At 52.6% G+C, this 70,473-nt stretch overlaps 1 protein-coding gene across 4 annotated transcripts; it reads right to left on the reverse strand.

Moving 5' to 3' along the window:
• Window positions 1-1,366: 1,366 nt before the first annotated feature.
• PSTPIP1 (proline-serine-threonine phosphatase interacting protein 1) lies at window positions 1,367-45,469 on the reverse strand. Of its 4 annotated transcripts, none has more exons than XM_055418064.2 (15): window positions 44,860-45,469; window positions 20,917-21,017; window positions 20,506-20,580; window positions 12,262-12,296; window positions 11,923-12,029; window positions 10,211-10,273; window positions 9,517-9,615; window positions 8,586-8,631; window positions 7,619-7,698; window positions 6,977-7,075; window positions 5,828-5,924; window positions 5,224-5,314; window positions 2,948-3,003; window positions 2,609-2,760; window positions 1,367-1,676 (listed from the first exon to the last, which is right to left on the reverse strand). In XM_055418064.2, exons 1-15 carry the CDS (start codon window positions 44,893-44,895, stop codon window positions 1,545-1,547), a joined length of 1,269 nt encoding a protein of 422 aa, XP_055274039.2. In that variant the 5' UTR covers window positions 44,896-45,469; the 3' UTR covers window positions 1,367-1,544. The 4 variants fall into 4 exon arrangements, with proteins under 4 accessions (XP_055274039.2, XP_055274041.2, XP_055274040.2 ...); XM_055418066.2 differs by having other exon boundaries at window positions 2,609-2,733; window positions 44,860-45,468; XM_055418065.2 differs by having other exon boundaries at window positions 2,609-2,742; window positions 44,860-45,468.
• Window positions 45,470-70,473: the final 25,004 nt, after the last annotated feature.

The following is a 70,473-nucleotide window of genomic DNA, read 5'->3' on the forward strand; positions in this document are numbered from 1 at the left end:
TGAATGGAATGCTCAATCAAGATGACAGGGTATTTTCAAGGAATAAGTAAAGCACTGAAACCTAGAGCTTTCTCTTCTCTTCTTTCCTCTTGGCTGCTCCTATATGACCTGATGCCAGTGGTCAGTCTGCTTGGCTATCCTTCCTCTTCTGGGCCTTTGCTCAGACTTTGTCCCTGCTGCTACCCCGTCTCCACCTTCTACTGCACCTGAGGAGGGAAATCTCATCTCCTTCCTTTCCACTCGTCCCATTCCTGCCTCACATCCTGTAGGTTTCCAAGTGCTGTTGATATATTTCCCTCATTCTTCCAGAATTGCTCTCCAGTTCAGTTGCCACTTCCCGGACAAGCCACCATCATCTTTGTGTTGGCCAGTCTGCACATGGCCTCCTGGCCCCACTCTTACCCTCTTACTGTCTGCCTTGTATCAGAGGGCTTGATAGTATCTCTGTGCAGCTTCTGGGGTAAGCAAGCTCTGATACCACCCCTTTATCTTAGCACCCCACCCCATTTTCAAATACAGTGTCATTCACACAGAAGTCATTAAGACACCTTGCTTGATTGAATTACTTCTGACAGGTCTCGTATCTGGCTGACCTGGGCAACGCTTCTGGCTGCCGGTTTGCACTGGCTTTCCTCCACATGGCATGGCTGGAGCAGGGCTTTGGCAGGCCTGGGGCAGCAGTAGAAGTTATGTTTCTGGGGTCGAAAAGAGATTGGCCTGAGAGCATCAAGCACAGAAGAGGAGCTTGGCCACCTCTGTGCGCAGGGTGGGCTTGTGTAAACCTGGGGCCCCTGTCTGGTGGGATCTGCCGTGTTTGAGAAGGAGTGGCATGCAGCTGGGTCAGGAGACAGTGTCACCCGCACCCTGACCCAGAGGCCTGCAGGCCCACCTTACCAGACTCCGTACCACGGCCCCTCTGCCTTGGCAGACTGTCACCTGTTTTCTTGCCTGGAGCTAAGCTTGCTCATCCCTAGAATGTTCCAGGTGTTCCCTCCCTGTGCTCACACACCTGCCCTGTCCCAGTGCTCTTCTCTGCCTCGTGTCCTGTGTGCTGCTGCCCTGCTCTAGTCCCTCTGCCCCTCAGAAGCCTGGTTCTCATGGGCTCTCCCCCGATCCTGGTTCTCATGGGCTTCTCCCTGATCCCTCCCTGACCCCTCCCACATCCTCCCTGAACCTGTGGCCTTCTCCCCTTAGTGGCTGTGAGTGTGTCTCCCTGGCAGGGACCCCGTGCTAGGGTACCTCCCCATCCCCAGCAGACGTCGCACAGACCCCGCTGGGGCCTCAGTGATGACACTGCAGGTGGGAAGCTCTGCTTTCCTGGACTCCTCCCATTTGCGTCCTCCCAGTGGAGCATTGGACACAGATGCCAGGAGGAAAAAGAGTGCTCCTTTATTCCCTGTGGGGGAATAAAGATTGCTGGGGAGCAGCTGGCACCTTCTCTGAGGGCCGGCTCTGTCTGACGCCCCCCACAAGGCCAGGGGGTGGTGGGGGCATGGCTGGCCCCACAGGCAGGACAGGTCCAGGGAGGGGCTACTGTCTCTTCCTTAAATCTTCTCCAGGTAGGAGCCAGGGACAAAGCCACGCTGCCCGTTCCGTTGTACTGTCCACCAGCCATCCTCCCCTTCCAGGATGACCTCCAGGATGTCCCCCGCAGAGATGTTCAGCTCGTCGGAGTTCTGGGCAAGAGAAGAAAAACACATCTGGCTGAAGGGGCTAGATGGGTGGGTCTCTGGTCAGGCCACCCCCCACCCCAGGCAGTAAGTGTCCACAGCTGGGCTGTCAGCTGAGACCTGCTGGCCTCCTGGGGCTGCAAGAGAAGGCCACTCCAGGCTAGGGCAGCCCTGGGAGACCAGCCTCTTATCCCCTCGGTTTGTCACAACCTGGAGCTTCTTCCCTGGCTTTTCCTCCAAGCTGCTCCCTTCTCCCACTCCCTGCCTGAGACACAGCAAGCTAGCATGTCGGGGGCAGGGGTGTTTGCTATTCCCCAGGACCGCCAGCCCTTGTCTTGCAAGCACACCTTTGTTCTCCTGGGCTGTCACCCCTCCCCAGGGGACAGGCTTTGGGAGTCAGTGTAGCCAGCCAAGCCCCGAGGAGATGCCTCAGTCCCAGTGGATCTGGGGTCCAGCTCTACCCCTCGCCTCAAAGCGGGGACAAATTAGAGTCTCTGGGGATCTGGGCACAGCTGCCCTGTGGCTCCTTTACTCGTCCTCCCCTTGTGGGCTTCAGAAAATCAACCATGCACAGCTGAGGACCTAGTTCTGACCATGATTTGTTCTGGGCACCCATGGTCATGGGGAACAAGGCCTTTACCCACGGATGCAGAGCCTGTCCCTCAGATCACTTCCTCGGGTAGCTCCAGCTCCACCAGCCGGCTGCACACATGCATAGCCCAAGCAATGCCCACACCTGCCTGGACACCCCGTGACCCAGGGCCTGGTGCCATTCATCAGCTTTCACTCAGCAGGTGTGGACCAGGCCCTTCCTGAATGCCAAGTGCTTTCTAAGGGCACCCACCCCAGCACCCTCAGAGTGCATGTGCCCACATGTGAGCACACCCTTGGGCATGCTGCTGTTTACCCAAGAAGGAGGGGAGGGCAGGGGGCCTCACCTGGGCTGTGTAGTTATAGAGCGCCCTATAGTCCTGGCCTGGCATGGTGGGGGGCCCTGGCGCCTCCTGCACAGCGATGGCAGCGTAGACACCCTCATTCCGGTCAGGGGTAGGAGTCAAGGTCTCTGTGGAGGCTGAGTACAAAGTGAGGCCTGGCGCCCACCCCGGCAAAAATTAGTAGTTCCCGGAGGCCCCCCCCCCCGACTCACAGCGTCCCCAGACTTGCTCAGCTTCTTCCCATCCCCCAGCCTCCCAGCTGTTGGAGGGCCCATCTGTGCCAAGTAGACACCCTCCCTCTTCCTCCCCGCAACCAGGGTGAAAGCTGTCACCCCCAATTACCTGCAGAGGCCGCTGACAGTGTGGTCTTGGGACTTCCATGCAGCAGCCCAGAAAACCTGGGGCCAGGAAGGACAGGTGAGTCGGGGGGCCGGGAGTAGATGAGGCAAGGAGCCAGCAAGGTCAGCCCTAGCTTCCAGGCACAGATGTGACTTATGGGGTGCCCCTGACCACCAAAGGGTGGTCCCAGTGGCTCCTCCCTGGCAGCACTCTCCCAGTCCCTTACCCTGTAGGTCTTCTCTACCTGTTCTATGCAGGGCCAAACTGGTGGCTCTGAGACTTCTGTGCTCCAGGGCCTGGGCCCCACACTGGCCAGACCCCTCTCCAGCCTCCCCCACAGGCAAAGGAGCTGCCCCCTAGAGTTCAGCCCACTCACGCCCTGCTGGGACCTTCACCAGCCTGGCCAGCCCCGCCGCTCCACTTTGTGTGGTCATCCAGGAGGAAGTGTTGGGCTGATTCACCCCTTCCTCTGTACTTGGCTCAGACCTGGACTGAGCTATAGTCATGCAAGTATGTTGAATAAAAGGAAAAAAAAAAAAAACGTGCAAGAAGCAAAAGGCAGACCCTGGGGCAGCTAGTACAGAGGCCCATGTGGGTGCTCTGAAGCAGAGGTGCTGAGCTTACATGAGTAGAAGCTGTTGCTACTCCCCCACCTTCTGGGCTGGTAGGTTCAAGCTAAGTCTGCAAAGACTCAGCTTCACCAAACAAAGCCTGGGTGCCAGGCGTGGCCAGTGACTGGGAGAGGAGTGCAGAGGTGCAGGTCGTACAGGCAGAGGAGTCTGGGGAGTGGAGTGGACCGGTTTGCGGTGTATAGGAGACAGACTGAAATAGGGACCAGGCCAGACACCCAGGGGTCTTGAGGGCTCAGTCAGGGGCAGGGCCTGCAGGAAGCTGCCCTGTAGTGCAAACTGGGACCCAGAGACCTTTCCCGGGTAGCATTTGCGGAGCTGAAGGTCCAGGACAGAGCACATGGACAGGCGAGCATAGACTTGGCAGGTGTGGGACGGGCTGGAGGGGCCGAGCCCCCGAAGGTGTGGGCGCCCTGCCCCACTGCCGCCTTCCCAGGGTTGTCTGCACTCTCGACTCCATTCTTCCCTCACTCGGCTCCCCGGCCCCTCCCCAGCCCTGCCTGGCTTCAGCTGCCCCACACAAGGATCCCTGCCCGTCCTCTCCAGCAGCCAGGCCTCCCCTGCGGGGCCTCTTTGCCTCTTTTTCTCTCGTCCTCATCAGGCCCCTCCTCTCTGTCCTTTCTCGGCCCTGCCCCAGGTGAGCTCTTCAGGCCCATTGTCTAAGTGACCACCTGTGCAGGCATCTGGGCCCTCACTGGGGGTGCGGGGAGGTCCAAGTCCCCTATGGTTTTGGTGTGATAGTGTGGATGGGAATGCCCGCCTCCTAGGGTCCTTGCTGTCTCAGGGTTCCCAGAGGAGCATGCCGTGGGGCCCACGAGCCCCAGAAATAAGCCATCCTCGGAGGGCTGGGAGCTCCGTCGCCTCCACCCATACCCACACCCACCTTTCAAAGGCAGGGCCTCTTCTGCACTAGGTTGGAGGGGGAGAGGAGGTCATGGAGGCCTGGGGATGGGGCACAGGTGCCCTGTGAAGCCCATGGATGCTCCTTTAGATGCCCACTTGGAGAACTGACTGAGGGAGTTGGAGGGTGGGTGCACCCTGAGTAGGTTATGGTGCTCCCAGTGGGCTGTCACTCATCACCCAAGGCCTGAACTAGGAGGGTCCTTGGGTCTAAGTCTGCCCCCAACACTCATAGGCCCTGGGCCTAGAGGAGGTGTGTGAGTTGTGCAAGTGACACACTGGGGCCTGACACCAGGTCCCTGGCACCTACCACAGCCAGGCCAGGGAAGGGGGCGTGGAGAAAGCTGGAGAACGCTCCAAGAGCACTGGCTGCGGGGCCCGCTCCTCTGCCCTGATCCTGTGCAGCCGGTAAGGGGCCTGACGGTCCGAGGCTCCGACCAGGCCAGCAGCAGAGCTCAAGGGGTGAGCCCAGGTGGAGTCTCCCAGCACAGTTGCTAGTGAGTAAGTGAGGTACGATTGTTTCTTGCCTGGCTCCCCTTGGGCTGAGGGTGTCCTGCAGCTAGATTGAGTCTGTCTTGTCCCCCAAGAGTGCTCCGCATCTAGACACTACACCAGGCACACAATAGGTGCCTGATAAATACATGGGGAAGAGCCAGTTGCAGGAGGAGGGGCGGCCCCCTTCCTGGCAGCCCGCCTCCCCCTGGCCCCGCTCTGTGTGTCCCAGGTGGCTGGTGTCCAGCAGGCGCTCACCTCTTTATCACACCACAGGACGGCTGGACACCAGGGCTGCTGGACAGCGGGGCCACCTCGCGATCGTAGTAGTTCTGGTAAGGCACCGGCGCTGCAGGTGACAAGTGCGAGAGGCCCAGGGTGACAAGGGCAGGGCAGGCGGGACCTGTGCCCTTTGACACCCCATCCTCTCCCCCCTCTGGAGACCCAGACTGGGGCCCCACCTTCCCATCCTGGCCCTGGCGCTTGAGGAGGGGGCCCCCTTTCACTTCCCTGAGAGATCCCACTGTGGGTACCACCAAGACCGAACATTCTAGACTCAAGATTTAGCGATGCCAAACCGTGAGTGGAGTGGGGGCACTGAGGCGGCTCCTGCCTCTCCCTACCTGGTCTCCCCTTGAGTGTTACAGGAGACACTTCTCCTCTCTTTCGAGGAGGTGGCACACTAAGGACCCAGGCAGGGGACTGCACTGTCCCTGACCTTCCCCCAGACCTGGCACCCAGAAGGGAGCTATGAGCCACCCTGCTTCTGTCCTGGCAGTTGAGGCTCAGAAAACCCGGGCCAGGCCTTCCAGGGAAGGTGGACCTGGACCCAGCAGCCGTGTTGCCCGCAGGCGGGCCTCACCTGGGGGCTCGGTGCCCGTGCTCTTGGCCTGGATGAAGCCGTCAATGTCGGCATCCACGCTGCAGCCTTCCAGTGTCACCCGCACCTCTTCGTAGTGCTGGGGGTGGGAGGGAACAGAGGCTGAGGGGCCAGGCTTCACCTCCATGCCCACATTGTCAAGCCTGTCCCCTCTTTGGGTCTGAACCCTGACCGGGGGCCTTGAGGTGTAACTACCCCAGGCCTGCCTAAGGGGCTAGAGCCCTGACTAGCAGCTTCTCCTGTTTCCCGAACACCTCGTGCGTGCACATTCCTTTGCAAACTCTGCATTCCTCTCCATCCTCTGTGGGAGACAGGACTTCCTCATTTATAGACGAGGAGGCTCTGGAGAGTGACTTGCCCAAGGTCACAAAGCAGGAACTGAAGTCAGTGCGCTGGCCTTTGGATCTGGTATGAGAGGATTCAGAACCATACCCCCTCCTCTGCTACAATGAGGCCACAAGGTGGGCTCAAGTCATTTGGGGGGAAAGCCCCCAAGACTCCGCATTCATGGGCAGAAGGTATTAGGCAAGTAACTGGTGGGATCAGGGAGTCAGGGCAGAGAGAGAGTGAGGGCTGCATCAGCAGAAATCAAGGCCCCTGGTGGGGAGGTGGCTAGCCCTCTCTGCAGAGGGGGGCCCACCCAGCACGTAGAGCTCAGTAAGGGGGGAAGCCAGGACATCCTGGAGATGTCTGGGGACAGAAGAGGGACTGAACCTCGGCTCCTGCAAGCACCAGGCCTGGAGCAGGGCAACCCCAGGGTCCCCCAGCCTCTCTGCAAACCTCTGAGGGGCTGTGTCCGCCTCCCCTTCCCTTCCCAGCAGAGGGAACAGAGCTCCGGGGCTCTGATAGAAGAGCTGAGGCCTTGGAGCAGGAGCAAGCAGAGAGGGCAGACGTCAGGGTAACTGCAAAGCACATCTTCCAGGCCAAGAGGCCATGGCCTGCACGGTGCTGAGCTCCCTGTCGTTGAGGCCTGGGGCAGAGGCTCAGTGCTGGGCTCGGGGACCCTGAGGCCAGGGCTCAGGCCACAGAGGCCTGGGTCTGCTCACAGGCCCAGGTGGACCTGGCTCCACTGCCGCTCGGAGGCTGCCCTCCCCTCGCGCCCTGCCAGCCACTCCCTGCCCTCAGCCCCACCTCATCGTCCTTGACACACTGCATGGAGAGCTGATTGCAGTGCACCCACAGGGAGTTGCGGAGGATGGTCAGCCGGTCAAACTCCTGCAGCTGGAAGGCCTGGGGAGAGATGGCGGTCACTCCTGGGCTGGGCCAGGCCGGGCCCCACCCACAGCTCAGCTGGAGCTGACCAGTCAGACCCCGTCTGCTGAAGCCAAGCCTAAAGGAAGCCTAAAGGCTGGGGGTCCCCACCCCCACCTCTGTGCCAGCCCTTGAGGCTACTGGGAAGTTGAGCTGCCTGTGCGACTCTGCCCCCTGCCCTTCCCCAGACCCTACCACACCCCTGGGGTATGTCTTAAGAGGAGCACTGGACCCTGAATCCTGTCTCCCAGGCCCTGTTCATCAGCAGAACCCAGGGAAGCTATGGGTTCTGTTCAAGCCTCAGTTGCAGCTTCAGCCAAAAGGGGCGAAGAATGCCTGCCTGCCTGCAGAAAGGGACTCCAAGCACAAAGCCAGGCAGGGAGCTCCCTGGGGCGGGCCTCGGAGTGAGCGGATGAGCGGATGAGTGAAGGAAGGATGGCTTTCCCCCACTGCTGCCCCCTTTCACCCCACGAAGCGGCCGCAGCAGGGACGGGCATCAGCCCCACCCGAGGGCTCACTCACCTCACAGGTGGCCCGGTGCTCCTGCTCCCACTCACTCCGCACCCTCTCCAGCTGCTCGATGTTCTGCCTGTACACCCGCTCTGGAAGCGCAGGGGGTCCTCAGGGAGGCCAGCACACCCCTGTGCTCCGTCAGTGCCCCTGCCCACAGTGCCCTCCTCCTCCCTGGAGAGACCTGCCCTGGCTGATGGAGCCGCAGGTGAACGCTCGTCAGGGCCCCTCACCCTGGTCCCGCCCTTGGAGAGGCGCTCAGCGCCCACTGTGTTCCGGCGGCCTCGGGCAGGGGCAGAGCCTAAGGTCAGAGTCTGGGCCTCTCACCATCCCACCTTCTAGATGGGAAGCTGAGGCTCAGAGGGGGCGGCCCTGGAGGAGGGTGAGGGGGAGCTTTGGGAGCTGGTGGGCTGGGAAGCCAGCGGGCTGGGACCAAGGGAGCAGCTGGGTGTTGGGACAGGCGGTGTGGCAGGAGGCAGAGCTGTGTCAGCAGAGATGGGGGTGTGGGGTCTCCTGGCGTCAGGAGGAGGACAGACAGGCCCAGAGACGGCTGTGGCGTGTCTCAGTGTATATGAGAGGTGTATGTGCAACGAGTGGGCCTGTCTCCCTTGACCGGTGGCTGTGGAAGTCCTGAGCCCTGGAGCCAGACAGCTTGCGTTCAAATACAGTTACCACACTTACTGGCTGCGTGACCCTGGGCAAGTTCAATAACCTCTCTGTGCCAGTTTCCTTACTTGTTAAGAAAGGGGGATAGTAACAGTGAATACCTCATAGGATTGTTGTGAGCATTAGTTAAAACACGCAAAGCACCAAGAACAGTGCTGGCAGATGCAAGAAAACGAATTTTTTATTTTACTTGCATAAGGAAGCAAGAGCGAGGAGTGTGGGACTGTGTCCCAAGGGTGAAGGAAGCGTGCTGTGGGGGAGAGATGTCCAGGCTACCCACCCCCTAAGCGGAGGAGGGGGGCTCGCCGCGTACCTGCCTCTGTGGCCGAGTCCTTGCACTGCTTGGCTTTGTTCTGGCTCTGAGGAGACAGGGAAAGCAGCACTGAGGCCTGGCCCCGAGCATCTCCCAGCCCAGACCTTGGGCTCCTGGCCTCCCTGGGCCACCCTGAAGGGCCTCTGTCACCCCCTCCCTGGCCACCTCTCACAGGGCAGGGAGAGCAGACGCTAGCCCTGAGGGGGACACTCTGGAACCAGCTGAGAGCAAGCTCCATCATTAACTCCAGCCTCACCCCACAAAGGACCACAGGTTGTTTCCAATAAAATGGGAATAAAACAGAAACCTGGTCATGCAGACATGTGAAAACTAGACCTGGAGACCTAGAGGAAGCAATGTAGACCAGGGGCTCTGCAGCCACTGCTGGACCTGCTGGTTGGAGCTTGGGCTCTGTCCCTGACTTGCTGCCACCAACTCGCCTGCAGGCCCCTGCCCTCTCTGGGCCTCAGCTTTCCCGTCTGTGCAATGGGCCAAATGTGTTCTTGGGTCCTGGGAGCTTTGATATTCCCACCCTTTCCAAGAGGCCGGAGTAGTCAAGAGCTTGGGTTCTGGACAACCTGGGTTTGAGGTCCTTTAGAGAAAGGACGTGCCTGGCTCTGAGACCTTGGACAAGTCAGTCACCATCTCTGGGCCTGTTTCCTCTCTGGGACATGAGCCTACTGAGCCCTTCTCTGAAGGGTTGGGTGAGGGTTAGCGTCTGCTCTCACTGCCCTGTGAGCTCTGGGCCTGGGCTGCAGTGGGCCTGCTCTGAGGACTGGGTCGTTGGGTGCAGCCTGGAGACAGCAAAGGGGATGAAACTGACTATCTAGACCCTGAGATTCTAGGAAACCTTGCCTTGGGGTGTCTGCGGCACCCCTTCCTGCCCTGCCCCAGCCCCGTGAGATCACCCAGACTCAGTGACTGCACGCACCTTCTCCACCTGCTTCTGTTGACCGTTGGTGCTAATGCGCTCAAAGGCCTGTTCAGCGTCATCTGCATCCCGGCACTTCTGCTCATACGTCTTCTTGGACTGGGGGGGTGTGGAGGGGCATGACTTGGGGGCCCCAAGGTGAGGCTCCTGAGCCCGACCTCCCTTCTCCCTGTCAGGGGCTGTGGATGGAAAGGGGGCCTCCACACCAGGGACAGAGATCTTGGGGTCTGGAATGGAGATGGAGAAGGGAGTCTTGTTCCCAGGCCCCCCTCCCCACTGGGGACAGTGTAGCCTGGTCCGTGGCCCCGCCTCTTCAGAGGTGTGGTCACCTCAGACCACCTGCAGGGCTCAGGCAATGCCGTGTCATCACGATGGCAAGCCCTGTGCACGCGGTCCTTTCAGACAGCTCAGGAGTCCCTTCTCCTTTCACCCGTGGAATCCCCAGCTGACAGCGTGTGTGACCCTGTGGACCACTGTCTGAGACTGGTTGCTTACCCATCAGTCAGGAGCACCCCCCACAAACAAGGGTAGGGGGCAGAGCCCCCGGGCTGATCTGCACGGCACCCTGGCAGCCAGTGCAGCTCCAGGAACCTGACAGGCCACTGTGCCTGTTGCTGGATGGAAGCCTGAGCCCAGCCCTGTCCCAGGGCTTCTGGGATCCACACCCCAAACCTGGCTACCCCTCCAGGCTCACCTCCATGGCCTTCTTGTGGAGCGACAGCTTGCTCTTCTGGACACGGTCCATGACAGCCTCGTACTGCAGGGGATATGAGGCTCTGAGCGTGGGGCTGTAGCCTCAGGACGCTCCCCTAGGCCAAGAGGACGGGGTGTCCCTGGGAGGAGGCCCGGCCTCCCCTCCTGGCTCTGAGGGGGCAGTGCTCTCTCACAACTGCTGCTCCCAACAGAAGACTAGAGGAGCCCGGGGCATGGATGCACCCTGGGTATCCTCTCCCTGCAGACCACCGCCTCCTCCCCCCACCAGCCAGGACTTGGTCTCTAGCCAGAGAATACCCAGGCTACACACACACACATGTGCATGCACACACACTGTCCTTCACTCACAAGCCTCTGTAACCGCACACAGCAATCACACTCGTGGGGACCCCAGCCACACTGTAGAAGGTGTCACTCTGTCCGAAATAGCTTTTGCAGACATAATAGCCTCACTGACCACAGGAAAGCTTGAAATAGCCATCCTGGGGCCTCAACAGATGCTCTGCAGGCAAGTCCCAGCTCAGAGAGGTCACCTGCTCCAGCATCTCAAGGCTGGGCTGACTTGTGGGATGGGCTTTGAGGGTCCATTGTCTGCTCAGGAACCCAAATTTAGAATCCCGAAAGCCTCAAGCCCCAGTTGGGCAGACAGGGAGAACAGCCACGTGAAATTTATATGGTCAGAGTCACTCATCGGAGCCGGCACCCTGCCTGTGAAGACTGAGAGAGGGCCTGGTTCTCGGTTGGGTCCCTGAAGCTTGGGAGGTGGACGTAAGCGTCCCATCCTGCAAGAGGGAAACTGAGGCACAGAGAGGGCAAGTGGCTTGGCCAGGACACCCAGCCCCGGGCTGGCCCCAGCCGTGAACTGTTGCTTTTTTTTCCCTTCACACGTCAGTTGTGTGGAAGTTTTCATTTTCAATTCTTGCTCCCTCTCCAAGCAAGAAGTGTTTCTGCGTGCTGACCTCTCCCACCCTGTCCAAGTTCCACCCTCATCACTGAGGCCCCAAAAGGCTGATCCTGTGTCCACACCTACCTTCCCAGAGGGCCACGTACTCAGCCAATCAGAGAGTCTCAGGCTTGGGAGGAGGTGCCGGGGACACAGAGGGCACCAACCCCACCTCTCATCCAAGCTCTGCAGCTTCTCTGACAAGTCGCCTTCAGTCTCTGTTTACATACCTCCCACAATGGGGACCTCACTTCCTTTCCATGCATTGAGGGACAGCCGTCCCCTATGAAGAATACCCTGGGATGCTAGGGCAAGCTCAACACCTCCCATTCCCCACAAGCTCTGTCCACCTTGGCCTCAGGCAGCCCTGCAGAGTGGCTGCAGTGACTGAGCCCCCAGATAAGCACAGTTTCTGGTGACTCCCTAACTTAGACTGCCTTCTTTGGATACTCCCAAGTTGTCGAGTACCCTCCATAGCCTGCTGTAACGGGATGATCGAAAAGGCCCATGCTCTCTGCTCTTGGCATGAGACACCTCAGTGGGAAGAGCCCCAGAGGGGCCTTCAGGCTGGAGAGCCAGGCCCTGGTTCCCAGCACCAGGCCTCTGTCCACACTCCTCTCTCCTCCAAATCACCATCACCCCCAAGCCTGGGGTGCTGCCCCGCCCTCCATCATGAGAGCCCAGCCTCCACTACCACCACAGTGACCACCGCAGTCTCCCACCGGGCCCAACCCCAGCACCTGCCTCACCTTCTTCCTCTGCTCCTTCTGCCTCTCACGGAACTCCTCCAGGCTCCGCAGCTCGTCACGCAGGGCCAGGGCCAGCTGGATGTGGGAGCTGCCCACATTCTCCATTTCTGGAGGCAGAGTAAGGACACTGGTCCCTGGCATCAGACCTGATGGGCCCCAACCAGTGACACACTTGCCCCTGCCTAGACCAGCCCAGCCCCAACCCAGCTCATCTCTGTCACCCCCAAGTCCTCCACCAGCCTCAGTTCCCAACCAGAATCACACTCGTCTCCATCGGTGGAGATCTGCTGTTCCCAGAAGGTCTGTCCCCTTGCAGCCCAGGGTGGGGAAGGGACTTACGCTGCTTCAGAGAGTCAAAGGAGGCCCTCAGGGAGCTGCAAAACCGAAAGACCAGAGTTGGTAGGAGGACAGTGAAGGGGGGACCTGAAGTCCTGACTGGGCCCAGGGAATTTTATTTTGGTGGAAGGGCCCTGGGTCACTCACATGCTGACCTAGACCCAAGGGACCTTCACTCAGCCCATGACCACTGACTCAGAACTCAAGCTGGGATTTCTGGAATGCAAAGCACTCTCTTTGGAAATTACAAAGCAATCAACGCCCCCCGCCCCTAGCGCTCTTGGCTTCTGTACATCTTCAGGCCCTCCCTCTCTCCCAGGAGCTCCTCCCCATAGTCCTCTCCCAGATGAACTGAAGCAGGAGAGGGCGGGATTCAGCCCTGGCAGGCGGCCTGAGGACATCTTGGAGGGAGATGAAGGGTGGCTATAGGGGAAGATGGGTGACAAGCAGGGCAGAGGTGCTGAAGGGGAGGGATGTAGGGGCCTTCAGGCAGGAAAAACGGGATGTACGGTTGAGTACAGCGAGAAGCTGAGGGGCTCCCTGGTCCCTGGCTTGGTGGCTGAGTAGATGGTGGTGACACCTCTGAGAGGGCCCAGGAGAGAATGTGGAGAGTTACTTCAGGGGGCACTGAGCTTGGGGTGCTTGAGAAAACACAGTAGGAGGCTTCAAGAGGTATCAGTTTGAAGCAGACATGCAGGAGCTGCCCACTCCAGGGAGGACACCAAGGAGGAAGCAAAGGGAAGGAGCTGGCTAAGCATGGGAAGTGTGGAGGGTGATGCCCGAGCATAGGGTTGCCACGTGGTGTAAATAAAAATACAGGACACCCAGTTAAGTTCAAATTTCAGATAGACAACAAAAGGTTTTTGAATATAAACATGCCACATGTAATATTTAGAACATACTTACATTTCTAAAATATTTGTTATCTGAAGCTTAATGGGACAGTCTATATTTTATCTGGCAGTCCTGCCAAGGGGGCTGTCACCCAGAGCGACGAACAGAGGTGAAGTCTGAGCTAAGATGTCGGAGCTCACTCAGGACCCAGTCCTGTCTGCTGCTGATGGGTAAGGGGCACTTTGGTCAGAACAGGACTGATGGGAAAGTGCCTCTCCCAACCCATCTGCTCTCCAGCAGGGGCCTCTCTGAGGGGCGAGATCCCCCTCCTGGCAGAGGAGGGAGGTGACTTGGAATCCCAGGTAAGGAACCTGGCTAGAGCTTCCTGCCCTCGATTCCCATGTGCATTAGAAGCAGATCCTGGAGCCAGATGCCTGGGTTCATTCCAAGCTGTACCACACACTCTCTGTATGACCTTAGACAAATGGCCTAGCCTCTCTAGGCCTCAGTTTTCCCATCTATAAAATAGGGATAATGATATCACAAGCAAAATGGTTGTGAGGATTAAATGAATTTATATGTATAAAGGTCTCAAGACCTGGTACAAAGTAGATGCTTTGCAAGGGTTGCTGTCATTATACCACCCTCCCCTGAGCCCACATCTGCACACCCTGACCAGTCCTGGGGGTCCCCCAGGCCCCTGAACCTGACCTGAGCTGTACCTCCCAAATGACCCACCTAAGAGCTTACCACACGCTGCCCCCCCACCATCAGAAATGCCCATTGAATTAGCCTTCAGGTTGGAGGCGTCCCCGTGAAGCAGCCCCCATAGATTGGGCTCCCTTCCTGTCATCCCCTACAGCCCTGTGGGCTGATGGGTGCCAAGTCTCCCAGTGCACAGAGACGGTGTGTGGAGGTTGCAGACTGGCTCTGAAGTGAGGCTTGTCTACTCTCAAGTAGGTAAAATTCTGCCTCTGACTATGGCCCCTTACCCAAGGAGGCAAAAATACGCTGCCACCCCTTGCTCACCAGGCCACCTGAGGAGCCAGAGCCAGTGAGGCTGATGGTGGCTCAGAGGGTCACTGGCTGCATCCCTGTGCAGAGCAGCGTGCCTGTCCCCTGGTGGCCATATAATCACATGACACCCAGCGATACAGCTCTGCTCACCCGCCTGCGTGTCTGTGAGCGTGCTGTCGCTTCAGTCGTGTATGACTCTTTTCAACACTATGGACTGTAGGCCGCCAGTCTCCTCTGTCCACAGGATTCTCCAGGCAAGAATCCTGGACTGGATTGCCATACCCTCCTCCAGGGGATCTTCCTGGATCTAATGGCAACTCACTTCCTGGATCAAACCCTTCTCTTTTGTCTCCTGCATTAACAGGCGGGTTCTTTACCACTAGCACCACCTGTGGTGAAGACTCCACCCGCCAGCATCTCCTCACCATCCTTGCAAGGCAGGCTCCACAAGGGGCTCCCTCCTCCCATGGGGACTCAGGAAACTGACCAGCAGAGCAGCAGCTGCAGCATCACCTGGGAGCGCCTTAGAAGCACAGCTCCTCGGGCTCCACTGCTGTCCTCTGGGAGCCGAAGCTCAGACGTAGGGCCCAGCACACTGGCTCAACAAGCCTCCAGGTGCTGCTGACGTGCATTCCAATGCTGGCCTCATTATTTAACGCTCACAACTCTGCCAGGCAGGGAGGGCACCCTCATTAGCCCCATTTCACAGATGAGTAAAACAAAGGTCAGAGAGGTGAAGAAACTGACCGGGGCTCCACAACTGGCAGGTGTACTTTCTGCTTCTTATCAGAGGAAGGAAGGGGTGACGGCACGGTGACCCCACGTGCCTTGGTAGGGGATGGAGAGGTCAGGACTCTGACAGAACTGACGCTTTGCCAGCGGTTACACTTCCTTCTCACACGCGCTTCTCCTGCCTCAGTCTCCCCATTTACAGTTAGAGCCTCTCTAGGCCCAGCAGGGCCACCTCTCTACACCCCATCTCTCACCCACAACGTGACTGCATCCTGCCCAGACCCCTCCCAGAGGCCAGGGCCTGCAACCTGCTGGTCCTCACCTCCCTTTGGACGTCACATCCCACAGACACCTCAGAGCGTCCGAAACCGGGCTCTTCACCCTACAAACCTGCTCCTCCTACAGGGCTCCCTTCTCAGCAAAGGCTACCAGGTTAGGCACACCTCCCCCTTCACAACCTTCTTTTATTCACCTCCCAAATCTATCCACCCACCTCACTGCCAGCACCCTCGTCCCTGCCCCATCACCTCCGTCCCTCCTACTCCACTTCTCATCTCTTTTCCTTGTTCTTTGCCCACAGTCATTTGGCCACTTACCAGTTCCTCCTTTATACCGTGCTCCCTCTTGCCCCAGGGCCTTTGCACATGCTAATTCCCGACGTGCAGCATCTTTGCCTGGCTCTCCCTTCTGTCTCTTCTGAGCACTTGTTCCTATTGTCATTTTAGGTTGATACATTGTCTATCACTGCACTGAAATAAGAGCCTATTGAACAGGGGTAACGCTTGGTTCTCCTCCCCAATATCCCCAGGATCACAGCCCAGTGCATTAAACTCAATACTCGATAAATCCCAAGGCCTTTATCAACTCCAAACCACTCAGGGAAGTCATCGCCAAGATTTCCCAGAGACTTTTGAACTGTGGTGCTGAAGACAACTCTTGAGAGTCCGTTGGACTGCAAGGAAATCAACCCTGAATATTCATTGGAAGGAATGATTCTGAAGCGCCAATACTTTGGCCACCTGATGTGAAGAGACAACTCATTGCCCGAATGCTGGGAAAGATCGAGGGCAATAGAAGGGGACGACAGAGGATGAGATGGTTAGATGGCATCACTGATTCAGTGGACGTGAGTTTGAGCAAACTCCGGGGGATGGTGATGGACAGGGAAGCCTGGCGTGCTGCAGTCCACGGGGTCACAAAGAGTCAAACACAACCAAGCAACTAAACAGCAACAACTGCTCTACTGTGTCTCCACCATGTGTCAAGGATGGAAACCCCCTGCAGGCCGCTGCCCTCTGTTGTCAGTCCCCAGGGTCCTCCTATGTAACTCATCCCATTGCCCTTTTCAACCTGGCTCTCCGGACACTCAGCCCAGAATTCTGTTTCAGACAGCTTGAATTGCCAGTGTAAGTGTCTCCTTCTATACTTCCATGTGACCCACACCATCTCACGACCCCTGCTTCGCCATCTTCACCCCTGCCCCCTACCAGCCACGAGACTCCTGCCTCCCAGCTCCCAGGAGAGGGCTCCTCTCACTGCCCCACACCCCTGCTGGAGGCTGGGCCCGAGTGAGCTGACCTCCTTAGAGAAGGAGCAGCCCTGATAAGAACAGGGGCCCCCTCACTGCAGTATCTTCAGCGATACCTTCATTCTCCGAGCTCAGAGGGAGAGAGATGATGAAAAAAAAAACCCTTCTGACAGGAAAGCAGTGTCTTAGGCTTGACAACTGGGGGTGAAGCAGGGACGTGAGTGTTTAAGGATTCACGTGGGGGCTGTCTTTGCTTGCAGGTACTATTGGGTTGGCCAAAAAATTCAGTTGAGTATTTCATAACATGGAAAAAATCCGAAAGAAAATTTTGGTCAACCCAACATAAAGGGACGCACAGGAAACTGACCCCCATGTTTTTCATAACATGGAAAAAATCCGAAAGAAAATTTTGGTCAACCCAATATAAAGGGACGCACAGGAAACTGGGGGGTCATTTCCTGAACCCCTACCCTGTGCAGCTTCCATGGCTTGTGTGGCACTCAGCATCCTACCTGGGGCAGGATGAACAAGAGGGGGAGATGACAGCTTTCTGGGGGAGGCGGTATTTCAGGCAGATTTCACAGGGGAGATATGAGGGCATCAGCTAGAGCAAAGGCCCCAGGGTTGGAAGGAGAGTCAAGGTGAACTTTCTGCAGGGCTGGTTGTGTGGTTTAGGCAAGACTGACAAGCCGCCTGCACCCACCGAGTGCTTCTTTAAAATGCACTGAAAGAGCTTATGCGGATTCCCTGAGCTGGGGACCGGGTCTTATTTGTGTGTCCCTCATGGCCACTGCCCAGCAGATACTTGCTGAGTTCATGTGTGAACGAGGTGAGCGCTAAAAGTCACCTGAAGGCCAGAATAACCTCGTCTCAATGTCTGTGGCTGAGTCTCAGGCCTTCTGGCCAGTCTGAGGTCAGGGGATGACGCAGAAAGGCTCTGTCTTCAGGCGGCAGGGCTGGGGGAGTCTGGACGGCTCCCCCTCTCGGCTCTCGCTGGGCTATTTCTGGGGTCACGGAAGCCCTTGGCTTTGATCCTCCTCCTCCAGCCCATTCAGTCTATGCTCCCTTAGCCCCCTCCACTCGTCCTCTCAGGGGCTGAGAATGAGCATCCCATGGGAGACAGGGGGCTTGGCCACGAGGAGGCACGGGCCCCCCCTCCCCGAGTGACGGATGGGCCCTGGAGGATGAGCTTCCAGCCCCCACGTGGAATAGCCAAGCCAGCTTTGCCAGGTGCCAACCTCAACACAAGCTCACAAGTCTCCATGGCAACAAGAAAGCGACCCATGTTGTCACGGTTGCCACTCACCCTACACACAGAGAGCCCCTCCAGGTTGGTATGGAACAGGGCGACTTGTCTAAGCCAAAAAGCTGACAGGCAGGGGAGGCCAGAGTATCTGGGAGAGCTTCCTGGAGGAGGTGGAGCATGAGAAGGCCCTGGAGGAAGGTTCTGATGCACAAGACTGGGGACGAGAGTGAGGTCACCCCCAGTGGGCTAGACCCCAGATTCAGGACAGTGGGGCCCTTTTTTATTTTAAGACCTTTGAGTCCCCATACACTTAGATGGATGATGGATGCTTGGCCCATAGTTAAAGAAAGCAATGACTTCATGGTCTCACCAACCTCAGGACACACCTCACAGAGCAACACTTATTAAGCACCCATGGTGCATCATCAGCTGAGCTGGGAGCTGCAGGGGGCAGGGCCCTAAGGGAAGCAGCAGGTGGGCTGGGATAGTCCAACCCCTGCCTCCTGCTTCTCTGGCTCTAAATGTGCCCTGAGCTTTCCAGCCTCCAGCCTTTGTCCACGGTCCTCTCCCAGGAGGTGCCCTCCGCTCTGCCTTGTTCCTCTGGCCACTCTAGCTTACTGGGGAACTTGGGATGGGGCTCGTTCTCACACGCACTGCTCCCGGCCTGCTCTGGAACCTGTGCGGCGGGGCAATGAGGCCCCTGTGGGTTTTTTTCCTGCCTCTCCTGCTGCTGGGGAGGCTGAGCTCAGGGCCTGGCCCTGCCAGCCCACACTCCAGCTCCTAAGTGGCAGGCAGCAAGGTGGACCTGACTCTGAGCTCCCCGCCCTGGCCTGGGGCTCCAGCCTGGTGCTCCCACCTCAGAGGGAGGCTCTCCCTCCAGGGACCCCACCCTCCAGCTCTCTGGGCCAGAGAAGGGCTGGGCCTCAGAGGAAATGATCTAGCCAGGCAGTCTCCTCAGCGCTAAACTAAGCCAGGTGACCCCAATTTGTCTGACTCATGGAGGGGCCCATGAGATCGTAATGACCCTCGATGTTTCTCAAGTATCATTGTGGTTTAGGGCTCTCTGCTTGACATAGCGACTGCCCAGAGGAACTCATGAGTGTGACTTTTCACAGCTGAGGACCCAGGACTCAGAGAGGGAGAGTGGCCACTCCAGGGCCACACAGCATATAGGGCAGGGCAGACCTTGTCCCACGTGGCCTCCTACAACCACACAAGGAACCAGGGCCGCCCAGAGCCTCGCCCTGGCCACTTCATGGTTCTAAAGATAGGGCCAGACACTGTGCACCTCTCCACCCTTCCCACTGCCCACCCGGCTCTATTTCCACTTTATTCTCGTCACTGGTGGTTTCTCCTTCCTTGTTTTAAGGTCCCTGTGACTCACAGCCCCCTGAGTGTGCCTCACACTTTCCGCCTCCAGCCTGACCTCCCACTGTGGCCCTGCCTGGAGCACCCCATCCATATCCCCCAGGAGGGCTTGTCTCTTGCTGAGAAAGTTCTCCTTTTCCAGCAGCCCTGGGAGGTCAGGAGGCAGGTGGGGACTCCTGGATCATGCTCCCTTGATTCCACCCCTGCCGGGGAATACAAAGAAGGTCCCCGCTCTCTCTCCTTGCTGCGTCCTGGTAAGGCATGCCCTCCTCGGTACCCAGCCTGTGCTCAGCCTCAGGCCTGCTCTTTTTATCTGCTCAACAGCCCGCTGGGGTGGACAGATGAGAACCAAACTCAGAGAGGTTAAGTGACTTGTCCATAGTCACACAACTCATGAAGACCAAGCGGGACTAGAGCACCTACATTCTTACACCTGGAGCTGCGTTCACGCTTTCTGGTCCAAGGCAGATATGGATGCACATTGAGCATCCATATCTCCTGGCTCATACCACTCTTCAACCTTCCTCTAGCCCTCCCCGAGTCTTCTCTGGCTCCAGGTTCCCGGTTGGAAGCAGGGTCGCCTGTGTCTTTAGGAGACCTGGAGAGTGTTGTTTATTCATCTCAGATGAGGGGACCGGGTTCCAGGCTTTGCAGCTGACAGGGTCTGGGGCCACTTTCCTTGAGCAGAGCCAGACCCCTGTGGGGAACGGGGTGGGGGGCAGGGGTGCGGGCAGGGGTTGCTATGGCAACCGCAGGTTGGGTCAGGTCTCTGGGCTCCTGGGGAGGAGAAGGAGGACTCAGTCGAGCCCTTCCAGGATTTGGAGTCCTATCCGCCCCTCAGCCTGACTCAGTCCTCACCCAGCAGGGAGAGTCCACCCTTCCTCACCACTGCTAGAACGTTCTTAGTTGCCCTCTAATTGAAACTCTCTCTGCACCTGCGTCCCTCTCACAGTCTGCAGGCAGAGGCGCCGGCCCGGGGGCTTCCCAGCAGCAACTGCCCTCCCAGCCAAGCCCGGGCAGCCCCGGACACACCTCACCCTCTGAGGAAGGCTACACTGTCATTCCCTCACTGAGGAGGAAACGGAAACCCCAAGTGTCAGTGACCAACCCCCCTCTTCAAGGTCACACGGTCAACGGGTGACAGGCTGGCACCCCACCTCTGGGCCACACGTCCCTCCTGGAAGCTCGAGCTGAGCCAATGCTGCAGGGGGCACAGCAGCCAATGGGGTCCTGTCACCCCTCGCCAGGGCTCTCAGGACTTGAATGGAGGCCCCCAGGGAGTGTGGGCTGTGCCCCTTGCCCAGGGAGTCTCCTGGGCGCTCAGACTGCAGGCTTTTTGCCCCCACAAAGAACCTGAGCTTGCCCAGAGTGCCCAGCACCCAAGAAAGCTGCCTGCCAGCCACCCTGCCCCGGGAGCCACTCAGACCCTCACTGGCCTTCCCCAACCAGCCCACCCCGGGAAACCCTGAACCCTGTTGAAAGGCCCAGAAAGTTCCTGGGGAAGAAGGCGGGGCCCCCTTACTTGATCTCCGTCTGGCCACCTGCCTTGCGGGCGATCTGCACCAGCTCCTTTCCGTACCGCTCCTCCGCCTGGGCCCTGCAACGACAACCCCCGGGCACCGGTCTTGTCCACGGCTGCTGCCCAAAACTCACCCTCAGACGGGCTCAGCCAGGTGGCAGGGTCTGCCCGCGCAGGCTCTGGCCCCGCACACGCCTCCTTGAGACGGTTAAGCCTCTGGCCCTTCCTCTAAATAAACGTTGGCTGAATTCAAGCACATCTGATGGGACATCAGCTTATTTGCCCACTTGGGGAGAGGCCCAGGCTGGGAAAAACAGCAGAATCACTTACTCCTGACTTCTTAGAGCAGGGTGGCCTGCCAGCGGCCAGGCTGGCCTGCGGGCTCGGCCGCCTCCCTCCCCTCCCGGCGCTCACCTCTGTCTCAGCAGCTCCTCCACGTCCTTGCACATCTTCCTGCCGTCCAGCAGCCGCTGCAGCAACACCTCGTAGCCCGTGTGGGCGGTGAAGTCCCTGCACTGGGACACAGGACAGAGGGGTGCGTGAGGGCCACTGCTGGGGAAGCCTGTGTGCAGCCTGGCTAGGACCCCGCTGACCGCCGCCAGGGCCTGGCTTCACCATCATCCTCCATCTCCCCTGTCTAAGGACGAGCTCTTGGGGTTCAGCACGTGGCTTCACACAGGCACACAGAGGGTCCCGCCCGTCTGTGGAGGTACCAGGTGGAGCTGAGCCCTGCGGGGATCAGAGCTCACAGTCAGGATACTCTAAGCTAAGATGGCCTGGGGAAGGGCCCCCACCACAAGGCCCCGTGATGACAGCCTTAGGGGGTGCCTGGCACCATTCACCCCTGTCGCCTTCTCAAGAACCCTCTTAGGTGCCCAAGTGAGAAAACCGAGGCACAGATCAGTGAGGGGCGCCCAGGGCGGCGCAGCCTGAGAGCGGCAGGCCTGGCTCGGGCCCACACCCTTCAGTCCCACCCTCTGCAGCCTCTGCAAAGCATAGCAATTGCTGTTCCCTCACAATCCACTCTGTGCTGGATGCCACGCCGGGCTCACCCTATGGGCTCAGGGGATCCTCCTGCACCCACTAGGTGGGGTGAACATCGAGGGTCAGCATCCGGCTCTCACAGTGCTGAGAGCAGGGCTTCTGTGCCTCTCAGCCCGGCTCCCATCCATTTTTCCCCCCACCCATTCTTGAGGAAGGACCCCAACCCACCAGGGTGCTCGGCCAGGCAACTGGGGCCAGCCCCGAGAGGCAGCACCTACCTGTTTTCTTTTCCATTTCCACAAACCATCCCCCATCATGAGCCACGAAGATGGGGGGAAGGGAGACCCCTTCACACACCCCTGCACACTCCACAGCCCCGTCTCAGAGCTTAGTGAGTCAGCAGGTCTTTCCCAAGGCTGCACACGCTTGAGTCAAGAGCTGGCCATGCTGCCCCATGCCTCCCCTCAAATGCTGTGTTGTGGGTGTGTGGGGAGAGGCGGGGAGAAGTCTAAATCAAGGAGCGCTTCCTGCTGGAACAGGCATTTGAGCCCTGTTCTGGGCTTCCCAGGCGGCGCTAGTGGTAAAGAACCCGCCTGCCAGTTCAGGAGACATAAGAGACCTGGGTTTAATCCCTGGGTCGGGAAGATTCCCTGGAGGAAGAAATGGCAACCGACTCCAGTATTCTTGCCTGGAGGATCCCAGGGACAGAAGAGCCTGGCGGGCTAGAGTCCATGGGCTTGCAAAGAGTCAGACATGACTGAAGCAACTTAGCATGCACTGGGAAGAGAAGGTGTTGTTTTTCAAGGTCTAAGGAGAATCGGACGCAGTAGAGAAAGGCAGAGGCCACAAACTGTACCAACTGGCCCCATGCCGGGCCCAGCCCACCTTCAGTCAACTCAGAACGGTAGAATCTGCCAGCCCACAGGATGGTTAGGCTCCCAAGTGCATGCCTCCTCCATAAGAAGCCCTAGAAGTTCCCGAGATCAGGCTCAGCTGCTCACAGGCTGACGAGCAGCGGGCCTGGGTCTTGGCTGGCTACTCAGGGCCCCAGGCAGAGTGGTCATCCCCCAACCCCCACAGGCCTCTCTGCCCCAGCGTCTAGGCTGGTGTGGCTACCCCAGGCTCCATTTCTGTAGCTTTCATGGGCCACTTGCTACTAACCAGGCAGCAGACCACAGGACAGCTTCCTGCCCCAGCCTCCCCCGCCTTCACCCCTCCGGACCCCTAGGACAAAAGCCAGTGGCAGCCAGGGAGGAAGATGAGTCCTTTCTGCTCCTTCCCTGCCCCTGCCCTCTCCCCCGAGGGGTCTGAGCTGGACACCACAGACCACCAGAACTAGGGAGCATCTTGTCCAGAGCCCCTCAGTCCTTCGGGAAATGGAGGCCTAGAGAAGGGGACGATGTGCCTGAGGTCCCATAGGCAGAGCGGGACGAGGACTTGGACTTGCAGGCCCTGCTGTTACCCCACCATGCCTCTCGGGGAGGGGAGGGCTGAGTGAGCCCAGCCCCACGCCAGACTCTTTGCTCTTCCCTCCCAGCCCCCACTCCCCAGAGGAACCCCACTGTCATTACAGAGACCCCCAAGTAGAAACAGAAGCAAAACCAAACCTACATTGGCCATTCTGGAGGAGATGGCAGGCAGAGGGGCCTTGCAGGCGGGGTCCTGGAGCTCAAGTCCCCAAAGTTCTGCAGGCTCTAGAATCTGGCCCAGCCCTGACTCAGAGCAGGTGGGGCTTCAGCCGGGTGAGCCACCGTCGCCAGTGAGTAGGTTGTTCCAAGGAAGTGCCAGACTCCCTGGGGGCTGTTCACGGCTGGCCTGCACCCCCTCCGCCACCCCACCTCAGCTGCCTCCTCCAGGGCTTCTGACTCAGGCCTCAGAGCGGGGCAGAGTGGGGCTCAGGAAGCTGCTGAGGAAAGGAACTAGCTAATCATTCAATCAGCTAATCGATCAGTCCTGCAGGCTCACCGCCCTCCAGGGGCCCACCCTGGCCTTTCCTCCTGGCATCTAACTAGCCACAGCCTGTAGATATCCTGGGTTCCCTTTCAGCCCCTTGTTTCAGGCTCAGATGGACATTTCCACGGTGTGGAAGCTATGAGAAGGCAGGGCCTCCCACCTCCTTGTGGCCCCCTGCAGCCTCTGTCACCTGACACCTGCCTCTGGCCTTGCCCTCGGTGAAATAGCTGTTTACTGAGTCCACCAGCCACACACGATACCAAGAATATCACAGCTGTCTTCTTATTGAAAAACACCACACACCCAGGGAGTTAAGGACGGTGATGAGGAAAAGAGGGTAAGGGACTGCCCAAGTTCCCTCAGCTGGTAAAGATCAGAATCTAGGATATGAATGCAGGTCAGCTTGTCCCCAGGCTTCCCAGGTGGCACTAGTGGTAAAGACCCCACCTGCCAATGCAGGAGACATGCAGGTTTGGTCGCTGGGTTGGGAAGACCCCCTGGAGGAGGGCATGGGTACCCCCTCCAGTGTTCCTGCCTGGAGAATCCCATGGACAAATGAGCCTAGTGGCCTGGCAGTCCATAGGATCTCAAAGAGTTGGACACGACTGAAGTGACCGAGCACACACGCAGTTTGTCCCCAAACCTACATCAGACATTCAGTCCAGTTCAGGCATTGATAGTCCAGCAACTCTGTTACAGTTTGAAACATCAAAAACAAACAAACACCCACTTTTCAGATGATTACTCAGACGGCCTCTGCCTCCAACCAAAGCCGTGTTTCCGTCTGTCATTTAGTTGCCATGGATTCTTAGAGGCTTGCTCCGTGCCCAGGCTGGGTCAAAGGAACGCTGCCCTGGAGAAGGGCTGGCTGGCTCTGCAGATGTGAGCGGAGAGCCAGCAAACAGCCAGAGGCCCCACCCTCGCCAGGTGGCACCTAGGGTGATCCACCCCAGGGCGGGGTGCAAGGTGGCAGGCAGATGCAGCCCCCTCCTGCGGAGACCTCCCCCAAGCCGGATGTGGGACCCCAGGCCTTGCCATCCACTCTGTGTGGCCATTCTTGGCCTCCCTTGCCCCACACTGGTCAGATCAGGGCTACAAGAGAAGGTGTTGCAGGCTGCTCTGGCCTGAGGAAGCATATTCCTGCCTCCACCTGAAGGCAGCATGCAAGAGGCCTACGTGCTCGGGGCTCTGGTCTCTGCTCAGGGATGGCCCACCTGCTCCCTTGGCTGGATGGCCCTGAATGTGAGCCACAGTCCAGGCCGGCAAGCCGGCCCCAGCCCTGCCATGCCCCCACTGCGCAGGTACAGAGGGAGCCTTTGTACCCACTGCCACTTCCTCCTTGTCACACCCGTACCATTCTTGGTGGCTGCACTGGCTGGGCCACAGAGACCAGAGCCCCAAGCAAGCCACTTCCCTTCTCAGGACCAAGTTTCCTCATCGAGGAAGTGCCTGCAGAGGACAACCTCTCCTGGCCCCAGACAGCCCACCCCATGTGGGCACAGCCCCCTGGGGGCAGACTGGCTGCCAAGTTTAGGGAGGGGTCCCAGGCCTGGCCTGAGAGACTGGACAGAGTTTAGCAGACCATTTATGGGTTCACACCCCACCCTATGGCCCTGGGCACTCTCAGCTTTTACTTCCCTCCCTGTAACAAGAGGCCTAATGGTTCCCTCCACCTACAGTTGATCTAAGAAGCCAGTGAAGCAATGCACACAGATGAAAGGAGGAAACACAAGGTCAGAGGTTGCCCTGAGCTGGAAACGGGGCTGAGGATTATTACCCCCATTTTACCGATGACAAAAACGGAACCCAGAGAGGTTAGCTACCTGCTCAGAAGTCCGTGGGAAACAGCCAGGTTTTGAGCCCTGCTCTCCCAGGCCAGATCTTAGCTCATCCCCTCACCTCTCTGCAAAGCCCCGAACTCAGTAGCTGCTCATCAAGAGTAGCTCCCCATGCCTTGCCCTGGCCCCACCCGGCTCTCACCAGCCCCTTCTGGCTGGCTCTCACCAGACAGAACTCAGCTGCTCAAGGCTGGAAAACACCGAGTTATCATCCTACTGAGTTATACACGCTCCCCCACCAGAGGGTCCATTTTAAAGGCTGCAGAAGCTTTTTCAAATGTTCCCTTACATGAAATTCCAGAATATAAAGTATCTCAGAGGACAGCTAAGCCTCTCACCTTAGAGGGAGAGGCCTGGGATTTGGTCATAAGTCTGATCTGCCAGGAAGAAGCTGGGTAGTCTTGGTAAAAAGCCCTTGTCCTTTCTGGGGCCACCTGACTGTGTTATGGATTTGGGGAGAGGAGGTGACTTTCAATTGTCCTTTCAGCCTGGAGGCTGCTGTGTGTCTGTTGGCTTTTGGAAACTATGGCAACCATAACTGCATCTTACCTGGAGATGTCTGAAGTCAGGGGTGGGCTAGAGCTGCCCAAGGGGAGTCCAAGGGCGTGTGAGGCCTGGAAGGGAGCGGTTGGGGGCTGACACTTGGTCTCCTGGGAATAAAGTGGAGGCCGGGAAGGTGGCTGGGAAGAGCTGCCTGTAAGTCTCGGCTGGTGAGAAATGCCTGGCACCAAAGGAGGAGCCCCCCAAAAAAGCTGCATGGAGCAGATGATGGGGTGCAGCTGGGAGGGATAGGACTTGGACAGCTGCAGGGAAGAGAGTGGGATAGCCAGGGGACGAAGGACCTGCAAAAGTAGCCAGGAGAGGAAGAGCTGACCTGTGGGCATCGGTCACCTGCTGCACCAGCTGCAACTGCACGAGGGAAATAAGGCCCTTCACCCCTTAGACCTTCTGACCCCGCGCCCACGCCGTCTGGAGAGACGCCAGAAGTAGTAAGCAGTGGGGGTGACAGAGACAGACCCTGTGCTCTGCGCCCATCATGGGCTTCCAATCACAGGCAAAGTCGGGGGAGACTGGGGAGCTTTCGAGTGAACAGGAAAATGGGATTTTGATACGAGGTTGCACTGGAGGGAGTTAGATCTGAAAAGGACTGGACACGCTCTAACACATGCCCAGGGATGAGGAAGGGAGAGCTTTGGAAGGCGGAAGGAAAAAAATTTAAGTTTCCTGCTGCGCCTTACCAAGTTCAGAGACCGTTTCAAAAAATGCTTACCATTCTTGTCAGAAACCTTTCTAATGACTGACATGCTCTTGGGTTGCTAGGCTCTTTATATACTTTATCTTTTTTTTAATCACCTTTTACTGGTGGAAGAAGAGACAGAACAGGGAGACTGGACTCACTCCTTGTATCTCAGGAAGCCCGAGAAGCCAAGGACAACGATTTTGAATACAGTTATAGGTTGCACAGTACTCGTGGGACTTCGCATTCTAATTTCACTACAGTTTAACAGAAGGGACTTATGGGCCAACGCGCCTGCCATAGCTAGTTTACTAGCAATTAGTCCACTGTTGCTTGTCTGCTATGGGCTGAGAAGCAAAACCATTGGGATTGTCAGAACACCTGAGGAAGTGAGTATTGAACTCTGGAGAATGCAGAACGTGGGGTGGTTTGACTCCTGGGTCCCAGTGCCCACGTCTATACAGCAATGCTCAGCAAATACACTGGACAAAGGCTGCGGACATAGGGAGGCCCTCAAGTGGACGTGCCTTCATGACAGCTGGCTCCTGAGCCACCCCAAGTAGAAGACCAGATCATCTGTTTGCAATTCAATGACTAAGTTACCCAGCACCTCAAATAAGCCAGACAGAACTGTCTCCTCTACTTCGTACAACTATCCCCTTTGTACAGATAAAGAAACTGAGTCTCAGAGAAGTCAATGAATAGCAGCCAGGATCTTTCCACTGCCCCACAGCTAGTACCCCACAGTAGGTCTCATCTCCACCATCATTGGTTGCTAAACTGAGAGAAGGCGAAGAACAGATACTCAGGTATGGCTTGGATGAATGGGTGGATGGATGGATCAATGGGTGGATGGATGGATGGATGGGTGGATCAATGGGTGGATGGATGGATGAATGAGTGGATCAATGGGTGGATGGATGGATGAACCAGAGACTTCAGTGAGCAAGCTGGATGTTTACCCAGAGAATCCCAGGAGGAGGGTTGGGTGCAGAGAAGGTCCCAGGCCTCAACCCTTGAGGAGCCAATAAGGAATGTGATCATTTGTAGGCCTTTGTGGGGCCTTCAGCGGAAGAGGGAGCATCTGTGTTTGGTGTCCCTAGAGGCTCAGCCAGGACTCACAGGGACGTAGGCAGGAAGGCCAACTCCAGATCAGTACAAGGAAGGACTTTCCAAGAGCCCATGTGGCCCCAAATATGGAGCATAGGACAGTTGCTTTGCTGGGTGGAGAGTGCCCCATAGCTAGGATCTGGTAAGCAGGTTAGGGAATCTGCAAAGAGATTTCAAACCTCAGATGATGTGTCAAACTAGCTGTTCTGAGTCTAGGTGTCCCCTGACTTAAAGACTGGAGGGGTCCATCCATAGCAGGCAAATGTGCGGTGATGTATGGCTTTTCTAAGATGGCTCAGGATAGGTGTCAAAGGGAGAGAGCCAAGAAAGCGGATAGACTCTTAAGGAAAAAAAGCACATGGTTAAATGAGCTAATCTGGGGATTGGGATTAGAAATTAGTTCCAGAGGGCTCTAGATCTCCACTGAGCCCTGGGTTGAGGCCTCCTCACCCACGCAGACTTGTTGCATGGTCCCTGAGATGTCCAGGCCCTTGACCTGGGGCCCAGCAGGGCCGCAAGCTTTGGGGAACCTGGAGGCCTGGGGCTGATTGTTTCCTGCAGCCTTGGGTGGGGGGTAGCGGGGAGCTGTGAATATTCAGGGGCTCCTCGGAATCCTACATTGCAGAGTTTAGAGGCCGGGGGATAGCACAAGTACCAGAAAGGGACCTACTGTGCCATCCTAGGGCCTCTTATCTCAGTATTACAGACCCCGGGAGGATTTGAGGATGAGAGAGGTTATATAACTTGTCCCGACTCTAACACCAATTGTGTGGGCGTGCTGGCTTCCGACTTTGTTCTTTCAAGTAGGCCTCCTCCAACATCAGGAAGGAAAGGCCTCCTGTACTGCGCTCCCCTCCCCCATCCTGTGAAGCACTGCTCACTTCCCCTCCATTCTTAAAGGCCCAGCTCAATCCCCCACATCTTCTTCCTGCGTTAAGAAACCAAAATGGGAAGAAGTTAGCACAAGGCACAGGGCAGGGAGGCAACACAAGTCTGGGAAGAGGCCTGGAGGGGGCAGTGAGCCCCTCGGGTTCAGGAGACTGGAAGCCTGACGCTCAGAGCTGTGAGTGGCGAGGGGGCTGAAGGGCCAGAGCAGGTGTCTGAAGAGGTGGCCTGATGCCAGCTCAGGGAGATGCCAGCGGTGGGGCCCTCCCAGGAGGCAACGGGAACCAGGGCCAGGTTCCCAGGTCAGGAAAAGGGAGCAGGGCGGGTGGCATGTGGACTAGTAGAAGCTCGTGTCCTCTATGCCTCTAATTCTCAGAGAAGCCTGCAGTGTCATGATTGTACCCTGATTGCCCCATGTCACAGGTGACAACTGAGGCTCAGCAGCCACCTACAATGCAGAAGCTGTGGGTTCGATCCCTGGGTCGGGAAGATCCCCTGGAGGAGGGCATGGCAACCCACTCCTGCATTCTTGCCTGGAGAATCCCCACGGGCAGAGGAGCCTGGTGGGCTGCAGTCCATGGGGTCGCAGAGAGTCAGACACGACTGAAGCAACTGAGCACACACGTACGCTCGGAAGGTGAGTGACTGGCCCAGGTCACACAGCTCCTCTGTAGGTGGGCAGGAGGCAGATGTCAGGGGCCAGGGCTGAGGGCAGGTGGGGAAGGTGGATGGAGGTTACTGAGCCACCCCGGACACTGAGCCCCAGAGGAGACTCTGACCCATAAGCAAGGACAGGCAGCGACCACACCCTTTGCACAGCCAGCCCACGGCTCCTTGCTGCACGGGTTCCAGCTTGTGAGTGACCAGCCAGGAACTGGGGGCCGGCACCGATAGCCAAGGCTCTGTTTCTACTTGTCCCTTTCCCCAAGCATTACCCCTTCCACACTACCTATACCTGCCAGGGGATGGCCCATGGGTACACCCCCTTATCAAGAAGAAGTTCAGGCAGGGGGTGTGGAAAGAGTCCAGACACTGGGTTCCGGTCCTGGCCAAGCCCATGCATACAGACAATGTGAACTTGGGCAAGTTACTTAACCTCCCGTGCACAGATTCCCTCCTCCATAAAATGACTGTGAACACACTGCCCTCCTCCCAGGGGCCCTGAGGACTAAATGAAATAATATACGTAGGAGCCCGACAAAGGTCATCCTGAGACTTAATGAGCTCCTGGAAAAGGGTGGCCATGGTGGTCAGTATATATTAAGTGAAAGTAAAGCAAGAAAGGAAATAAAAAAGGCGAGCTGGGTTTGAATCCTAGCTGTGACGCTGATCTCGATTGGTTGCTTCCAGTCTCTCAGCCTCAGGTTTTTCATCCGTAAAGCGGAATGGACACTTGGACTCGGATGCTCACGGGGCCAAGGCGGGGTGTCTTGCTTGATGCTATAAACTGCTGCAGGGTGAGAACTGGCAGATTCTCCTGGGCTCGAGACTTACTTAAGACAGAGATGGGCCCACTCCTCACACCTCTCCCCAAAGGCAGGAATAGACCCCCGGCAGCCCCTGCAGAAGGTCCCTCAGCCCCCTCTGCTGCCCTGGGCAGGTTCTGGACCTCAGAGCTGACCCCTGGGCTCTGGTTGAAACACCCTCCAAGCCCAGGGTCTTTTTGGAACCCTGTACCTGCCGGGAGTCTGCATGTGGGGCTCTTGCCTTTATTTGGCCATTAACATTCATTTTACCACATCTCTGTCTTTTAACCACAGTAATGGATTTAATACAGACAAGGAGCCAGAGGCTGAGAGTGTGGAGGGAACCAACCATAAGGGCAATGGAATCCAAGCAGGGCGCTGGGTTCTAAAGGCAGTATGAGAGACAAAGATGGCGCCCCCCACCACCTTTGGGCTCTGTGTTAGAGACTGGGAAATTGCTTTACCCTGGCCAACGCAGCCAGCATGTATCAGGCATAGAGCAGCACTGAGGGAAAACACATCTTTAAGTGGAGCAAGATGCCACCTCTGGGGGCCTGGGGCTCTGGGGCAGCCTGAGGCAAGCCTGTTCTCTCTGGGACCATCACTGCTTAACTTTCCCTCTCAGCATTCACTTGCACCCACACGTTGTTGACATGTGTTTAGTCGTTCAGTTTGACTCTTTGCAACCCCATGGACTGGAGCCCACCAGGCTTCTCTGTCCATGAGATTCTCCAGGCAAGAGTACCAGAGTGGGTTGCCATTTCCTCCTCCAAGGCATCTTCCTGACCCAGGGATCGAACCTCTGTCTCCTGTGTCTCCTGCATTGCACCAAACATGTTGGTAGGACTCAAACCAAGACCACTGGATCCTGGAGTGCAAACGCCTCCCCTCACTGAACCTGCAGTCGTTCTAGGCTTAGGGGTGATCTGCATACTAAAATAAAATTCCAGCAACCTCATAGCAGCTCCTGTCCTGACCTGAGGCCTAGTTTTAGCTGCTGGTCTTCCCCTGACCCTGGAATCAGCCACGTTCCTTTGGCTCCAGCATCAATTTCCATCCTCATCTGGGTCAGAGTGAGAACAACTGCAGACACCAGCTCATCACCAACTATGCTGCCTTCCAGTAGCACAGGCCCTCACGCCGTGCAGACCTTCATGCCCCACAATTTGAGTATTTATGACAGTTCCATGGACGCTGATCTAGACTTCTCTGTTGATCCCCTGCCTACCACCTCATCCTGTTTGCGTGGACTGACCCCAGCTGACCTTCTGGACCTTCCTACCACCTGCAGTCTGGGGTCCCCAGGCCTAGGAGAGTGGTCTCAGAGCTGGTCCAGATGAAGGGGAAACATTCAAGAGGTGACAAAGAAGGAGACTTGTTTTGCTTCAGTGGCTGCCAGTTGGGAAGTTGAGGATCAGAAATCCTGATTTTCAAAGGCCTCTCAGATCTAAGCAGGCCAAGGCCAAGGTGGACATCAGTTCCCTCAAGGCCTTCTCATAGTCCAGTGAAGAAGTAGGTGACCCCAGCCTATGGGACAATCATCCTTGAAGAATGAAAGCTGGTGGGGACTCAAGGAAGCTCAGAAGTCATGGCCTTCCCAGGGGGCCAGAAGTAGAGCAACGCTAAGGAGGAGCCCACCGTCCCAAGGGGAATTTCTCAAAGGATGGTGTCTCTCCACGTACGTCCAGGCTTGGGAGAGTTAGAGGTGGGTTGTCATAGACTGGTGGCAACCTCACGTGTGCGTGCTAAGTCACTTCAGTCGTGTCCAGCTCTTTGCGACCCCATGGACCGTAGCCTGTCACGGCTCTTCTGTCCATGGGGATTCTTCGGGCAAGAATACTAGACTGGGTTGCCATACCCTCCTCTAAGGAATCTTCCTGACCCAGGGATTGATCTCGAGTCTCTCAAGTCTCTTGTGTCTCCTGCAATGGCAGGTAGGTTCTTTACCACTAGCACCACCTCAGAAATGTTCAAACCTCAGTTTCCTCACCCATAAAAACACCTTGAGTGTAGAGAAAAAGGACCCCTCCAACACTGTTGGTGGGAATGTAAACTGGTACAGCTACTGTGGAGAACAGTATGGAGGGTCCTGAACAAACTAAAAATAGAGCTACCATTTGATTCTGCAATCCCATTCCTGGGTATATACGCAAAGAAAAGCGTAATTCAAAAATATACTTTCATCCCATTGTTTATGCCAATACTGTTTACAATAGCCAAGACGTGGAAACAACCTAAATGTTCATCAACAGATGAATGGATAAAGAAGATGTGGTACATATATTCAATGAAACACTATTCAGCCATAAAAATGAAATCATGCCACTTGGAGCAACATGGATGGACCCAGAGATTATCATACTAAGTGAAATAAGCCAGACAGAGAAAGACAAATAGCATATGACATCACTGAAATGTGGAATCTAAAAAACAAATATTTATAAAACAGAACTAGATCCACAGGCAGAAAACAAACTATGGTTACCTAAGGGGAAAAGGAGGGAGGGATACATTAGGAGTTTGGGATTAGCAGATACCTGTGTGCTCTGCTAAGTCACTCAGTCATGTCTGACTCTTTGAGACCCCATGGACCATAGCCCCCGAGGCTCCTCTGTCCATGGGATTCTTCAGGCAAGAATATTGGAGTGGGTTGCCATGCCCTCCTGCAGGGGATCTTCCTGACCCAGAGATCAAACCTGCGTCTCTTGTGTCTCCTACATTGGCAAAGGGTGTTCTTTACCACGAGGCTTTCCCAGGCCACCTGGGAAGCCCCAATGGTACTGATGAACCTACTTACAGGGCAGGAATAGAGACGCAGATTTATACTAGAATACTGGAGTGGGTAGCCTATCCCTTCTCCAGGGAATCTTTCTGACCCAGGAATCAAACCGGGGTCTCCTGCATTGCAGGTGGATTCTTTACCAGCTGAGCTACCAGGGAAGCCACAAAAGAAAAACTGTTAGTGGGTCAGTCGTGTCCAACTCTTCACGACCCCATGGACTGAGCCCGCCAGGCTCCTCTGTCTATGGGTTTCTCTAGGCAGAATACTGGAGTCAGTTGCCATGCCCTCCTCCAGGGTATCTTCCAGACCTAGGGATCGAACCTGTGTCTCCCACTTTGCAGGTAGATTCTTTACTATCTGAGCCACCAGGGATACTACTCTATATAAAATAGATAACCAACAAGGGGCTACCATATATTACAGGGAACTGCTGCTGCTGCTGCTAAGTCACTTCAGTTGTGTCCGACTCTGTGTGACCCCACAGATGGAAGCCCACTAGGCTCCCCCATCCCTGGGATTCTCCAGGCAAGAACACTGGAGTGGGTTGCCATTTCCTTCTCCAATGTGTGAAAGTGAAAAGTGAAAGTGAAGTCGCTCAGTCGTGTCCGACCCTTAGCGACCCCACGGACTGCAGCCTACCAGGCTCCTCCATCCATGGGATTTTCTAGGCAAGAGTACTGGAGTGGCTTGCCATTGCCTTCTCCGACAGGGAACTACACTCAATATTTTATATAATCTATAAGGGAAAAGAATCTGAAAAGAATATATATCTATATACACACATATATAAAATATGTATAACTGAACTACTTTTCTGTATACTTAAAACTAATGCAACATTGTAAATCAACTGTACTTTATTTTTTTATTAAAAATTAAAAAAACACCTCAATGCAGGACCTTAATAGCCAACAACATAGAAGAAAACAACAAAGTTGGAAGACTCACACTTCCTAATTTCAAAACTCACTACAAAGCTATCGCAATTAGTGTAGTTTTGTCATAAGGACAGACTTATAGACCAATGGAATGAAATGGAAAGCTAGAGATAAGCACTCACTTATACGGTCAACTGACTTTCAATAAGGATAAGACCATTCAATGTGGAAAAGACCATCTTTTCAACCAAAGGTGATGGGGAAATGGGTATTCACATGCAAACATGAAGTTGGACTCTTCAGTTCAGTTCAGTTCAGTTCAATTCAGTTGCTCAGTCGTGTCCGACTCTCCGCAACCCCATGAATCACAGCACGCCAGGCCTCCCTGTCCATCGCCAACTCCCGAAGTTCACTCACTTAACACTATATACAAAAACTAACTCGAAATGGATAAATGACCTAACTGTAAGAGCTAAAACTGTAAAACTCTGAACAGAAAATAGGGGAAAAGTTTCAAGACATCGAATTTAACAATGATTTCTTGCATATAATACCAAAAGAGCAGTCAATAAAAGAAAAAATAAATTAGTTAGACTTTATCAAAACAAAAAACTTTTTTCATTAAAAGAGTATCAAGAGAGTGAAAAAACAATCTATAGATTGGGAGAAAATATTTGCAAATCATAATTAAAATAATTACTATCCAGACTATATAAAGAACTTTAAAAACTGAACAACAAAAAGATAACCCAATTCAGTAGGCAAAGGACTTGAATAGACATTTCTCTAAGGAAGATAAACAAATGGTCAATAAATGTGTAAAAATATGCTCAACATTACTAGTCACTGGGAAACACGAATCAAAACACCAGTGAGGGACTTCCCTACCTGACCTGTGGTTAAGGATCTACACTTCCACTGCAGCAGGCCCAGGTTTGATCCCTGGTCAGGGAACTAAGATCACACATGTCACATAGACAGACAAATAAATAAATAAAAAGAGCCAAAGTTAAAAAACAAAAAAATGAAATACCACTTCATGCCTACTAGGATGCCTATGATTGAGAAAAAGACACAGAAAATAACAAGCCCTGGTGAAGATGTGGAGAAACTGGAACCCTTGTGCATTGTTGATGGAAAGTAAATGGAACAGCTTCTGGGGAAAATATTGATAGTTTAGCAGTTACTCAGCATGTTAAACATAGGATTACTTATGATCCAGCAACTCCATTCCTAGTTTTATATCCAAAAGAACTGAAAGCAGGAATTCAAACCAGTATTCAGTTCAGTCGCTCAGTCGTGTTCAACTCTGTGACCCCATGAACCACAGCACGCCAGGCCTTCCTGTCCATCACCAACTCCCGGAGTCCACCCAAACCCATGTCCACTGAGTTGGTGATGCCATCCAACCATCTTATCCTCTGTCGTCCCCTTCTCCTCCTGCCCTCAATCTTTCCCAGCATCAGGGTCTTTTCAAATGAGTCAGTTCTTCGCATCAGGTGGCCAAAGTATTGGAGCTTCAGCATCAGTCCTTCCAATGAACACCCAGGACTGATCTCCTTTAGGATGGACTGGCTGGATCTCCTTGCAGTCCAAGGGACTCTCAAAAGTCTTCTCCAACACCAGAGTTCAAAAGCATCAATTCTTCTGCTCTCAGCTTTCTTTATAGTCCAACTCTCACATCCATATATGACCACTGGAAAAACCATAGCCTTGACTAGACAGACCTTTGTTGACAAAGTAACGTTTCTGCTTTTTAATACGCTGTCTAGGTTGGTCATAACTTTCCTTCCAAGGAGTAAGCATCTTTTAATTTCATGGCTGCAGTCACCATCTGCAGTGATTTTGGAGCCCCCAAAAATAAAGTCAGCCACTGTTTCCCCATCTATTTGCCATGAAGTGATTAGTACATCCATGTTCATAAGTACATTTTTCATAATATATGAAATGAGATGAAAACCCAAGTGCCCAATAACAGATGAATGGATAAACAAAATGAGGTATACACGTAGAATGGAATATTTTTCAGCCATTAAAAGGAATGAAGTTCTGATACATGCTAAAACATGGATGAAACTTAAAGACACTATGCTAAATGAAACAGGACAAATACTGCCTGATTTTACTTTTATGTGGTCCCTAGCATGGCAAGTTCATGGAGACAGAAAGCAGAGTAGGAGATGAGAGGAGCAAGATAAGGATTTATTATTTAAGGGGTATAGAATTTCTGTTTGAAATGATGAAAAAGTTTTGGAATTAGTAGTGATAGTTGGTAGAACATTATGAGAGTACAGATGCCACTTAATTGCACACTTAAAAATTATTAAAATGGTACATTTTCTGTTATATATATTGACAATGGCCACAAAAAAGTAATTGTATAAGGTTAAATAAAGTCCTCTCTATTCTCTACTAATTCACAAGTGAGTCAAATGAGGTCACGTAAATGGTAAAAGCCAGATATATGCTCACTGTCAGCAATGGCCATGCAGCAGAAAAACCAGTTCTCAACACCAATGGAGAACTTTGAAAACTACTGCTCCCCCACCCTGAAATTTGTACGTAATTGACCTGGGGCTGCAACTGGGCTTTGGGATTCGTGACCCCTGTCACATTTCTGATCTTATCTCCAACCAGTCTTCACCTCCATCACTCTGCCCCAGCAGCATAGGCCTCCTTGTCCCCTGAATAGGTCAAGCACCCTCCTGACTCAGCCCATCACCCTTTCTTTTCTCTCCAGTATGGTTCAGCTTCTGCTTTTCTATTTCCGCAGTTGGGAACCCTGATCCCATCTGGTTGCCCCATCCCCACCCTGGCTGCTAATCTCTGGAGCATCAGCAGATACTTCCTGTTGCCCAATAGTGGGTGGCCTGTCAACACCAGGGGAAGGGCCTGTCACTCACAGGCCTACTCCTGTTACCCATTGCTCAGGGTGCCAGGTCTCAGGAAACCACACACGCTCTTGCTAATGTCAAGGGCGCTCTGACCAGGCCAGGGAAGGTAGCAGCCAAGCCTAGCCCAGCAGCCCCAATGTCCATCTGGGTGGTACCCCCAGGCCCACATCCCCTCTCTAAGCCATGGTTTTCTCTCTATAAAGCAGGAATAAGAATACCAGCCTCATGCGGCTATTGCATCTTGTCACCTGAAGTCACCTGACTGTCAAATGGTGGAATTTAGTATCCAACAGCGAACAGAGCGGGGGAGGCATCCTGAGATTAGGAAGACACACATAAGAGGCTCACGCTGTAGGTGCCTATCCAATTATAAGTCAGGATCCCTCGGGATCTCTTCCTGGTCTACTAGCTCCCAATGCTGAGCAGCAGCACGTGGTCCCCTGAGGACTATGCTTAGTGTCTCCATCCCCAAAGCCTTTATCTCAGTTGAGAATCACTCTAATATCCTACAGATGAGGAAACTGAAGTTCAGAAAGGAGAAAGGATTCTCCAAGCTCCCCCTCAGCAAGTGAGGGGGGAAGCTTCAAAGAGGCCTGTCTTCCTTCTGAGCCAGGAGCGCAGAGAGTGACTAAGCCCGTGAGGGCGGGGACTTCCGGAGCTAGTCCAGCAGGACGCCCTAGCTAGCGTGGGCAGCCCCCAGGGCACCGGGTACCACTCTCTCTTGCTAGAAGTGAGGCAGTTTCAATTTCCGCAACTAGTTCCCTCCATCGTGTCATCTGCAGCGTCAGACAGGCTCTAGCTGAGGCAGGCAGGCATCCTAACCACAGCCCGCAGCCTCCAAGCCTCTTTTTGCATGAGAGGAAACATCCGTCACCGGAGAGGGTGAAGAAAGGAAGAAAGGCTCTCTGCCTCCACTCAAGGCTGGTCAAGACCTCTTAAAGCCCAGCCAGGGTCTTCCCTTCCTACAGTCACCCTAACACAGTCCTCTGGGCCAGAAAACCATCTTACAAACCCACTGCACCCGCTCCCCGTTCCACACCTTTACCCATGCCAGTCCTTCCACCTTTGCCCTCCCACCACCTCCCAAGTCCTCCCCCATCTTTCCAAGCCCAAGCAAGGTCCTCCCTCTCCATCCCGGGGCTAGCAACTCTGGCTGTGTGGAGGTGCCTGGAGAAGCCAGCCTAAGTCCCCGAGTTCCTGGGAACTGGACAACAAGGAGGACCTTGAGAAGCAGATCTTGTTTCCCACCAGTAATAAAACTGAAGGTGAGGGTTACGTTCTTGACCCAGGACACAGCAGCCAGGAAACGCTACAGGGGATACCTGCAGGCATCACAGAAGCAGGGCAAACGCAACCATGAACCTCTGCAGTCACCTACTGCCATAAGACGGTCGACCGCATCCTATGGAGTGGGTGTGGAGGAGCCAAGTTCTTGGGTCCCTGGGGGCACACACACCACAAAGTGTACACAGAGTATGTGCAAGAGTTCACGCTACTGAACCACAGTTCAGTTCAGTTCAGTTCAGTCACTCAGTCGTGTCTGACTCTTTGCGACCCCATGAATCACAGCACGCCAAGACAAATGTCACCCAAAAACATCATCTCAGCTTGAAAACAGGAATTGCTTAGTTTTGTTTTTTAAACATTTTCCTTTTAATGGCATACGTAATCTGTGATCCTTTGCAGAAAATTATGGCGAGAGAAATCACCTTACTTCCAAAATCATGGAAACCAATGTTACCGAATAGGGAGCCATCCTTTCATCCTTTAGGAATTGTAATTGAACCAAGAACTCACCAGTCTCCTTGGATTCAGGGGCAGAATGCAATGGGGTCCGACATAGCTAAGGGGTGTCCCTGCTCTGCCTTGGACATATGACCATGAACTCGGCCCTTGACCTCCCCGTGTCTCCATTCTGGACATGGGAGGACATTGGCAAGTCCTTCCTTGCAAGGTGGATTTGGGGATACAAGTGTCACAGGGCCTGGTGCATAAGGGATGCTGAACAATAACCAGGCACAGCCGCCTGTCCTCTGAGAATGATGTAAGTATCTGGACTCAGAAAAAAAAGAATTTTCACAGAACAGGAAATAAACATCTTCTTTTTCACTTTTAATTGTGTAATTTAATTTTCCTTGGGTAATATATTCACATGGTTCAACAATCAAATGCTATAGAAAGGTACATAGAATACTCAATGCCACCCAGTCCTGAAACCCATCAATCTTTCTTCTTTCACTTTCCCCAAAAGGTCATCACTTTAATTAGCTCTCTGTGTCTTTCCAGAGATTCTCGTTGTTAATACAAGCCCGTGCATGCGTGCTAAATCACTTCAGTTTTTTTTTGACTCTTTGCAAGCCCCTGGACTGTAGCCCGCCAGGCTCCTCTGTCCATGGGATTCTCCAGGCAGGAATACTGGAGTGGGTAGCCATTCCCTTCTCCAGGGGATCTTCCTGATTCAGGGATCGAACCCGGGTCTTCTCCATTACAAGCGAATTCTTTACTGTCTGAGCCATCAGGGAAACCCTAATACAAGCCTATACCAACACTAATGCATATTTCCCCCCACTTTTCACACTGGGTTGCACACAAGATACACCGCTTGGTTCTGTGCTTTTTACACAGAACACCATGCTTCAAAGAGCTCTGCGACCAGCACAGAGTCCATTCTCATCCTTTTCAACAGCCACAGCCAGGAAGGCACAGGGAGGGCAGTAGGTGGCGGCAAAGGAAGGCCAGCCAGGGGCCCCCCTCTCCCACCTCCTGCCTCTACCATCCCCTCCTGCTCAGGAGGACCCACTGGCTTCCCCCTTCAAGGCCACAGGGCCCTGCCCTGCTGCAAATCCATTCACGAAGCTTGAGTGGGCTTTGATTCCCAGCAGAGCCCTTTCCAGGCCACTCTGATCCCTCTTTCCTGGATGGAAAGTTTCCTGCCCAGCCAGAGGACTATGAGGGGTCCCAAAGTGGCTGCTAGTGCCAAATGCCAGAGAACTGGCCACACCCTCTCACCCAGGAATGTCTCCTCATGTGGGAAGCTATGCAAGAAGTGGTCATCAAATGCGAAATCTTGATACACAAAGATCGACCCAGAAGGCTAAATAGTTGGCAATAATCTCTTTTTTAAGACAGCATATTAAAAAGCAGAGAAATAACTTTGCAGACAAATGTCTGTATAGTCAAAGCTACAGTTTTTCCGGTAGCCATGTATGGATGTGAGAGTTGGACCATAAAGAAAGCTGAGCACCAAAGAATTGATGGTTTTGAACTGTGGTGTTGGAGAAGACTCTCGAGAATCCCCTGGACTGCAAGGAGATCAAACCAGTCAATCCTAAAGGAAATCAGTCCTGAATATTCGTTGGAAGGACTGATGCTGAAGCTCCAATACTTTGGCCCCCTGATGTGAAGAACTGACTCACTGGAAAAGACCCTGATGCTGGGAAAGATTGAAAGCAGGAGGAAATGACAGAGGATGAGATGGCTGGAGGCATCACTGACTCAATGGACATGAGTTTGAGCAAGTTTCTGGAGTTGGTAAAGGACAGGGAAGCCTGGCATGCTGCATTTCATGGGGTCACAGAGTCGGACACCACTGAGCAACTGAACTGAACTGAATCTAAATGTCCAACAACAGGGGATTGTATAAATCACGTGTGTGTGTGCTAAGTCACTTAGTCATGTCTGACTCTTTGTGACTCTACGGACTGTAGGTGCCTCTGTCCATGGGATTCACAGCATGTCCACCAAATCCACAAATTGGAGGACTGTACAGTCACTAACAATGGTGTTTTTGAAGATAAGGAAATCACACCCAGGCCCACGCATGTTCAAGATAAAATTATGTTGAGCAGAGGTGTGTCCCCCCACACTCTCCTCCTCAGTAGGGAACCTCAGAGTCTCAGAACCGGAGAGGGGAAGAGGCCACAGTAGCTGATCAGACACGTGGGGCCTCAGGCCTCTCCCCCTGCCCCTAGCCCATGCATCCTTGGTGAGTCATTCCCCCACCGAAGGAAGTGGTACCTCCTCTGTCCTCTGTTGCGGAGCTCAGCACCTCCTCGCTGAGCACAGAAGTTTCCAAATGAAGCTGGAGCCCAGCCTCAAAAGGGAGAAATGTAACCTCAAGTCAGAGGGAAAAGTTCAGGCCTGGTCTCTCGGTCCCCTTTGATGGTTTCCGCCCAAAGCCATGATGGTGGGGAGGGAAGAGCAAGGCATGAGAAGGAGTATATGTGGCCATTACTTTTCCTTTTAACAACCCCGAAAAAGACAGGATGTGGGTCTTAATAAAACCTGCTGCAGAACTAGATTTTCCTTCTTAAAACAATATCCCGTGACTTCTTTGCAAAGGCGGTTGGATATATATGTCTGGGAGGCAATGAGAGGGCAGGAAGGGAAACTGCAGCTCAGAGCAGTCCTCTGGGTGTTCCCTGAGCCTGATCCATTATCAAAGAACTCTAGACTCCAGAAGAAGTCGATCCTGACTTCTTCTAGGCCAAGGTAATCTGACAGTCTCATTCGGCTGTTTGGATGGAGGATGAGGATCGGAGGGCCCAGCTCAGACTACCTAGTAGAGAACACTTCCCAACAAATATATGTTGAATGTAACTAAAGCAAAGTGAAGGAGAAGATGGGTTCAGGAAGGCAGTAGGACCGTGGAGGCCCTTACTGTTCGTCCACTTATTCTGTTAACACTGACCAAAGACACAGCCCACTCACCAGCCCTATGCTGAGGATGCAGACAGGTGTTTCTTGCAATACACTTTGGCCGCTGCTGGGAGCAGAGCCCCTGCAAGGAAAGCTGCGTATACTGGGGAAAGGAGTGGTAATCCCACATTCTCTGGGATTCTCTGCCACTCTGGCCCGGTGCTGAGTCAGGTTCCGTGAGCTCTAAGGCCCTGTCAGCTCGGGCACCTGGTACTGTTATCCTCAGCTTTCCCTCCGACAGCTCCCTGTTCTGAGGCTCCGTCACAAACTTCCTGCAAAACTGTGATCTTCTTTATCACTGTGTGTGTATTAACAGAAATCAAATGATCCCTTCCCTCCCCTGTGGCAAGCCCACCCCAGACTCACTCCCACAGAAGCCTGCATCTGAACGTTAGGCTGCAGATAGAAGTAGGCTATAAATAAATACTGCACGGTCACACTACAAGATTGCAAATATAGGCCTACTGAGGGACAGGACTGGTCAACTCTACCACTTCTAACCACTGTGTCTGCTTTTTATAAGCTTTTGTCTCCTCTCTTACTATCAGGCCACCAGCTATCTGTGAAACTGTCTCTAACAGGTCAGTATCAGTTCAGTCGCTCAGTCGTGTTCAACTCCTTGCAATCCCATGGACTGCAGCACGCCAGGCTTCCCTGTCCATCACCAATTCCTGGAGCTTACTCAAACTCATGTCCATCAAGTCAGTGATGCCATCCAATCATCTCATCCTCTGTCGTCCCTAACAGGTCTAACAGGTCAGGCCCACCAATATTTAATCAATCAGATTCCATGTAGATCCCTACTAGTTGCTATAAGTCAACAAAACCACATGACCAAGCTTGTTAAAACTGTGGGTAAAATCAGAGTTCATGAGCCCTAACTAAAAGCTATAGGGCATCTCGAATGAGTAAAGTATGCAAGCTTTAATGCAAACTCTTAGAACCTCAGAAACCATTTTTGTTTCCCGACTCACAATGAAGTGCTGCCGTGAACAGGGCTGGCTCTCACCTGTGTTTTGGATGGTTGAGGCTGCCAGGTAAGGGGAATGCTGCGGTATTAGACATGATCCTTCTAGCTCAGGGGCTTCCTTCCACTACAGACCAGCCATTTGCAGGCAGTGTGTTCCCAAGCTGTGGTTAATGGCATTGCCTGGGCATTGGGTGGGGCAAAGCCAAGGGGAAGGGCAGGCTGAGCCCTGTCCCTAACACCCGCACGGTGGTTGGATCACGGTGTCTTTTCCATTTTACCACTTTGTCTGTAAATTGGGGTTCAGAAGACTTCTGTGGAGCCCATATGATCTGATTTCTCTGGGAGGAGGGAAGGACTGAGTTTTCCCTCCTTCACCAACGTGGCCCAAAGATCCAGTGATGGGCGCTACGGCTAAAGAGGTAAAGAAGCACCTGAGAGCGGACACGGGAGCGAACCTGTCCGGGTTTCACCCAGCTGTGTGACTTTGGGCAAGTGACTGAGGCTCTCTGCGCCTCAGCCTCCTCTTGTGAACAGTAGGTATCACAATAGCATCCACTTCCTGGGTTTAAATGAGTCAACAGATGCAGAGTCCTGAGGACAGCGCCTGGCACACCTTTAGTGCTCGGGTTAGTTGTCCTTGTGGGCTGGGCCAGGCTGAGCGTCTGGCACACGTGTTAGGATTCAGAGCCCGGGGCATCAGCCTTTCCCTCCCTGCTTTGGCCCCCCCTAGCGAAGCGGCACCTCTACCCCAGGCCCCCGGAGCCAGCAGGAGAGGAGAGGAGAACTTGTGGGCGACTCAGAGGCGGGGAGAGCACAGAGTGTGGGCAGGATGCCGCACAGGAAGCTGCCACAGGTAGAATGCTGCCACCACACCCTGCTCCCTCCTGTACCACCTCCCGTCTTCCTGCCCAGATCCTGCCTTGGGGCTGCTCCTTGGGCCAGCTCTGTCCTAGGGAAGGTGGAACCAAAGGCTCCGGGCTGGACCAGATGTCCTGCAACTAAAATACAGCCAGGGTGTGCTTGGCCCACCATGGGCTGCTAAACACCTGGATCTTCAAGTGAAAGTGTGAGTCTTCCAGTCGTGTCTGACTCTTTAGTGACCCTATGGGCTGTAGCCCACCAGCTTCCAATGTCCAGGGATTCTCCAGGCAAGAACACTGGAGTAGGTTGGCAATTACTTCTCCAGGGGATCTTCCCAACCTAGGAATCAAACCCGGGTCTCCTGCATTGCAGGCAGATTCTTTACCATCTGAGCCACCAGGGAAGCCCTAACATTTCCCCAGCTTTGCACATCAAGTCAGAGCAATGATGTAGTGACTCACTGTCCAGTCTGTGCATCCCCTGCTGACTGCAGTCCCCCACCTGCCCCAGCATGGGCCCCAGCTGCCAGCCTGATGCTAGGAAGGGGCCGAGGCAGGTCTGCTTTCCTTGGCCTCTCTGGGCTGGTCCCAGCCCCTCTCTGTAGAGATGGGGAGATGGAGGCCCAGAGAGACAGCCCTCTGCCTACTGTGCAGTTAGATCAGGCGGGAAGCGAGCCACTCAGACTCTGGCCACGGGCCCCAAGGAGAGCGTGGCCCGGAAGGGAAGGAAGACCTGGCTCGTTAGCTCTCGTCTTCCTGGCTGGAGGCCCCAGGAAAGGGCCCAGGGAGGCCAGACTGTCGGCTGAGTCCGGGCCGACTGAGCAAGGAGCCAGTGTCCTCTGTACGGCTGGCGGGGGTGCCCTCAGGACAGCCACGGCTAACCAGAGAGGTCTCAGCTTTTCCCTGGGAGCCACTGGGAACAGTCCCCGATTGAGAAGCAGAGGGGTAGGCTGAGAGACAGCGGGGGGGAAAAAAGGGCGGTGGGGTCCAAATGGGGCTTGCAGGCTGTGTGGCCTGGGCCCAGCAATTTCACCCCCACAAGCCAGCTGGGCGCTGAAATTTCACAAGGAAAAGACTTGATTTACATGTGCGCTGAATTTAAGAAAGCGAACAAGGAATTGCCCAGCCCTGTTGCCTCCCTGAAGGACCCCTAAGGTCTGCAAGGAAGAGGGGTGAAGAGGGGTGGTGTAAGGGCAAGAGATTCCCGTTTGGTGCTCCAGCGAGACGCAGGCGATTTTGCTACATTGGACCCCCTTGTTTAGCTCTCCCACTCAGTTAGTATGTTTGTTAATTATCTCTACCATATAGATGGGCGAGGGGGGTCGGAAATGAAGCTCAGGGAGGTAAATGACTTGTCCAGCCTCTAAATAGCAGACAAGATCCAAATTCAAGTTTGTCTGGTCCGCAGACCTGTGACCCTCCCTCCTTCACCTCACAAGTCCTCGTCAAGTTCCCAGCCATATATCAGATGCTCCTAAAAGGTTCCTGCTGTGGAGAGGGGGTCTCCCAGAGGAAAGATCGGCCCTGGGATCCCAGAGAATATCCATCCCTCGCTTGTTGAAGTTTGCAGAGGAATCAGGAGCCCAGACCGAGGACCCCCATTGTCCACTTCCAACTCAGAAACAGCCCAGGTCACACCCCTCACCCTGAGACGATAAAGGATCAAAAATCAGCCATCATTTTTCTGAGAAAACCCCCCTCTGGGAGCCACATCCCCAACGCACCGCCCTGAGGAAATGTCAGCTGAGCTGGCCTCCCCAGGCACTCTCCACTTGCTCAAACCCACAGCCGTCTTCACTCACCCAAAAGGCATCTTTGAACTGAAGCTGCGGCATCATCCTCAGGCAACCGCCACGGCAAGGCTTGCTCTCCTGCCACGGTCAGGGCTGAACGAGGGCCAGCAGCCAGGCCACCGTCCCAGTCCCGGCAGGGCTGGCCCGGGGCCCCCTCCCCAGCCGGCGGCGCCCTCTGCAGCGCCTCCGAAGGCAGCCGTAAGCCAGAGACTGCTGGAGGGAAGAGAAGGGCTCAACCTGTTTTGTTTGGGGCTAGAATCAGCGGCAAAATGAGGACGGACTGGTGATGGGAGGAAGGGCCCCACGGTCCGCCCGGCCCCTCGCCAGCCCCGCGGAGATGGAGGACTCAGTCCAGGCGGCAAGACTGAGAGCAAGCAGGGCAGCCCCGGGTCAGCGGGGGCAGTGGCCAGCGGGAGAGGCGGTCCCCGGGGCCTCCGCAGGAAGGTTTGTGCAACCTCCCCGGGGCAGGCTCCAGGGCCGGCGCCCCACAGGAAGTGGAGCCGCCCCGCCTGCCACCTGCCGCCCTGCTACGCGCCTCCACTTGCCCCCTTCCGATGTTCTAGCGGGGAATGTTCTCTGAGCCACAAGCTCAGAGAGCCTGAGGCCCACTGCAGTTGTGGGCAAGCAGGAGGGCAAGAACCCAGGTGTTGTCACCCACCACCCCAGCCCCACCCCGGACCAGGTCCAGAGAGGCCAGACTCTCCACCCCTCACCGGCAAACCACTTCAGGAAGGGAGGGGCTCACCCAACCCAGAACATCTTCAAACCCTGGGTGCAAGATGCCCCAGTCCACGTCCTGCCCTCAGGAGGTCACAGTCTGGGGGCAGACATAGCTGTGGGCTGGAGGTGGGGGAAGGTGAGAGCACAGAGGTGGGGAAGCAGGCAGCTAGGCCAATGGAGAACAGCCTCATGGAGCCTGCTCCTTCCCCAGGTCTCCAGATTAGACCCTCTCTGGGGCAGGAAGTCTTCTCTGAAGATGGGGTCTTCAGGCTGGAAGAATGTTGTTGGACCAGAGAGACACGATTATAGAGGCATAAATGGGAGAGTTTGAAAAATCCAAGTGGAGGCCCCTATTTTTGTTCTGTCTGGGCCCTACCCTTCAGAAGGACTTTAAGCCACCCTCCAGCTCTCTCTGAGCCTCAGTTTCCCTGTTGGCCACCCCTAATCTTTGGAAAAGACACAGTGTTGAGAATATTACTGGAATTTCTGTTTTTGGTGGAGCAGGTGCTGGGGCTTTCTGTGTCCTTGGGAAGAGCCTTGGACTGGAGCCCCAGACACCTGGGGAGGAAGGGCCTGCCCACTCAGCAGAAGATGCTGGCAGGTGGGGCTGGAGCCCAGGGTGGGTTGGCAAGAAGGGATGAATCGGGATCGTCCACAAATCACCAGCCTCAGCAATGCCTCCCTTCCCACTGACTGTGGTGATCAGACAGATGGGAGCTGCCGCAGGATAGAGTTAAGCTCCCAAGTGCCAGCTATGTGAGCCCGGGGTTAGAGATGGGGCACACCCACATCTCTGAAATAACCACCCAAGAGAGAACTCGTCGGGGAGAGCTGCAGAGCAGTGGGGCTACGGTGGTAGCCCCCGACCTCCAGAATCCTTGTGTGTGTGTTAGTCACTCAGTCGTGTCCCAACCGTGGACCATAGCCACCAGGCTCCTCTGTCCATGGGGATTCTCCAGGCAAGAATACTGACTGGAGTAGGTTGCCAAGCTCTCCTGCAGGGGATCTTCCTAACCCAGGGGTTGAACCCAGATATCCCGCATTGCAGGCGGATTCTTTACCCGCTGAGCCACAAGGGAAGCCCAGAGTCCTTGGGATCTAACTAATAAACATCTCCAGCATTGAAAGCACCCCAGTTGGATTTTCTGTTGCTTGTAGCTGAAGACAGCTAACGTCAATATCACCTTGAATGCTGAAGGCCAAAGGCTGAGGCTGAACCTCATCCCAATGGCATCACCACCTCTGATAGCCCCGACTCAGCCTCCCTGGCCTCAGGTTTTCCATCTACCAAATGGAGTGATGCTTCCAGTTCTGGAGACAGACAAGAAACTCTCAGTTAATGACAGGCTCTTACCTTCTTATTCCCCTGAAGGAGGAAATGGCAACCTGCTCCATTATCTTTGTCTGAAAAAACCAATGGGCAGAGGAGCCCGGTGGGGTACTGTCCCTGGGGTCACAAAGAGTCAGACACAACTTAGCCACGGAGCACACACACACCCTCTTATTAGCAGGAAACTTCAAGTCAGGCTCTCCCCCCGCCTCTCCAGGGGCTCCTCCCATCATCCCTCATAAATTTCCGCTCAAAATAGCCCTCTTCCTTCCCCCCAAAGGTCTCCTCTCTACTCCTACCTCCACGTCTTTGCCTCTCTCTGCTCCCCAGCCTCCCTCCTGACATGTCTTCCTTCATCTTCCTTCCCTGCACGAATCCTCCCACCCCCCAAGGCCCACCACAAAGCTCCCACACATGAGGCCTTCCTTTCCCAGCTGCCCTGGTCCAGCCAGGGCAGCCCCAGATGGATGGTTATGCTGGTTGTGGGCTGAAGCAATTAGGGAAGGAAGTAATAGGAGGATTCTAAAGAGACTCTAAAGTGCTCTGCTGTAGAGAGGCCTTCCTCCTCCCTCCTCAACTCCCCACTGAGGCTTGGCCACCTCGGTGGCCAACAGCCAACTCTGCCTTGGTTTACTCTTGCTGAGTACTGGGGGCATCATTAAGCCTTTTACGTGGACCACCTCATTTAGTCTTCCCTTATCATCATCCTCACCTCACAGAGGTGCAACCCAAAGATCAAAGAATTTATATGATTTGGAACTTGCCTGGTGGTTCAGTGGTTAAGCCTCCCCCTTCCAATGCAGGAGGCATGGGTTTGATCCCTGGTTGGGAAACTAAGATCAGCAGGGTATGGCCAAAAAATCAAAAAAGAGAAAAGAAAGAGTTTATCTGATTCGTTCAACACCTCACAGTCAGTAAGTGGAGTGCCGGGCTTTAGACTCAGGTTTTCTGATGCCAAAGCCCACATCTTAATCTCCCCTCATGTCTATTATTAACAACCTCTCTTAACAGTGAGTTTCATCCTTCCTTTCTCCAATTCTGCCTCTAGAACCTCTCACTCTGATCCACAGCTGGAAAATGTGAGTCCAGGGAGGCTGTTGGGGCTGTTGGCGCTATTGGGTGAGAGTCCAGCCCTGGCGCATGATCGTCATCCAATTTCCCTTTGTTATTTGCACCGCCTAAGGATGCTTTGGCCCCAAAGAACATAAAACCAGAGGGTCTGATGTGGAGGACATGTGTTATCATCCATACTAGTGGTCTGGAGGTAGCATGGCCTGGGTGAAATTCATTAGGGCCCTGGCTCAGGCTCTCTGAGATTCTTCTCATTTACTGTCTGCCTTAACTTACTGTACCTCAAAGAGTTGGACACAACTAAGCGACTGAACTGAACCGTCTCCCCTCTCCAGCTCCAACGGCTCTGGTCTATGACTGCACACACAGCCACAGAGGAAGAAAAGGGATTCCTCTCCTTTTGTCTCATTTTCTTCAAAGTCCTCCCTGCCCAGGCTCTGGGGAGACCTCCCTTCATGTCTCATTGGCCAGAATGAGACAGAATCACATGCTCAGGTGTGGCCATCACCGGCCTCAGGAAGGGGATGTCTTGATTGGGGTGATGGAGATGTAGAGAGCCAACCACTGTGACCACCACAGCCCTCTGTCCACCAGGTCCACAAACACTGCTGGGTTCCAATTCCTGGCAGGCCCTCCTGGGACTGGGGCTCAGAGAGGACACAGATCTGGTCTCTGCCCTGGAGGACCCACTTATGGGTTCTAGAAAGATCTCTCCAGATGGGAAGTGGTTGGGAGAGGGTGAGACCGGGAGAGGGTGAGACCAGATGAGGGTGTTATAATAACTCTGAGAGAGGGCTAAGCCCTAGGTGGGTAGGCCAGGAGGAAGGGATGGGCTGGTGGGACATTAGGGAGACAGAGCAGAAGGATGGAGACATCTGAGTGCCTCTGAGAAGAAAAGGAACTGCTCTCAGGCCTCCCGTCATCACCAGTTTCCCTGGGGAAGGTTATCCAGTCCTGAAAATCATAATCACAGTTACATTAAAACACCATTCGCCTTGAGGTCCAGGCAGCTATGCTTATAGCCAGACTTTGGTCCTATTTAAAGAGGGAGTCCCCCCATGAAGGCTGAGCCCCATCCTGTTTTGCATGACATTTGAATATGTCTCCTTGAAGAACTCAAACTCAAGATGTAGTAGTAGGTCCGTGGATTGAGAACAAAATGCAAAATCAGTTATTACAACATTGCCACAGCCAGCCCCTTGGAGGAGTTTGGCTCCTGAAGCCAGTTCATCCATCCTCTTGAGAAAAATAAACAACAAAAACAATAATACGAGCCAGCATCAAGGGAGTATTACTACCTGCAGGGTCTGCATGTATTTTACATGCTTGATCTCACTGATAGCTCTCTGCCAGGACCAGCTATGTCATTTGCGGCATCAATGCCAAATGAAAGTGTGGGGCCTCTTATTAACAAGGCAAGGGAAAAATTGCCATTAAAGGTTCCAAAATACAGTCTTTCCCTTTTCCCAAGCAAGTTCTGTCAACTTGCTTCATTTGCTATTTAACGTTGCACCCTCTTGGGCACGGGAACACTTGAGCGACAAGCGCCCTCAGTCTCTTGACTAACTTGCAGAGGAAACTCACCAGCTGCTGGGTTTCCCCTCTTGCCAGTCACCAGACTGCATTCTCCGGCTGGGGGCAGGGAAGTCGAGCCAGGCATCTCCCTTTCTCATGGTAGAGGGTGATCCCCAAGACTACTGCAAGCTCATACCAGGATGCCCTAGGTACATGGGTCAGGAGTGAGCAGGAGACCTGAGTCACCTGCTGAATGTGCCATGGTGCTGTCAGCTCAGTGTGGGGACAACTACTGCCATCCTGAAATGCTGCCAGGCAACGCTGAGCCTCCCCACACCTATGCCAGGGCCCTGCTGAGGGCAGAGGGTGGCAGTGGTGGCTAGGCGGGAGTGGGGAGTGGAAAGCTGAGAACCCATCAGGGGAGGTGGTAGGAGACAGGGCTATGCATGAGCCAAGGCTCCAAGCCCTGAATCCATTCCTCATTGTCCCATCAGACTTCACTTAAAAACAGAAATCTGAAGATAGTATTATAAAGTGTTTCAAGCTGTACAGCCTTGTAGGAAACCCTGCTCACTACCACCTGTTCTCCACACATCAGGATGACATTTTCAGATCAAATTAGATCATGTACTTTCCACTGTCACCTTAGCTATGATTTCTCAATACTCTTTGAACAATAGCCATTGGCCTTACATGGCCTGTAGATCCTGCATGATCTGACACCAGCCTACCCTTCAACCTCATCTCAAACAGGAAGAATCTTGAGCAATAAGTTGGAGCCTTCTAGAAAAGGGAAGGCATTGTAGAAAGGAGCATCTTAAAGCTCCTTGGTGACATTAGGCATTCAGAAGGCCCTTACCATGAATTTTATTCACAAATAGCATCACCAGTGGTCCAGGAGGCATTTGTCTTGCCCCTCTCTGCCTGCAGTTCAGGAGACCTGGATTCTATCTCTGGGTCAGGAAGATCCCCTGGAGAAGGAAATGGCTACCTGCTCCAGTATTCTTGTCTGGAGAATCCCATGGACAGAAGAGCCTGATGGTGTACAGCCCACAGTGTCGCAGAGTCGGACATGACTGAGCGACTAACACTTTCACATTCACTTTTCTTATTGTTCTCTTGATAATATCTGCCATTGTCCAGGCAGGCCAGCTGACACACATATCTTTCCTTCCTGGAGAAGCAGAGCGCACTGCCATGATGCTAGCATGGCTGTGGGGTGCCTGCTCACCCCATCTACCCCGTGGTTGAATTGGAATGTTCCTGTACCCAAGCACCATGGCCCACTGTTCCTGGGGGAAATGCGTCAGGCTCCTCCAGTTGGCCAGAGGCACATGTCCACCATGCTGGGGCCCCCACACTCAACCGCAGCTACCCTGCCCTGGAATGGAACAAGTCCGGCTACAGAGCACCCACTGGCATTTCCTGAGCCTTCTTATCTGGGGACGTGGAAGCAAACAAGGCAGCACTCCCGCCTGTCTGATGGGGCAGGCAGCCCAGGTAGGGAAATGTGCTGACTGCAGGACAGTGGTGGTGCAGGAGAGAGGGGAGTCCTCCCGCAGGAGGGGAGCTGCGGCCTGAGTAGCCAGAAGGAGCTTGCTGGTGCAACCAGTCAGCAAGGAGTTTCCAGAATGACACCGAAGGCCTGCTGGGGTCTCAGCACACAGAGCCGTGTGCTAAGCACACACGCCTGAGGTCTCATGTCATCCAGCAGATATGGAAGCTGAGGTTCAGAGGGTTCAGCTAACTTGTCACTGCATGCATGCTCAGTCATGTCCAACTCTGCAACCCCATGGACTATAGCCCACCAGGCTCCTCTGTCCATGGGATTTTCCAGGCAAGAATACTGTAGTGGGTTGCCAGTTCCTGCTCCAGGGGATTTTCCCAACCCAGGGATCGAACCCACATCTCTTGTGTCTCCTGCATGGCAGGAGGATTCTCTACCACTTGAGCTAGAGTCCCACCCTAAGTGGAGTCTTTCCTTCCTAGAGAGTAGGGCTGGAGGTGAGGGGCCAGGACAGAGGCTGGGGCCAAAGCCTGGTGGACAGGGAGGGAGTGAGGGGAAGTCAGCAGCTGAGGAGGAAGTTCAGGGACCAGGGGCCCTGCGGGGTGGGGCGGAGCTCCCAGATGGCCTGTCTGACACCTGGGGACATCCTGGCCCCAGATATTCACAGAGGGACCCATGGATGTGGCCTGTGGCCCTAAGGATGTGCTATAGATTCTACTTTTCAGTTTACCCCAGAAAAGCAGTTGCAAAAAAATAAAGCTTCTTCCCACTCATGCAGCTCTTCTGAGTTGACAAGGAGCTTTCAGATTTACTAATTTGCAGCCACCAGGGTGTAACTCTAAGTTTCCAGTCATCGTCATTCTTTAGAAGTTGGGTGTTGCTGGCCGGAAGGCTTAGAAAACATCACAGAAGTGCTAAGTGGCCAGCGGGTGGCCAGCAGGGTCACTAGGACCCCCCACCCAGCTCTGCAGATATGGGGGAAGGGCTCCTTTGGTGAAGGCTGAGAAACACCACCGCTAGCTCCACCAGGGTGGAGGAATGCAGAGGTGGAAGGGCCTGCAGAGACCCTCTCGAGGGTCTCAAATGGCAGGAAGGGGGCCTATCAGAAGACCTGTGGGACTTGGTTAAAAAACATAAGGCCAGCTCTCAACTTAGACCTACTGACTGGGTAGGGGCAGGGAATCTGTCAGTTTCTAGTCACAGTCTGTGAGTCAGACACACACGATTGGAAGGGAACTCTTCTCATTCCCTTACTGCTCCATTTTACAGGCGGGGAAACTGAGGCCCAGCAGGACAGAACCACTGATCGGATTCTCTTTAATAACAGTGAAGGCAGGGTATAATTACCTTCCACCCCCCCATTCCTGCTCCAGTCCTTTCTAGCCTGTTTTGGTTTGTGTTTTCCATAACGGCAGCTGTCTCAAAAAAAGAGTATCAACAGTTTTTCAAAATCCTCTCCCCAGTTGGGCTGGTCTTCATTTGGTCAGAAAGTATCTTTGCTCACAGTAAGGCAAAGCTTGATTTTGGCCCAGCTGGTGTTTAATTATTACTGAGATCCTGGCATTCAAATGCAGGAGACCTTGACTTCAGTCTTGTCTGGGCCAGAAAATCACTAAGTTGAGAAATGGGGAAGGGAGCACGGATGCAGCAAAGGAGACAGCATACACCAAGGCACGGAAGCAGGAGCCGACTGGGCACGTCCAGCTGAGGGGTGGGAGCTGGGGAAAGCTCTAGACTTGGAGACCGAAGAACAGGATTTGAATCCTGGCTCCAGCCTCACCTCACCGAGGAGGTTCCTCGCCTGGAAGAAGGGGATGATGAGCCTATGTATTTAATAGGGTTGCTCTAAAATTTATAAAAGATGTTTCTAACATGCCTAGCCCAGTACTTAAGAACATGAAAAGTCATCTAGCTCAGCTCCCGCACACAGTAGCCTGTCAGTCCACTGTGATGACAGCATTTTAGACCTGGCAGTGTCACTGCTAAGGTGCTGTCTTCTCAGGGAGTGACTGGAGAAGATCTTCTCCCAGGACTTCAAACAGCAGAACAAAGCCCAAGAGTGACTGGTGGCCTGAGCAGTGTGGAGGGCATGACAATAGGCTCTCATCAGATGGTGAGACCCTACGTTTTTGGGGAGCCGGTACCCAGCTCTCTAGTTTCTTCCTAAGCCCTGTCCTCAGCAGCACCCCTTTCCAGATATCTCTGAAAGACATGTGTTCTCATATATATTTTTTAATTTTTACATTTTATTTTGATATAGTTTAAAAAGTAAAGAGTGCAAGGAACTCTCATCTTCTTTCCCCAGATTCAGCAGATTATTTACATCTTTACCACAATTCTTTATTATTATATCTCTCTATGTTCTTACATGCAGGATTCATCTCCTTTAGAATGGACTGGTTGGATCTCCTTGCAGTATAAGGGACTCTCAAGAGTCTTCTCCAACACCACAGTTCAAAAGCATCGATTCTTCGGTGATCAGCCTTCTTCACAGTCCAACTCTCACATCCATACATGACCACGGGAAAAACCATTGCCTTGACCAGACGGACCTTGGTTGGCAAAGTAATGTCTCTGCTTTTTAATATACTATCAAGGTTGATCATAACTTTCATCCTGCATGTTCATTGGAGGGACTGATGCTAAAGCTGAAACTGCAATACTTTGGCCACCTCATGCGACGAGTTGACTCACTGGAAAAGACTCTGATGCTGGGAAAGGTTGGGGGCAGGAGGAGAAGGGGACGACGGAGAATGAGATGGCTGGATGGCATCACCGACTCTGTGGACATGAGTTTGAGTGTACTCCGGGAGTTGGTGATGGACAGGGAGTCCTGGCGTGCTGTGATTCATGGGGTCGCGGAGAGTCGGACACGATTGAGCGACTGAACTGAACTGAACTGATGTTCTTACATAGGCCTACTAATTACATATGCTTAGTAATGAAGTAGATATTATCTGAGTAAGCTAGAGGCATGGAACCCTTTACCCCTAAATTCTTCAGTGTGTCTTTCCTGTGAACAAGGACATTCTCTTACATAACCACCGCACAAGTTTCAAAACCAAGAAACTGAACACTGTACAATATTCTTGTCTAGTCCCACTCCTCAGTTCAGTTCAGTCGCTCAGTCGTGTCCAACTCTTTGCAACCCCATGAATCACAGCACGCCAGGCCTCCCTGTCCATCACCAACTCCCAGAGTTCAATCAAACTCATGTCCATCGAGTCGGTGATGCCATCCAGCCATCTCATCCTCTGTCGTCCCCTTCTCCTCCTGCCCCCAATCCCTCCCAGCATCACTTTTCCAGTGAGTCAACTCTTCGCATGAGGTGGCCAAAGTATTGTCCTCAGTCACCTTTCATTCCCTCAGTTGTAATGTCCCTTATGTCTATTTTTCCCTCCTGGTCCCCTTCCGTCTCTGACAGTTCCTCTATCTTCCCTTGACATTCATGACACTGATATTGTGGAAATGGCAGGCTGCTCGTTTTGTAGAATGTCTCTCCATTTGGGTTTGCATCTGGTTCTTCCCTTATGATTGCATTCAGATCACACACTTTGTGTGACAGGAACACCACATAAGTACTTTTGTGTTCTTCTCAGTGCATCGTATCAGGAGGTACATGAGGTCAACTTGTCCCATTGTTGGTGATGTTAGCTTTGGTCACTTGATTTAGGTGATATCCACAAGTTTTCCCTTTCATGTTTAATAAGTATCTTATAGGAAAAGTTTTGAGGCTATGTAAATATATGTATCGGAGAAGGCAATGGCAAGCCGCTCCAGTACTCTTGCCTAGAAAATCCCATGGATGGAGAAGCCTGGTAGGCTACAGTCCATGGGGTCTGCATGATCTCACTTTCACTTCTCACTTTCACACATTGGAGAAGGAAATGGCAACCCATTCCACGTTCTTGCCTGGAGAATCCCAGGGACGGGGGAGCCTGGTGGGCTTCCGTCTAAGGGGTCACACAGAGTCGGACACGACTGAAGTGATTCAGCAGCAGCTCTAGAATCAAGGTTTCTCCAAGGATCCCTGGTTGCTTTCAATGGTGAGTCCAACGTTTTGCTCTTTTTTATTTTTTAAGTCTTTATTGAATTTGTTACAATATTGTTTGTGTTTTATGTTCTGGTTTTTTGGCCTCAAGGCATGTGGGATCTTAGCTTCCCCACTAGTAATGGAACCTGCACCCTCTGTGCTGGAAGGCGAAGTTTTAACTACTGGACAGCCAGGGAAATCCCTGAAGTTTTGCTCTTAACTCACTGCTCTTTACCTTTGTCTCCCAAAAATGGTTGGAGTAGATTTTTAAGGAGTCATGATTTTGTGTGAATAGGTGAGGTGAGAAGTTTTAGGTCATTGCCAATCTGAGCTGCGGTTTGGAGAAGCCTAGAGAAACATGAATACTTTTATTATCATCATCATCATCATCATCACTATTAATGACAATAAACGCTTCCATTCATTCAGTGGTTCTGTGTGCCAGGCTGGGAAGAGGTAGGGCAGCTCATGCAGGTGTTGCATGCCAGGCTGAGGGTTTGGACTTCAAGCTAGGAGCACTGAGGGGCCACTGAAGGTCTTGGAGCCAGAGGGTTCCATCTCCCTTCTTCCCATGAAGATCATGACTCTTTTTAGGGCTGCCTTCTCATTACCACAAGTCAGGAACTTGTGGCCAAATCACATAGAAAGCCGAAAAAGAGACAAATAGAACAATAATTGGACACCCTTTCCCAGCTGAAAGCATATTAAAAGGCCCAGGAGCTAGTGCAAGGGAAGGGGAGGAAGCGGTGAGACACAGCAACCCGGACATTTCGAAACTGCCAGGCCAGAATATCAGGAACCATCGTGCTCAAAGGATGTGACTCTCCTGATGGGACTCCCTTAGTACAAAGACAATGATCTGTCACTTGTTGGTTTGTTTGTTTTTTCCCCCTCATCCACACTTTTCAAACCATCTAGAGAAGGCACAGGTTTGTGACCTCTAAAATTTCTCTCCCACAGGGCTGCCATGTACAGTTGAATAGGCGGTTCACAGATTAAGACGTGAAAGACATGAAGCCCAGGTCACCTTCCAAAGGACCTGCTGCCCCACTGCAGGGAGAGTAGCCAGCACAGAGTCTCCAGCTGTCAATTCCTTCCTTCTCAGTTGCAGGGGGCCACCTTACCTGAGATCACACCTTTCCTGGCATGACTATTGGAGGCAAAAGAATAAAGGCCCCTCCATTGAGATCTGATGCTTGGACAACTCTGATGACCTGGTGCTGGGTTTGCTGAGCTTGACTGAGCTTGAAACACAGGTTGACTTTCCTCTGCCCAGTCCTTCTTTCTCCCCCTTCCTTTCAACAGATGTGGATCTATAATAAACATCATATGCTCCAAACTCTGCCTCAGGGTCTGCTTGTGCAGAATACAAACTGCCACACAAGAAGGTCCAGCCAAGCGGATGAGTGAGGGCTGAAAACCAGAGCTTGCTTCTGTAGCCAAGAAGTATGACATGGGACTTCACCCACCAAAGCAGGCACCATTTTCTAATTCTCCTCCAGCCTGCCTTGGGGCTTCCCTGGCCACTGTGCTCTGTGGTCACTCTCTCTGAGCAAGCCCTTTTCCTCTGAGTTCTGCACTTCCCCTTTCCAATAATCCTCCAGAGAAGTCTTCCCTTTGGTGCAGGAGACCTGGAGCAGTTCTGTCTCCTGTTTGCAGCAGAGAAATTGTCTGATAGATATTTAAACTTGGAGGACCAGATGGGGAGTCATTCATCTCTCCAGGGAGTTGCCTGCCCAGAGGATGTCAGAGATAGAAGGACCCAGAGACTTCTGAAGGTGGGCCTGCCAATGCCAGCAAAGGGTCAAGTTCCTGTCCAGTGAGGCAGGCACGGAACCAGGTGTGGGCAGCCTGTCAGAGCCCCTAGTGCCCACCCCTGGCCTTGGGACAGCCTTGGGGGACCTGGTTAGTACCTGGATTCATCTTACTTTCCAGTATAGAACCAGCCCTTCTCTTTGGCTCTCATCCCCTTGGTCCTGCCTTTTCCTGTGGCCCCTAGCCCTCTACCCTCTTCCCGCTTCCTCTCCTTCCCACTCCCCTCCTCAGTCAGCCTGGAAATCACTTCCTCCCTCTGTTTGCCCCCAGAACCTTTTGTTCACTTTCTCTGGCCCCTTCCTTCTGCTCCGCTGCCTACAGGGCTGCTGGGGCCTCTGGCTTGGCCAGTGTAGGAGGACTTGTGCCTGGGCTGGTGGAAGTTGGAGCTCAGGCCTCACCCTGCAGCCTCTGCTTCCAGAGGGCACTGGGTCCTCCCAGCCCTGACCAGGACGCTGTCATCTGTGGTGGTCCCCATCACTGCGCTCCTACTGTGTGTCAGACACCGAGCTGTGCGTTTTCAGGTCTACCATCTCTCATCCTCAAGGAGAGTGTCATCGCCCCTGTCACAGGAGAACTTACAGGATGAGGAAGTTAAGGGTCTGGGACTGGAATCCCAAGTCTGTATATTCAAATCCCCATCCCCAACCCATCTTTCTACTATAACCTCCTACCTCTACACAGACTTAAGTACGGCCAGTGCCACAGCAGCCACTCTAGGATGCCCCTGAAAAACCAATTCAGAAAGACACTTGGCAGTAGATATCAAGGAATCACTGAGGAATTTTTTAAATTGGCTACACTGTGTCCAAGAATTCCATGAGAAATCTACCCGGAGGAAATAACAAGAAACATGGGAAACAATTTATGTACAAAGATGTTTGTAAAAGTATTATGTATCATAGGGGGAAAAAAATCCCCCAATCTACATGTCTAAGCCTAATTAAATTATGGTGTTGCTCTGCTGAAAATATGCTGCAGCCATTGAAAATACTTATAAACAGTTTAATAATCACATGGAGAAAACATTTATGACTAACGCCAAATGAAAATAGCAGGTTATAAAATTATACAGCTTGATTTCAATCATGCAAACTTGCTCTGCAATTAAAATGAGAATAAAGAAAGTGCGAGCTTTCTGCAGCTCCACTTCTTCTGTGTCCCCCACCCTGTGCAGACTCTCACAGCAATTCCCACTCTCGTGGTGTCTCCTTGCTTTGTCTATCTCCCCACTGGACCATGAGGGTTTCAGACAGGGAGCAGCTGGTCTTCTTCCTCCCTGATGGAGAAGCAGCCAGACAGAACCTATTGCTGAGTAGACACTCAATCCACCTCTGAGAACGAATGAGCAAATGAAGAAAAGGAAGGGGTGGAAAGGCTGGCCCAGGCCCCAAGCTGCTCACTTCCTCAGAATCAGTCTCCTGACTGGCACAATCTTAGACTTGCCTTCTCCTGCCCTGGCTCCAAAAGCCTTTGACAGCTTTGTCACCTGAGAAACAGGGTGGAATTTCCCCTGAGCAGCTCAGGATGTACAGGAGGGAGCGGCCCTATGACCCTGGGCCAGGGGGTTGGAGACATGCCTGAGCTGCCTCTGGCACCTTGTACACATCAGTCCCTCCACTCCTCACAGGTGTGCCATATTAGAATTGAAAATTCCCATTAACATTTACAAGCTTCCCTGGTGGCTGAGACCATAAAGAATCTGCCTATAATGCAGGAGACCTGGGTTCTATCCCCGAGTCGGAAAGATTTCCTGGAGAAGGGAATGGCAATCCACTCCAGTATTCTTGCCTGGAGAATCCCATGAACAGAGGAGCCTGGTGGGCTGCAGTCCATGGGGTCACAAAGAGTTGGACACAACTGAGCAACTAACACACACACATTAACATTTATAGAAACTGAGACTTAGGGTCATAATTTGCTCCAGCTCTCACAGGATTAAGTGACAGACCTGGGCTTCAATCTCCAAAACCCACCCCTGGACTCTAAAAGTGACCTCGGCCTGTCACTTCTCCGGTGTGAACCTCGGCTTCCCCTCTGGACAGTGAGGTTGCTGATTCCAAGGGCTCAGCTGTCCCTTTCCACTCAGATAGCCTGTGATGATAAAATGTCCCAACTCAAACTCCACTTTCCTTTATACACACCACCCCACTGAAAGTTACTGGAGGCAGCCTGGAGCCTTGAGGACTGCAAATGAGCCAAGTGACGCCATGCCCACAGACCCTTCATAGATAGCCTGGGGCTGCAGAACAGCTCTTGCCCGCCCCCACCTCCCTGGATACTGGCAGAACACCCTGGAGCACTGGAGCATCACGTCCAGCCTCAGAAAGACACGTGTATCAGGCTGCTGGCCATTTCCCCTGCTGAAACCCCTGGGCTGGCATCTGAGGGTCCTGAGAGTGTCCTCCTGCCGTCTTTGTACAACTCAGCTCTCATGGCCAAAGGGTTCCAAGAAACATAGTCATCTCCCTCCACTGTCAACACACACCCTGCCTATGGGAGAGACCGTCATAGTAACAGCCCACACCTGCACAGTCTCCCACCCACTCCAGCCCAGCAAGGTGCCCAGGACAGGATGGTAGTCCCATTTTACAGGTGGGCATCCTGAGGCCCAGAGAAGGACAGTAGTTCTCCATGAGTCACACTAGTAAGTGGCAGAGCTGAGACTAATCTCGAGCCTCTCAAGCCGGTGTTTTTAGTGCTTTCCCACCAGAGCCTGTGTTTGTTCCATTTAAGTGGTACACATTTATTAACCCCTGCCACAGATAGGACACTGTGGGACTGCAAAATAGGCAACTCACAGCCCCTGCCCGTGAAAGGTTTGCAGTTGAATGCAGCAGGGGAAGAACCAGGGGTGAGGGGTCAGAGATGTGGTCTGCGAAGCTGCCTTGAATGGTGGGTGCAGAGCAAGACGCCTGGAATACCTGTTGAACAAAAGGTGGATGGACTGAACGAATGAACTGCCTTATTAACAATGGAGAGGGGAGGCAGGGATGGAAGAAATTGCCTGAGCCAATGTGTGACACACAGTTTGACACACATGCAGGATACACATCTGAAAGAAAGGAGAAACAAAGCTAAAAATCATTCAGGAAGGCCATGAACCACTGTAAATGCCAGGCCCAGAAGTTTCAAAGATCCTCTGTAAATAAGGGTTGCTGTTACAAAACATGTTTTTGGACCTCTGTTTGGCAGCAAGACATGAATGATCAGGCAAACAATGGCAGCTCTGGGGGACAGGGGTGAGGGGTGAGGCTGGAGGCAGAGGGGCAGGGGAGGACTCCAGAGAGACATGAGGAGGCTGGCCCTGATCCGGGATGGGATGGATGTGGGAGAAAGGTGTACGGGTCTGGCTTCTGACACTGCCTTTCTCTGCTCCTAACAGCTGGGGTTCCCTGCTGGCCAGCCTCAGCCTCACCCCATCCCAGGGGTCAGTCCTGACTCAGGAAAGGAAGACAAGAAGGCATCCAGCCGCAGGTATCATCAGTTCTGGCTGGTCATCAGTTTCGTATCTGGATGAAGCACAATAACACACAGTGGGCACTCAATCCATGACTGTAAGCCTAGACCCTGAGCTGCACTTTCCAGATAAATGTCACTCTGGATGTGGGACCGCCCTGCCCACAGCCTGCCAGAGCTGGAGTCATGGTCCTGAATCCCAGCTCAAGCTGCCTATAGCCCCAACGCTAGGGGCCATCTGCCTGCCCAGCCATAACACCCCTTAGATTGGGATAGTAGAAAGAGGGAGGAAGATTTGAAGCCAGACAAACTGGGGCATGAGTTTAGCTCTGTATTCTTGGAAAGTTACTCAACCTCTCTGAGCTTCGTTTTCCTTATTTATAGGAATCAGCCAACAATACTCTGTAACAAGATGTTAAAGACGGGGCTTTTCTGCTCCCACAGAGTTTTGACTGCTGTCCAAAGGTGAAGACAAGAAGACACTTCAGGGAATTACTTGTGCTAGCTGCTGCTGCTGCTGCTAAGTCACTTCAGTCGTGTCCGACTCTGTGTGACCCCATAGACGGCAGCCCACCAGGCTGCCCCGTCCTTGGGATTCTCCAGGCAAGAACACTGGAGTGGGTTGCCATTTCCTTCTCCAATGTATGAAAGTGAAAAGTGAAAGTGAAGCCGCTCAGTCCTGTCGTACTCTTAACTTGTGCTTGCAGGACCTGCCAAAAGGGGGCTCCAAATAGACCCTGAACGGCTGCCCAACACCTGCCTTCAGTTCCATACAGAGGTGAGGGCAGAGAGAAGCCTTATGAAGACGATTCTGAAGAGAGTTTAGGGGAACGCTGATGTTTATTTTCCTCTTCCCTCCTGCAGATTCCAAAAATGGCCTTAGGGCTTGATCGAAAGATCTCTCTCTCTCTAGAGAAATTCTCATCTCTGCTTTCTTTGAGGTTGGCTGTGTTCCCAGGCACACTCTTTCCATGTGGCCACTCATGGTTGTTCAAGGATTACATCCTTGTTTTAATATCCTCAAACAAAAAAGAGACAGCTTCTTATTCAATAGTCCAGTCAAGGTTGCAGCCTGACTTTTCTTTGCCTGATTGGGGTCATGTGCCCACCTATGAACCAATCACTGTGGCCAATGTGGGATGTGCTGCCCTGATTGGCTGAATCTGGGTCACATGTCCTCTCCCAGAACCTTGTGGATCAAGAGTAGAGGAGCGAAAGGAGAGGGCTATAGGAGAAGAGAGAAAGGGATGCTGGGCAGGGCGAGACCTCCATAATCCCTGCTTCAGCCTGTGTGCCTCCTTTCCTGATCAGCATTTCTCCCTCCTTCCCATTATTCTCTGTCTCAGCACCTTCCCGATTTCCCTCATTGTTCATATTGCTATTTAGAATTATATATTTGCTTCCTTGAGCTTCCCAGGTGACTCAGCGGTAAAGAATCTGCCTGCCAATGCAGGAGACGGAAGAGACGCAGGTTCGGTCCCTGGATTGGGGAGATCCCCTGGAGGTGGAAATGGCAACCCACTCCAGTATTCTTGCCTGGGAAATCCCATGGACAGAGAAGCCTGGGAGGCTACAGTCAATGGGGTTGCAAAGAGTCGGACGTAACTATGCACACACGCGTAAGTATACTGTTTGTCTCTGCTCTCCAATATCGGCTCCAGACCATTGGAACCACACAGCTCTTGCTGCAACTAGCCCAGTGCCTGACATATAAGAGATGCTCAGAGAATAGTTGTGGCGTGAATGGGTATTACCCTCATAGTGAGTGCCCTTTCTCCAGGCAGAGACCATGCTTATTTCCTACGAGCCTGTCACCCACCCCTGCTCTAGGTTGCCCCAGAGGTGCTTACACTCCATGGGCTTCTACTTGCCTCCCCACTCTCCCATTCCCAATCTCACTGGCCTTGCCCTAGGCTCTCCTTAACTGAGAGTCATGCCCATGGGACAAAGGTCCAGAGGGCAAAGAAAAGCCCTCCCCGACACTGTCCTTCCACTGTTCACTGTGCATCTGTCATTCACAGAAGTTGTGGCTGTGTCTTTCTGGAGAAGCCCATCCTCGGGTCATACCAGGGAAGGTCCCTGCTCTCCTGCTAGGAGGTGAGGAGGCAGGAGACAGAAGTGCAGGACCAGGCAGTGTGGAGGGAGGGCTCAGCCTCTCTTGGTCTGTATTTTGGAGGGTCTCCTGGAGCAAGGAGAAGCAGGCGGTGCTATTGGAGCAAGGCAGGAGGGAACCCAGGTACACGCCCAAAGGAGTTGCCATGTTTCTGCCTGATCCAGTTTCCCTTCATTCTCCCCAAGCCTTTATCTGCAGGGTCTTTACCATCCATGTGAGGCACCACTGAGCTGTCCCTTGGGAGCTGCCCTTGGTTCTTGCTCAGAATCTCTGATGTTGGAGGAACAGCGCCCCCTGAAGGCTGGCAGTGTGCGGCAGTGGAAATCAGCAAGAGCCCCTTCGGCCCCATCTTATGGCTGGAAGAGCTTTGTGTCAGAGTCAACATGAGTGTTTCTGAATTTTTTTTAGTGTGAGAAGCCTGAGCCTCTTGACTTCAGTCCAACAGTTAGTGAAGCTGCCCCCGCAAAGGATCGCCTGGGGGCAGGGGCAGGTGCGAGGGAGCCGCCTGACCCCAGGGAGTCCCTCCTCAAGTCTTCTGCTTGTGGAGACCTGGCCCCAGTCACTTCCCAGCCTTGGGGTGCGGGCTGACTGTTCTCCTATCCTGAGCTGTGCAGGCGGGGCCAACTCAGCATTCAGGACTTGCCAGCAAATTCTTTGGTGACGCTGGGCCTCTCAACTGGACCCCGCGATGTTGTCTACGAGAGCAGAGAGGGGGAGAATGGCTGCTCCTCAACTCTGACATTCCTACCCCAAATCCTGTAGTTTTAGGAGTTCAGCCTAGTGCTTCAGGGAGAATGGGAGGTGTCGTGACTCTTCAGACTTCCAAAACGTCTCCTCCAGGCACAGGGAAGGGGTTTTGGCACTTGTGTGCTTGTAGGTTTCCAGACTAAAACCTCCATCTCAGTCCTATGACCCAGAAATTCTGTTCCCGTGCCCATGACGGAGAAGGGAGGGGCAGCCCGAGAGTCCTCCAGCGGGGGCGTGAATGCCTAACACGTGGCGGACGCGCTGCAGGCAGACTCAGCAACGTGGATCTTAAAATCAAAGCGTTCAGTGAAAAAAGTAGGAAAGCAGATGAGATTTTATAGCAGAATACATTTCCGTACATTCATAATACAAGTATAGGTGCATGCTTATTTTTAGCATTGTACTATTGCCTCTGGTATTAATAAAATGAACACGACTATCTGATATCAATGTGTAAAAGATTTCAAAGACTCTGCTTATTTTTAGGATACTAGGGGAACATTTTTCAACCAAAATTTGAATGCTCACTTTGTAGACCAGCATGATCATATACTAGTTCTCCTATGTTAAATTATTTTTATTTTGCAATTTCCCATACTTCTTCTAGTTGAAAGGTATTTTAGTGGTTACTCTCAATAATTCTGTACTAGTTCAAATGTACCAAAATTATATCAATTGACTTTGGAATAGTACACCTAAGTGGAAATGTAAATTCATGTGTTATTCACAATATATTTTTATCCCTCAAAGTATTTTTCACTTTCACATTGTCCAGGCCCTGAATTTGGAATGATATGCTTATTCAACATTTGGATTTAAGTCCTCATAATGTATTAATGCTTCTAAGATTCCCCTTACACTTAAGAAAAATAAAATATTTTCTGAATTAAAAAAATATATTCACACAAAACACATGCAAGAACACATACAAATAAAAAGTTTGCATTAAGCACATTAGAGTGCTTACCTATAGTGGATAGGAGAACAGGAGGGAACTATGGGATAAGTGCCTTAGACAGCAAGGAGATCAAGGAGTCCTAAAGGAAATCAACTGTGAATATTCACTGAAGGACTGATGCTGAAGCTGAAGCCCAAAACTTTGGCCACCTGATGTGAAGAGCCAACTCACTGGGAAAGACCCAGAGGCTGGGAAAGACTGAGGCAGAAGAAGAGGGTGACAGAGGATGAGATGGTTGGACGGCATCACTGACTCAGTGGAGATGAGTTTGAGCAAGCTCCAGGAGACAGTGAAGGACAAGGAAGCCTGGTGTGCTGCAGTCCATGGGGTCGCAAGGAGCTGGACACAACAACTGAACAACAACGGGCTAAGAGGAAATTCATTAATTCAAAATGAAGGAAGAGGCCTCACTCAAAGATGATAATGGATCATGAGGCTGAGTAACTCAATCTCCCTGCCCACAGCCAAGGGCAAAACTGATGGAAAACCCTGCAAGCTCCAGTCTCTAAGCCCAAAGTCAAGTCCATCTGCTCCAGCTCTGGGGCCAAGGTCTTCCAAGAGTTTCAGTCGACAGCACAGTGGCATTTGGTTTATCACCCACCCATCCAGAAAATTCCTAGAAACTTCTGGTCAAGGCTCAAGAAATTGCACCCTAAAAAGACTATAAGACTGAGAAATGTGCCCCCTAGAGGCCAGAAGGGTGGTCAGAGGTCTGTTTGAGTTGAACCAAAACTTCAAGAGAATAGAGGCTGGGCAATCTGTCCTGGCCTACCTCTAAGGCCTTGATTGCCTAACAGCTCAGTGCTCAGGCTGCTGTGACTATGATGGCAGGGCCCAGGCAGCGCACTGGCCAACTGGAAGCCTGCTGGGCTTTTTGTCCTTACATCCAGCTCCAGAATCAGCCAGGATTCCAAGGACACAAGTCTCAAAAGCACTGCCTTTCTTACAGAGCCCTAAAAAACTACCGACCTTTAATGTCTGTGATCTATTCTGTTTATCACATATAGGAGCCCTCAGCACAGTTATAGAGAAGACAAACTTGGGTGGAAGTCGGTACCATTCCTAAAGTCCTGTGCTCATTCTTCACCCTTCCATATGGGGCCAGGGACTCTCTGGCTGCATGGATCCGTCCTGTGAAAAGAGCTGAGGCACTTGTTCTCACTAAGGTGTAAGGGTCTGAAAAGTTTCCCTTCCTAGAACAAGTTGCATGATGCTGTAACAGCCTGGTGTGCACTGGGGAAGGAAAATTAAAATGGAGTTAGTATTGGTAAGAGAGCTCTCTACGGTGGAGCTGGGAGGCACTGTGTGAATGTGATTTATGCTCACCTCAGCCCAGATGGAATCTGAACTTTGACCTTTTATTGTCTCAACTTGGGCATCCAGAATATCTGTTCCAGACAGTCAAGATACCGTTTGGACCCTTACCCTAAATAACTCGTGACAGCCTTTTCCTCAAGGAGAAATATTTCCTTTCCTGTGTCAGAGTCCATCATAAATCCTGCCAGACCATTTTAACAACCTGTGGTCTTTCCCTTTATAAAACCCTGACTCTTTTTCTTCGCTTTAACCCTCTTTCCATCCTACTCAAATCTGTGTCTCTCAAATTGCAATTCTTTTATTAAAAAAAAAAAACAACCATTATTTATTTATTTGTCTATGCCAGGTCTTATTTGCAGCACACAGGATCTTACATCTTTATTGTGGCATGCAGGATTTTTTTTTTTTTTTTTAAGTTGCAAATGTGAGCTCTAGTACCCTGACCAGGGATTGAACCCAGGCCCCCTGCCTTGAGAACACAGAGTCTTAGCCACTGGACCACCAGGGAAGTCCCTCAGATTTCAGTTCTTCAGACCCACACAAATGTCTTTGTTCTTTGAAGGCTGGATACTGATTATTGTTTGACAACAATGCCACTGATGCCAAAGGAACAAATACAGAGGGTGGAGTTTTAGGCAGCTGAGAAGGAAAGATTGTTCACATGAGGTCAAGAGACCTTGGCCAGCCATGCCAGTAAATCTTGGGGGGCAACATCCCCTGATGTTTGGTCTTGGAAGGCAGGCCAGTTTCATTTGGGAGGCACAATATGAATTCAATTTCAGTAAGGCTGTGACTTTTTTTTAGAAGGTAAGATACGTATAATTGATCTTATTTTCCCCTCAAATTGAAGCAAAATGATTGTGTTATTTATGTTACTCCAAACAGTCAGATTTTAAATCCTTAAAGGATAAATCAGGCCCTTTAAGATGCCTTCCAGGGAATTCCTTGGTGGTTCAGTGGTTAGGACTCAGTGCTTTCACTGCCGGGGCCGGGGTGTGATCCCTGGTCAGGGAACTAAGATCCCACAAGTCATCTTGCTGTGGGGTTAGGACTGGGGGCCAAGAATATTATCCTCTTTCCATCATCTCTTAGATTAAAGGCATGCATTTAATTTTGGATTTTGGAAACCCCAGGGGCCTCTCAATTTTGCTTCATCTGAGATAAAATTCCCATCCTCCCACCAGCAGTTGCTGGCAGCACCCTGAGGACCCATCGACCCCGAGACCCCATGGGTCTCCACAGCATAAGGAGTCAACGGGACCAAGGACACACAATCCCACAGAGCTGTGCATATCTTCCAGAACAAATCTCAGGTCCCTGAGACTCCGGAATGGCATGCCCACATGGCCTGTAAACGTGTAAGGGTCTCTTCCTCACAACTCTGTCCCCTAAGGGTAAACTGAATGGTTAGTGTGTGCAGCCATAGGCCCAGAGGATGGCCAGAGGCAGCTTTGGCAAAGGGCATGGATGGAGCTTGGATATGTGAGCTGGGATGTCCACACACACGTGCACAAGGTTCCTCGCAATGTGGGACAAAGCTGGGGGTGGGGGGTAAGAAAAAGGGAGCCCTTTCCAAGGCTCCATGTTCCAGCACAGAGTTCAAGGATTTTTTTTTTTTTTTTTGCTGCTCTGGGTCTTCGTCGTGGCAGGCAGATCTAGTTCCCTGACTATGGATCGAACCTAGGCCTCCTGCATTGGGAGTGGGGAGTCTTAACCATTGGACCACCAGAGAAGTCCCAGAGTTCAAGAGTTTTTAACTCAAACCTGGTTTTCCAGGTCTGTAAGAAAACACATTTGTCAGGGTAACAGGATAAAATATGTTTTACTTAACGATTTGTTAGCTTGATTTACAACTCCTATTATTTAGATGTCCCATGGCCTGTGGCCTCCATTTGTACTCTTACCTTGGGCCGTGCAAATACTGGGGGAAGGCCTGACCCAGGACTTCTTTTGTGAGGCTGATGTACAATCACCCACTCTCTTGTTCTACAAGGCAGGGAAGTAGAGAAGGAAAGGCAAAGGGGACTTACAGGGTAGAGAAAAACTTGTGCCCCGAAATGTCCTCTCCAGTCCCTCTTCCACAGGCTGCTGCAGCGATCCTTGCCTTTCTTCAATGCTTTATAATTTTAAACATTTGATTGTGAAAAATCTTAAGCATTTCCAAAAGTAAACTAGAAGAATAAATTCTCGTGTCCCCATCACTCACCTGCAAGGATTATCAACTCTAAGCTAAACATATTCCTTCTCTACTCCCACCCACATCCTGCCCCTCCTCTACTATTTTGAAGCAAATTTCAGATTCGTCATTTCATAATAACTATTTCTGTGTATATTTCTAAAAGATAAAGACTCAGGAAAAAAATGCAACCACAACAACATCACACTTAAAAACAATAATAATTTTAATATCAAATATCCAGCCAGTGTTCAAATTTGTTTTAATGTTGTTTTAAATGTCACAAAATTTTTATCTCTTTTTTTTCAGTTTGAATCTTGATGTAAATAAGTCCTGCACATTGTAATTAGTAATAAGTCTTTTAAGTTTCTTTTAAATATCAGTTTCCTGCTCACTTTTTTCTGCAAGTTTTTGGTTTAAGAAATTAGATCATTTATCCTATAGAGGTTTCCACAAAATAGATTTTACTGATTGCATCTCCGTGGTGTCTTTTAACATTTTCTTAGATCCCATGTGTTTCCTATAATTGCTACTTGAATCTAGATTTAGGTTGAATTTTTTGGCAAGACTACTTCACAGAAGCCATGCAATATCTGATTGTCTTTATTTGTGATCTTGGCAGATGTTGCTAATCCAGTGTCCAGTGTCACTAACCATTGATTAATTGGGAGTGGCCAAATGGTGACATTCCAATTCTATCATTCCTCTTTCATTTATGAACTGAATTATTTCTATAAAGAGAAACTTCCCAGACTTCCCTGGTAGTACAGTGGAAGAATACAGTACAAGAATCCATCTGCCAATGCAGGGAACATGGGTTTGATCCCTGATCTGGGAAGGTTCCACATGCCACAGAGCAACTAAGCCCATACACCACAACTGCTGAGTCTGCCTGCGGCAACTACTGAGGCCCTCCGCCCGCCAAGAGTCCAGGCTACGCAACAGGAGAAGCCACAGCAATGAGAAGCCCTCACGCCACAATGAAGAGCAGTTCCCGTGAGAAAGAGCTTGCGCACAGCAACAAAGACTCAGCACAACCAAAAATATATAAATAAATAATGTAAACAAAGGGAAACTTCCTCTCATCTAATATTTCATTATGCAGTAGTGCAGTTTGTGTAGGAAGGACAGATAAATGCTCAAAGTTAATTTTACATCTTTGTTGATTTTCAAAATAATGAATTTGCTTGTAAGCATACTCCAGAGGTGACTGATTGGACAATATCATTATGAAATCTTGGAATGAAACCTATTTGATGTATTCAATCCATTGCAGTTTTACCTTTATCAGTGCTAAAAGTGTCCATCTTTGGCCAAAAGGAGCCTCTTCAAGTTGACTCCTGAGTCCTGAGGATCACCCTTACACTCTCCTAGGAGTCTCTGAGGGCTTCCTTCCCATCTGCTGTGACCAATTCCTCATGTCTATTTCCTGTCCCAGCCCTGGAATCAACCATTTCTTCACGGAGCCCTAATCTTTCATTAGGAAATGAAATTTTAAGACTACATTCTGGTCACAGTGGGGGTGCTTGCTGATACTGGATTATTATTCTTAGGTCTTTTCAGAGGTCAGAGCTAGAGAATATGTTTTCTGTTAGTCTTAAAGATAAAACATGTAAGTTCATACTGATACGTTCAATTCAAATTCAGTACTATGGGGGTTTTGCATAACTTCTTATTTCTTCCATCTGCATCTCCTTTCTTCCATGCCAAGCGTCTCATTTCTCATTTCAAGACACCACACAATATAGAATTTCACATAATCTCTCACTGGCTTCATCCTGCATTGCACACACAACAATCTCTGAATACCAGTACCAATTCTCCCACCTGACACCGAAAGTTCAGCTTCTCTGTACGTTATTGCCAAATCAAATCTCAGAGACAGAATTTTGGGGAAGTAGAAAAGGATAGCTTTATTGCTTTGCCAGGCAAAGAGGGCCACAGCAGGCTCAGTTCAGTTCAGTTCAGTTCAGTTCCGTCACTCAGGCATGTCTGACTCTTTGTGACCCCATGGACTGCAGCATGCCAGGCTTCCCTGTCAATCACCAACTCCCAGAGCTTACTCAAACTCATGTCCATTGAGTCAGTGATGCCATCAAACCATCTCATCCTTCTTTGTCCCCTTCTCCTCTTGCCTTCAATCTTTCCCAGCATCAGGGTCTTTTCCAATGAGTCAGTTCTTCACATCAGGTGTCCAAAGTATTGGAGTTTCAGCTTCAGCATCAGTCTTTCCAATGAATATTCAGGACTGATTTCCTTTAGGATAGACTGGTTGGATCTCCTTGCAGTCCAAGAGACTCTCAAGAGTCTTTTCCAACACCACATTTCAAAAGCATCAGTTCTTCAGTGCTCAGCTTTCTTTATGCTCCAACTCTCACGTCCATACATGACTACTGGAAGAACCATAGCTTTGACTAGATGAACCTTTGTTGGCAAACTAATGCCTCTGCTTTTTAATATGCTGTCTAGGTTGGTTTCAGCTTCAACATCAGTCCTTCCAATGAACACTCAAGAATGATCTCCCTTAGGATGGACTGGCTGGATCTGCTGGCATTCCAGGGACTCTCAAGAGTCTTCTCCAACACCACAGTTCAAAACCATCAATTCTTCGGTGCTCAGCTTTCTTTGTAGTACAACTCTCACATCCATACATGACTACTAGGAAAACCATAGCTTTGACTAGACAGATATTTGTTAGCAAAGTAATGTCTCTGCCTTTTAATATGCTGTCTAGGTTGGTCATAACTTTCCTTCCAAGGAGTAAGCGTCTTTTTATTTCATGGCTGCAGTCACCATCTGCAGTGATTTTGGAGCCCCAAAAAATAAAGTCAGTCACTGTTTCCCCATTCATTTGCCATGAAGTGA

The sequence above is a fragment of the Moschus berezovskii genome, chromosome 21 (assembly GCF_049115385.1).
Source record: "Moschus berezovskii isolate FMDL1 chromosome 21, NW_MosBer_1.0, whole genome shotgun sequence".
In the NCBI taxonomy this organism is placed as follows: Eukaryota; Metazoa; Chordata; class Mammalia; order Artiodactyla; family Moschidae; genus Moschus; species Moschus berezovskii.

What these genes read in the sequence shown, in the direction of transcription:
- PSTPIP1 (XM_055418064.2), bottom strand. Translation starts at nt 44,895, where the DNA reads ATGATGCCGCAGCTTCAGTTCAAAGATGCCTTTTGG. An exon ending in AACAGAAGCAGGTGGAGAAG is followed by an intron (nt 8,632 to 9,516) that starts GTGCGTGCAGTC and finishes CTGTCTCCTCAG; the next exon opens with AGCCAGAACAAAGCCAAGCA. An exon ending in GGACTCGGCCACAGAGGCAG is followed by an intron (nt 7,699 to 8,585) that starts GTACGCGGCGAG and finishes CTGCGCTTCCAG; the next exon opens with AGCGGGTGTACAGGCAGAAC.